We start from the raw sequence: 72089 nt of genomic DNA, 5'->3' as shown, positions 1-72089 counted from the left end.
AGTGCTCAGTTGATCTCATCTTCAGTAGAACTTTAAATGCTGGCCTTCTTTGCATAAACATGTTTGATCACTATCAGTTTCGTAGTAAGTTTATGGGCGAATGGTTGGATGATAACTTAAGATCAGAAGAACGTCTGAACTACTAAATGAGATGGTGAATAAGTATTGATATCTCTTAAGAATGCGTAGGAACTATTGTAACTTTGAAACAATACCATGAATTTACGAAAGAAATGTGCGTAACCTGTCAAGGTATGGTTTTATGACCTTCCGAAATACATTTTTTGCAAAACAGTGACGTACAATTAATATGTGATTAATAAGGAACATGAATAACTATGATAACTAAATAAACTGTACTGCGTTAATTTCATTAACCTGTCTACTTTCTTAGATTTACTGTGTGGCGTAATATCTTATGTTTTCATCGAGATCATTTACCGGTTTCATTAAGAAATCTACAATTACGTTGTCTCAGGTCTGCCTAAACATCAGTATAGTCTGTTCGAAATAAATGTGTTAAAATCGAGAGGAAAGGTGCCACATCTGCTCATATATACAGCTGAATTCAGTCTTTATCCGGCAAAACATAGAAAGCGCTGACTTAAAATGCAGAGTTTTTATATCTTTCTGATAAACTTCTTTAAGCACAAGAGATCATTCATATTCTGCGCATTTTATCGGTAATAGTGCGATATCGATATAGATCAATTATGCTATTAACCTTTTGAGTACCAGCGGTTTCTAACTGAAACCACCAGGTTTTTTAAGTTCCTGCATCTTTAGCGTGGAATCACCGATGCTGTTGCAAGACAGAGACGTCTACCGGTACAGTGAGGTACTTCTACGCGTGTAGAGAATTGTAGCAGTCATTTATAGCCTTTAAAGCCGCAGTCGGTGTGGAGATTGTGGTATGTGATTGTATGAGATCATGTGTTTTATAGTGGCCATATTGAGGAGATCATTGACAGTGAAAGTAAAGATATCTAAAGTTGCATATTTGAGTTTTATGACTTGTTTCTAAATGAAACTACTCGGCGGTGTGTAGTTTTGATATGACGTTTATTAAATTTTAGGACTGTGTCAAGGAAACTTGTATCTCATGAACTGATGGGTGACAGAAAACCATGTCACAATGGTTCCAAAGCGAAAGCACCTCCCTAAAGCAATTTTTTCTTGTATTCATTGGTTGCTATGATGGTCAGTTTTGTGAAAAATTTTAAAATTAAGGTACTCTATCTCACTGGGACTCTGACGGTTACCGGCCGGAGTGGCCGTGCGGTTCTAGGCGCTACAGTCTGGAGCCGAGCGACCGCTACGGTCGCAGGTTCGAATCCTGCCTCGGGCATGGATGTGTGTTGTCCTTAGGTTAGTTAGGTTTAATTAGTTCTAAGTTCTAGGCGACTGATGACCTCAGAAGTCAAGTCGCGTAGTGCTCAGAGCCATGTGAACCATTTTGAACTCTGACGGTTATAGTACATTATTTAAATAGCATTTTTTATTTAGTTGCTGGTTATTTAAGTTGCTGCTTTGTCATGAAGAGGAGTGCGTCAAACCTTAGACTATTGTTGATATGGGTGGGATCCGTACCAAATAGGGCTATATAGAAAGAAGGGAGGCGTGAATTAAGTTTGTTGTCCTCACGGGAGAGCTTCACGGAAACATTGAAAAACCCGAATTGGCGGACTCCTGTAGATTAGTCACCACAGGCGACTCACAAAATTTCAGGTATTAAGAAAAGAATCTAACATAACGCTAGCGAAGGGTCAGCGAAGACAAGATAAGGCTAATTACAGGCTGCACAGAGGTATTGAAGCAGTAACTATACCTTTGCTACACACTGCTGGAATGAGAAGAAACTCTAACTTGTGATACCTGCTAAGTACTTCCTACCGTGCATTTCCCCATTGGTTTGAGGAGTATGTATGTAGGTGCAGTTGTAAAGGAATTACAAAAGGCAGTCGGAAAGAGCTAAGCATTCAGCTTTGACGCTGTGACATTAGATCTTCCACCCCAGTGAAACATGTATTCTAAGCACACCAACAAACAGGCGAATTGTAACATAAGAAGGTACTTACTTTATTCAAAAAGTGGGGGGATGGAAGCAGTCCAATTGCGATATGGGATGGAGACAACAATACTACTTCGACATATATAAATCTACGAAAAGTGGTCTAGATATAAAAATAGAAGGAAATGTCAGTTAGTAGCATTATTTTGGTAAGAAAATTATGTGAAAATTAAAATCACCACTTCAAGTGAGAGGTCGATTTGTTCCTTGTGATTTTCATAGAAAATTTCTTTGTAAGCTATTATTTACTATTAACATGCACATCACTTTATTCTCCGTTTTTTATTGGAATAAAAGTTTTGTAGTTACTAATTTACGTTTATTTATCAGGTTCTGCCATGACTTTATGTCGACTTACTCCAGGAAGACTGCCAACTTGCCCCATGTATGGGGCAACTTGGTATAGATGTACCGTTTCGTACGTACGTTTTTAGGACCACAACACATAACTGTAAATGGGCTAAGCTATTATTCAGTCACCGCAGCCACCTACCTTGTATCGCCGTTTTTCTAATGACGTACCTGTTTCAAAAGTGTTCAGTGCATCTCAAACGTACGAGGGACATTGAATAAATAATGTAAAACATTATGCTTCTGAAACCAGCTTCGTTCTATTCAGGATTCCAATACAGCATATATTGCGCACTCTTTTCGCTTTTTCAACATAACCTGTGTTCAATGTTCAATGCGACTGCCTAACGCCGCATTATGGGGAGGGCCTTTATGCCCGCTATGGTATCACTCTAGTGGTCGACCTCGGGGCCAACGTCTTGCTGTATCACTAAGCACACGATCACCCACGTACTGCTTCTCGCCGAGTGCATAATTCGTTGGACCAAACAAAACGAAGCTCTTTATGGTCTCCCATAAAGCGGAGAGGAAGCCAGTGGGCACAAACCTTTGAGTACTGCAACCGGCATGCGAGTGTATCTATCAACACAAACGTCCAGTTGAACATCGAGGTGTTTAATTCTGATAGACCGATTACTTCGAATGAGAGTGACCACATGTTCCAACACTGCAGAAAACTTAGCTGTGTGCGGCCGGTGGGCACGCGGGATATCGATCAGGTTTGCGCGACCTTGTTGCGATGATGACAAACACATTGGCCAAAGACTTTCGTTCACTACCACGTCTTCGTAGACAGGAACGCAACTCCGTTAGTCTCCATTTTCAAGGTTCCGTGCAGCGCCGCCACCTATCGGAAATTCATGAAACTGTAGGGGCCGAAGCGGGAATATTTCAGAGGTCCCAAAACAAATTCTGATTTTTCCAATTGAATATGGCAGATAAATGAATGTGTTGCACTGCCTATTGAACGACCATTGTCTAAGTCCATAGCTAGAAAATGGACAATCTGTCAAAAGTAAAGCAAGGCCGGGATGGTCAATAATACGCCTATTCAACGAAATAACAACTGAATTCACTACTTCAACAATCATCCCTCTACCATCTTCCACACCTACAAATCCTTAATCCATCCCATCCTCTGTTCTGCCAGTCCTGCCTGGATCTCTGCCCCCCCCCCCCCCAAATTCTATAAGTCCCTCCAGATCCCTGGGCATCATGCACTACGCCTCGCCTTCCATATACGCCTCCCATCCCCCATGCGGATCTTCTATGACCTCATTCCTTTCCCCCATCTGCTCCTATTCCTCGAACATATCCGCATACTCTACACCTCCCGCCGCCTTGATCCCCCTCACACCCTGATTGCTCCTCTCCTTTCCCATCCCCACACCCTGCCACGTCTTCACTGTTGTGTCCCTCCTACCCGCCATCTCTACACCCTTCATCTCCTTTACCAAGGTGGCTTCCATCATCTCCCCCTCCCAGATGATGCCCTCTCTCCCTCCATCTATCCCTCCTACCAACTCTGATCCTTACCCCACCTCATTTCCTCTAACCTTTCCCTGGGCTCCCTCTTCTCCTCCTTCCATCCTGTTTTCTCCCCATCAAGCCACTCCCTAACCCCCCCACCCCCCGAGTCCTTTTGTATTCCCCTCCTCTGCCTTCCCCACTCCCTGTTGCGTCTGCCCAGCACCCACCACTCCTCTTATGGGGCCTCATCCTTCATTGGCTCTTTTCACCTCTCCTCCCTTCGCTAGTTCCTCTCCTTCCACCCTTTTTTGTTTTACCATCATCTGTCCAGTTTCCCCCCACCTGCTCTCGGCTGTGGTCTGTCACATTTGCCAACTTCTTAGTGCAGTGTTCCAGCGAATGTTAAGTGTTGTTCGTCTTTCTAGTGTTGTGAACAGAAACCATGCTGTCGCTGGGTGGTGAATTTTATGTCTTTTGCGAACAGAAACCAGACTGTCACCGTGCTTTTTAATTGTCTGTCTATTACTTTACCTGTCTGCTTCGTATGTATTTTATTAGCATCATCATCCCTTTGTTCTATGTTTAAATTTCCAGGATTTTTTCGCCATGTTATTATTTAAGTATCCGATTTCATCGCCTGTTTTTATTATTTATTCTCTTCATGTTTTTAAAACACAGTCTGAAGGGCTGAAGAGCGGCATACTAAGCTGCTGCCAGCCTGTCCCCTTTGGGGGGGAATCGAAACTCAATAAAAAAAGAAAAAAAGCTTCAACACTATTAGCTGACACAGAGAGTTTGCCTCTAATAGGCAGTCATCTGCTTAACCGTCGGTTCCCCCCCCCCCCCCCTTCTTCCCCCATATCTGTCCAGGTCCTCCCCCCCCCCCCATCTGCCCTTGCCTGTGGTATGTCATCTTCGTGCCGACTTTTTAGTGCAGTGTTTCCAGTGATTAAGTGTTGTGCGTCTTTTCGGAAGTGTTGCGAATGGACATCACACTGTCGCAGGGTGTGATTTTTATATCTCTTGTGAACAGAAACCAGACTGTCACCGTGTTTTTTAATTGTCTGTCTACTATTTTCCCTGTCTGCTTCCTGTGTATTTTATTATCATCGCCCAGCATTTGCTTTATGTTTTAACTTTACACAATTTTCCGCCGTCTTACAATTTAGATGACCGTTTTATCGCCTGCTGTTTTTGTTTCTTATCTTCTTATGTTTTAAAAATTATGTAGGCTGAAGAGCAGCGTACTAAGCTGCTGCCAGCCCGCCCCCTTCGGGGGAATCGAAATCCAATAAAGGAGAAAACAATGACACCTGCTTAAGGGGGGTAAGACGTCAAACGGGCCGACTTGGAGCAGCAGAGGCATCACACGACATTTTAATTTCCACTGTCTATACTTTCACAAATAAATTCATAAAACTTTGTCAACATGACCAGGAGGGATTCAGAATTCACACTATTAGCAATGTAAGTTTGAAAATATAACAAAATAAATTTTTTTTACGTGTGAAATTTCATCATTTTTTCACTTACTATTGGCTGCATTTGTTGCTATAGGTACACTTTTTTTTTATAAGCCAGAGAGATATATCGATGTATTTTGCACAGCATACAAACCATACTTTCAGATGTAAGAAACTCTAGAATTTTCCAAATCTATTAAAAACTGTGGTAAAAATTGAGATAATTAACCATAAAATTGAGTTTTTCTAAACATGAAGTTTAAAATGTAACAGCTCATTCAGTTTTTCATTAATTAAATAAGTTCTAGAGTTTCATACAGCTGTAAGTATGGTATGTATGCTGTGCAAAATTCACCGAAGAATCTCTCTTACTTATGAAGAAAAGTGTACCTACAGTAATAAATGCAGCCAATAGTAAGTGAAAAAATGATGAAATATCACACGTAAGAAAAAAATTATTTTGATATATTTTTGAACTTACATTGCTAAATGTGTGAATTCTGTATCCCTCCTGGTCATGTTGACAAACTTTTATGAATTTATTTGTAAAAGTATAGATATATTACTTGTATTACTGTATATAAATTATTACTTGTTATTGCCCGCATCTCGTGGCCGTGCGGTAGCGTTCTCGCTTCCCACGCCCGGGTTCCCGGGTTCGATTCCCGGCGGGGTCAGGGATTTTCTCTGCCTCGTGATGGCTGGGTGTTGTGTGCTGTCCTTAGGTTAGTTAGGTTTAAGTAGTTCTAAGTTCTAGGGGACTTATGACCACAGCAGTTGAGTCCCATAGTGCTCAGAGCCATTACTTGTTATTACAACCTACTGGAATCCACAGTATTTCGAGATATCCCCACAGTTAAATTAAAGCTGTGTGAAAGAGTAACACTATCTTCAGTTTTGGTTATGTATGCAGTAAACAGTATAAGGAAAATAGAAAAACTGAGAAAAGAACAGAAAAATTGAGAAAAGAACAGTGCACATACTGTCGTCAGAGGGATTGTTGCGGGAGGCGTCCGCCACTATCCGGCGCCTATCGGCAGTCGGCGGCGTGTATATTAGCGCAGTGCCGGACCGCGGACAGCGGACAGCGGTCTGTGACGTGGCTTTGTGTGGCTGGGCTCCATTAGCTGCCGTCCTGTGTGCGCCTACCTATGCGGCCGTGCCTGCACCCCTGCGCCACCACCGGGCTACCGGCGCAACACAAAGCACGCCGACAAATTGTGCCGCCCAGGCGGAACGCCGCTTTGTCCCGCGCGTTTTTAATGGCACCAGCGGCGCCGGCGTCGGTGCTGAAGCAGCCATCACCAGTCCGTCCCGAGGAAAATTAGCCCGCCGAGGCGGACGGAATCTCCGTCGCTCGACGTCTCCTCAGGCTGCTGGGCTCCCGAGACCGGACTGCCGTCTGTTAACTGTCTCTACGGCACGGCGTCGCTCGCCAGTCGCCGGCACGTAACAGGCCCGGAACCGGGCTTGTCTCGGGATTGAGACAGCCTCAGAAGCTCTGTTTGCAGGCTTAGTGCTGGTGCTGCTCTTGACTACGACTTCAAAGCTCGAGCAGTTTACGCTACAGCTCGGGAAATCCTGATCACTCGTCTTGTGATTTAGCAATGCTTATTCGTAGTGCCGCCACGTCTGGTGTTAGTATTATTATTGTCCTATGATTGATAATAATAATAGTAACAGCGAAAGAATCATAATCTGGCCACAAAAAGGTTGATATGATCTTTTTTCAAATACCCTAACTGAAAAGTGGGATACCAGCTGCTTCATTAAAAGTGGGGAACCAGCTTTGTCAGTCTACGTTGTAAGACGTGTATATTTCTATTGTCTATTGTCAAATCACAATTTATGAAAGATGTTTATATTTTATTAATAGGATTAAGTAGGAATAATTAATATTTGTCATGTTGGAAATAATTGTGGTAGCAGGGAATGTCTGCAACAAAGTATTGTTGACAAGACAGACCGCCATATGGATACATTTTAAGAAAAGAGCGGGAAAGACCGCGCATTGATACATTTTGTAATGGTAGCAGCCATTGCCTGCACCAGAAAGCATTGTTAGCAGGAGATACCTCACTTTAGCGTTCGTAGGAGTCAGTAGCAAGCGAGAAGTGAAGCGAGTCGGTAGCAGGTCTGAAGAGTGTACCTGAGAGGAGCGGTGTGCCTGCCAGCCACTAGCTATGATTTACAAGAGATTATAAACGGATGTACAGAGACATCAGCTACTATTATAATAAGGGGGACTAATATTATTGAATTAATTTTTGAGAAACTCAAGACTACTGAAGGTATGTTTGCGCATTGCTAGTTGCAAGAATATTGTAAAAAGTAAGTCCCATTTGAAGGTTTGTAAAATCATTTCATTCAGAATATAATTAACTTTTGCCAGAAATATTGCATTTCTAATTATAATCCATCCCAAAAACCATCAACGTAAAACTTTGCAAAATTTTATTGTTGTCAAGAAAAAGTTTAACTATGAATTACGTAACTTCAGTCAAATTAATTAAAGAATAACGTCAGCTTTGCTAATAAGGAATAACTTCAGCTTTGGTAATAAATACAGCCACTTATTATGACAGCCACCAGCAGTTAATAGAGTACAGTAAACCAGAGTAAGTATATTCATGTCGCAGTTCGATGTAGCAGTCAGATGGCGATCCAGTAACAGTAAAAAAGGTGAGGAACAGTTTTGGGTTATTGCAGATAACGACTGAGGGCCACACGACGACGACACATTCTATGTTTCGTCGAAATAATCCGAAAATCACTTTTAAAAAAAGCGGCAATTAAATTTGTATGCGAAGATTGAGAAAGAGAATAAATTTCAAAGGGAAGATTTCATTTGTTATTATTAAGCAAGAGATAGAAATCCTAAGGGAAGGTTACATAGGTTATTGTAAAGGGGAAGGTTACGTAACAAAAGAGGTATAGAGGAGATGCGAAGGTTTCAACGTTCGTCAGCAACTTTAAAAATATTTCCAAAAACTTTGGGATGCGAACATAATCGCGCTCTTTTGAACATGCAGCTTAACCTCTCACTCCCACGAGCTGCCTGACTAACAGCTCACACCCAGTCGCTATACGTCCTTCATACACATCCACTACCACTTATCTATTCTCTATCACTCATTCTACCCAATTCATTGTCATTATAATTTTATGTCTCCTCTCTTGCACTCTCTTACTGTTACTAGTTCATTGATTTCTTCCCGCTGCTGCTCTCTCTCCTCACCGTCACTACCTCTCTCTTCCTCGTTGTCATTGTCACAAACCCTGTCTCTTATTATTAATGGCTCTAACCCACTTTCTCTTTCTCTTCATCCCCCTCTCACTGGCACGTCTCCTTCACTCTTTTCCATGCAGTGTCATGCCACTGTCGACTATGTACCTCACACTGCCATTGTCTCCTTTCCTCTTTCTGCGCGCCTGCCAGTGTGGCCGAGCGGTTTTAAGCCCTTCAGTCTGGAACCGCGCGACCGCTACGGTCGCAGGTTCGAATCCTGCGTCGGGTTGGATGTGTGTGATGTCCTTAGGTTAGTTAGGTTTAAGTATTTCTAAGTTCTATGGTACTAATGACCTCAGATGTTAAGTCCCTTAGTGCTCAGAGCCATTTGAACCATTTGAACCAATCTTTCTGTGCCACAGCTGCCATCTACCGTCTTCTGGCGGGTCATCATTCACATTGCCTTCCTCTTTCAACATAAGAAAGCTTGAATATGTTCGCAAACCAAAACTTTTAGGAAAATTTTTAAAGCTGCTGAAGAAGTTGGAATGGGGCAACTGCTACTTATTTTTCAGAATTTTGAAGCAGGAGCATATTCACCTTATTTGTGCTGCGATAGGAACGTTTGTTCTCTGGTTCCCTTCTTTGTCCTGCCAAACTAGGGCATGTTACTCACATGAAAAGAACTTGATGAGTAAAATTTTGATAATTTACTTACGTGAATTTAGCATAACCCAAAATGTATAATTTTGTACCTCAGACTGGACTTTACGTGACGAGACGTTTTGCGTGTATACTACAACATGGGGTGACAAGAACCTTTCTGATGACAACGAAGACAGTTTACGGCATATTTCTCCGGGCCACGTCACCTTATAAAACACGTTTTCGCTTCTCACTGGATTTTACGGGCGTATTTTCCTGTACAAGTAGGGTAAATTTGAACCTCTGTGTCTCGGAAACGGATGAAGATATCAAGAAAATTTTCAAGATCGTTCTAAATCGGGACCTTAGGAATATATAGTCAAAATTACATCAATTTGGAATCCGTGGCCGGCCGGAGTGGTCGAGCGGTTCTAGGCGCTTCAGTCTGGAACCGCGCTACCGCTACGGTCGCAGGTTCGAATCCTGCCTTGGGCATGGATGTGTGTGATGTCCTTAGGTTAGTTAGGTTTAAATAGTTCTAAGTTCTAGGGGATTGATGACCTCATAATTTAAGTCCCAAAGTGCTCAGAGCCATTTGAATCATTTTTGGAATCCGTGGTTCGGTTTTGATACCCAAAAATCGCGTTTTTGGAGTGTTACTCAATAACGCATAGAGAATATACCGTTAAAACATGAATTATTTCTTGCTATTAGTTATTTAGACATCCGTTGCGGACAGCGAGAAAACCGTGCAAAGCGTTTTTTTCAGGGTTTCTCACAAACCGCCAGTGAACTAAACGGTGGCTCCACAACCCCGTTAAGGCGTGTCGTGGACCACGTCTAATGAAGAAAGAACCAACCAATCTGGTCCATTTGCCTACTCTGGGGGAAGTATAAAATATTGATACTTTGACCCTGTATAGTAGTACAGCTGCAGAAAGATGATCCTTCTGTAGAATATACAAATGGTCCCTAGCCCACGGGCGATCCTGAAAACTCAACGTTACCTTTCTACCACCGGTAGAACCCCACGTACGAGCCCCGAAAAAATCTGGTTCTTCTGATCGCCTTTTTGGAAAATAGTGGTAGAGCATACTGCCGCATGTGTACCGATTAACAGCGGAATTGAGGAACATCCAAGTGGTTGTTCCTTCACATTAATTGGAAGCTGACAGAATGGATATAAACAACGTGATACTTCTCATCTCTCAACAACCTACAAGATTCTTTCAAAATCAATTCAGGCTAGGGCGGGAAGACGTTTGGGCTCACAATTAGGTGAATACCATGGAGGGTTCAGGACAATATATAGAAGTAAGAAATTCGTAGCGAACTTTATGGCTTATGATTCATTTGACCGATTTTCTTCGAACTCTGAAGGAATTTCGCTCAGACCGCACAACTGGTCAGTTTCCAAACCCTGATGGATTTTTTCCCTTTGCCTTCTATTACTGGATACTGGCTCAGTTAGGTAATATTGTAGATAGCCAGTTATGTTCGATGTAGCTGAAAATCTCAAATTTAAGCACGATTGTATGCTATGTCCTTAGACAATTCAGAGTGGTTGGATTGGTGTGTGCTCGCAACTGCACTATGGCAAACAATTCATTGATCAGTCGGGAGTGAGATGTTGCACTGGGTTTTTAAAGTAATATAGAATTTCTAAACTGCTATTCTCCGCTACATCCAGAAAGAGGAGGAAGGACATACTGTTTGACAGGATACCTCTGCAAGACTGAGCCCTCTGCGACCTATTGAGAAGCACTAACCATGACCCACTTAAACTACAATCCAGTCCATAGTAGCAGTAGTTATCATTGACAAACGGGTGAAATCGCTCAAAAACGCGCACATACCATGCACTCATGTCCCAATGTGCACAGAGAGCTCGCCAATCCCTTCATACATCACCAACGCCAACGCTCAGGGGTCAGAGAAAAGTGACACCATGGCCGCAGCAGCTGTAATGGACGTGCGTGAATGGCACAAAGGACCACTCACAGCAATGGAGGGCATCTGAGAATGATTGGAGTGGTAGGAATTCGGATGTTATCAATACATCCAACGCTAACAATTGGCAGTGATCGATATTGAACCACTCAATTTCCCATGGAGAGTAAACACAACGCACGTGACCGTGGAGACTGCACAATGCTTACTGAGAATTAGTTTGTTATTTAGGTATCGAGAGGGTGCCGCTGCCAGGAGTTGCTACTGCTGCTGTGTGCAATAACCGGCTAGCTTGCCGGCTGGAACTTTTATTTATACCCAACGCTCGCGAGACCTTTAAGCCAGCACACCCATTCGTTCTAGCCACAGAGTGCTTCCGCCACGCGTCTTGCATGCCAAACGGTGTCGTCCTAGCAACCCAGCCGGATATCACTGTAATTAAAATTAAATGTTACCACTGAGGCCCCAACCGGATGACGTTCGACAATGAGCGAAATATCGGAAATACCTACTCCTGACGTCTGTGGCTCTGGATGTATCAATATTTGTATCCCCCTTACTACACGACATATTTTTGCACGTAAAATCACTCGTGCCCCTTTGCGGTGCTTTGAAATCGCCACGCCGGCCGGTGTGGCCGAGCGGTTCTAGGCGCTTCAGTCTGGAACCGCGCGACCGCTACGGTCGCAGTTTCGAATCCTGCCTCGGGAATGGATATGTGTGATGTCCTTAGGTTAGTTAGGTTTAAGTAGTTCTAAGTTCTAGGTGACTGATGATCTCAGATGTTACGTCCCATAGTGCTCAGAGACATTTGAACCATTTTTGAAATCGCGGCCTCCCATGTCAAATCCCTGCCTTCATTAGGACTGAACATATTTTCTTTGCACGTGTTGGAACAATGACCATAGTAGTTTTACAACGTAACACAAACTTTGTAAGCCTACCGACCACAGCGAATCATTGCACATCCCCTACTAAGCATAATGCTACGCCACAGTTAAATGCTGGTGGCACCCAATAACAGTGAGCGAAAATCTATGATAGGTGGTCATGCCTCATTTGTTTTTCTAGAAAATCGTACCAATGTGTCTTAGGAAGAGAGACGTAATCGTCTTACAAGCTACCGGATGTTAAAACACGATCGCAGCGACCATGTTACTGTCACCCTGCATAAAAAGCGGTCTTAGTTCTGCATGTACACACAAGTATTTCTAACGATACCCATGTTAAAAACTATACAACCTTTACAAATCGAGGTATGGTATTGCTTCTGAATGACGTAGTTTTCCATACAAATACTGTGACATTGAATATAGTCCGTTATTGCAAGGTGTGTTTTAATAGACCGACAGTGTGGTGCACCTCACCAGGGGTGTAAGCTCTGAATAAATTTAGCTTTATCACCATATTTAGAAAAATATTCGACTAAGGAACGTGGTATTACGCCGATATTTGCAACTCCCTCATGCTGTTGCTAGATATTTTCTACGCTAACCAACAGTATTTGTAATGCATTCCATCTCAATGTGGACATGTAACAGAGGTCCTGCGATGTATCAACAGGGTTATGGGCGAGGGAGGATAATGGTGAACTGACACTGATCACATACAGTAGATGGTGCAGTATGTGAGGAATCACTTAAAAAATACAATATTACAATGAGGTTGTAAGAAATGTACAAAACGTATGAGCAACAAACTGCCTCTTCAGATCTATAGTGTTACGCTTTCTGGTAGAAATGATGTCTGCGAGTTGGAATCATGTCTCTCCATCCAAGCAGATACTTGTTTTGGATGCTATGGAGATGTCTTTTAATGACTACAGCCACTGGTGAATCATATTCGTGGCACGCTCATGTCTCGAAATACACTCCTGGAAATGGAAAAAAGAACACATTGACACCGGTGTGTCAGAACCACCATACTTGCTCCGGACACTGCGAGAGGGCTGTACAAGCAATGATCACACGCACGGCACAGCGGACACACCAGGAACCGCGGTGTTGGCCGTCGAATGGCGCTAGCTGCGCAGCATTTGTGCACCGCCGCCGTCAGTCTCAGCCAGTTTGCCGTGGCATACGGAGCTCCATCGCAGTCTTTACCACTGGTAGCATGCCGCGACAGCGTGGACGTGAACCGTATGTGCAGTTGACGGACTTTGAGCGAGGGCGTATAGTGGGCATGCGGGAGGCCGGGTGGACGTACCGCCGAATTGCTCAACACGTGGGGCGTGAGGTCTCCACAGTACATCGATGTTGTCGCCAGTTGTCAGCGGAAGGTGCACGTGCCCGTCGACCTGGGACCGGACCGCAGCGACGCACGGATGCACGCCAAGACCGTAGGATCCTACGCAGTGCCGTAGGGGACCGCACCGCCCCTCCCCTGCAAATTAGGGACACTGTTGCTCCTAGGGTATCGCCGCGGACCATTCGCAACCGTCTCCATGAAGCTGGGCTACGGTCCCGCACACCGTTAGGCCGTCTTCCACTCACGCCCCAACATCGTGCAACCCGCCTCCAGTGGTGTCGCGACAGGCGTGAATGGAGGGACGAATGGAGACGTGTCGTCTTCAGCGATGAGAGTCGCTTCTGCCTTGGTGCCAATGATGGTCGTATGCGTGTTTGGCGCCGTGCAGGTGAGCGCCACAATCAGGACTGCATACGACCGAGGCACACAGGGCCAACACCCGGCATCATGGTGTGGGGAGCGATCTCCTACACTGGCCGTACACCACTAGTGATCGTCGAGGGGACACTGAATAGTGCACGGTACATCCAAACCGTCATCGAACCCATCGTTCTACCATTCATAGACCGGCAAGGGAACTTGCTGTTCCAACAGGACAATGCACGTCCGCATGTATCCCGTGCCACCCAACGTGCTCTAGAAGGTGTAAGTCAACTACCCTGGCCAGCAAGATCTCCGGATCTGTCCCCCATTGAGCATGTTTGGGACTGGATGAAGCGTCGTCTCACGCGGTCTGCACGTCCAGCACTAACGCTGGTCCAACTGAGGCGCCAGGTGGAAATGGCATGGCAAGCCGTTCCACAGGACTACATCCAGCATCTCTACGATCGTCTCCATGGGAGAATAGCAGCCTGCATTGCTGCGAAAGGTGGATATACACTGTACTAGTGCCGACATTGTGCATGCTCTGTTGCCTGTGTCTATGTGCCTGTGGTTCTGTCAGTGTCATCATGTGATGTATCTGACCCCAGGAATGTGTCAATAAAGTTTCCCCTTCCTGGGACAATGAATTCACGGTGTTCTTATTTCAATTTCCAGGAGTGTAGTTGACATTTTTGGAACGTATCTGCTGAGGACCCCTTGTAGCAAAACTCCAGCATGGTTTTAGGCAGGCCCTCTGCATTTTGTAACTCTTCCTCAGTCTCTACCTCGCCATCCATATATAAAAGTACTGTAGTCTGAAGGAGATCTGCGTTCCTCAGAGTGCATCCATTTCTGTCACCCAAACATTTCCTCTGTCTTTGTTAGTTTGTACTATCCAACATAAAAGTCTCTAAATTATAAAAGCTCCACTAATGTCAACCGGAAGACGACTGAATAAGATATGACACTGTCCCTCTCTTCCAATATAGTGAAAATAAATACCATCTGCAGGCTGACATCGAGCATATGTGACGATCTTATCAAATGTACAGGTATTAGTGCATTGGAGCAGATGGTGAGTGATTGAAGTCGCTTGCACAGACCAGTGTATAGTTTCATCACCTGTATTGTAGGAGGACTATATTCCACAGACTATCAATTGATAGAGATGAACCCACTGTTCTTCATTCACAAGCAGTTCGATACAGTGCTTTTTTTGCTGTATTACATCCAAGCACTGTATGACTACAGTTTTATTCACTGTCGTGCATTTTGTTTTTCCATCACAACTCCGAGGTCAGTGTCAGGAGCTAAACTGACAGTGCATTTTGATCCACTGGCTCAAATGGAAAGCTGAACATCGCAGGGTGTAAATTATGCTGCTTCCACAACAAAAAAGAAGGCTGAAATAAACGACAGAGGTGGTGTTCCTTATTGACAAAAATGTGGAGGATATCGCAACATATGGAAACTAGAAGAGTTTGTGGCACTGTGTTGCGTTTCCATACATTTGCCCACAGGTGATTACCTCTTGACTTTCACAATGATGGGGTATCAGAAGTCTAAGTGTTCCATTTTGAAGTGATCAAGGGCATTGATTCCCTAAACTGCAGCCATGTACTTGATAAATGTTATGTTGCTGTCCATCCCTGGACGGTGTTGCTCCCAGCAAAACACTCTCCATCTCAAACAAGTGGTGTTAGTCAATCATTATGTGGAAATCAATAGTGTACTAGTGGACAGATGGAATGGAAAAGACACTGGCAGTATGGGAGAATGTACTGTAATAAACACCACAGTAGATAATCTGATCAATTTTAGCAGTGTTATCAGATTTTCTGTAGTTTCAACACTGACCAATGGCATAGCAGAATGCTTCCAAATTTCTGTACCATCACTAAAAAACTCCTCAACTTCTTCGTGTGTACCATGTACTAGATTTTGATTGTAGGTAGATGACTTTTAGTATGTCCATTCACGGTTAATTCTCCAACATACACACCATACTACAACAGTCAGTGTCTTATACTGATGCAGCTAGATTATCTACATATTTCTAGCGATTTCCTGTATTTTCCTATGTGGGTGGGAGTCACAAAGTGTTCTCGCATTCTTAGGGTAAAGGTTGAGATTGAAGGATCTATCTGCATTGTATTTGACCAACCCTCTATACAAACTGTTGCTGATTTAATTTGCGGCTGACCAGAAGTAGGAGGTTACTACACCCACTACATTCCATATCTGATGAAGGGACAGAGAGGGCTGAGTCTATTAGTGCTGTTCAGCAACGACTGTTCCCCACCCATCTTATTCATGACACCCATCCAAGAGCAGAGGATGCACACTTGTTGAGGTAGATAGCGCTTTAAGTCACACAATTGTGACAAGTCACTCACAAGTTATACCACATAACTCATGCACCCTGAGAGAACACAAAAAAAGGTTGAATGCATGATAAATGACCTTTAGCAACATCTCCCTCTCTCTAGAATGCATCCTCAACCTATCATTGGATTATACCTCGTTACAAACCCTCTCAACCGATCACTTACTTGCTATTATTCTTAAATGTAGATCCATGTCGATTTAGAGGCAGATAGTTCTCCTTTCCATGAAAGAATCAAAGACAGAAGTCAGCTTGTATGTATCACTATTACCTCAATAGACATGCAGTAGAATATTGTTAAAACCATACAGAAATTGTTCTGTAAGGTAGCTGATACCACATGGTTGTCACTGGTGGAGAGTACAGAGAAGTATATTGTAAATTCTGTCTGTTAGGGTTTAAAACACCTAAACAGTCTTTTACAGTGTCAAACACTTGATCCATTCTGTAGTTGTGTATTGTAGCCCCCCAGGTGGTAGTACAATAGCCTTTTGCTAAGGACACTTTGTAAAAATGTGTAAAATGGTTGCCAATAACTTTGGGGCCACATCTATTCTTGTGATCCGATATGTATACAGTTATTACTCTATATTTGGTGGTTATCCACATTGAACATTCTGTTCCATCCGTCTTATCTCTGTCAACGAAAAATGATTGTTTCTCTTTTTCTTGCTGATTCCATGTCAGCTTTTCCTAGCATTCTTCTTGCTGTCACATACTCGTTCCCATGTAAGAGAATTTTCCTGCATCAAGGTGACGACATGCAAGTACTCCCTCATTGGCCCTCAATATCTCCGCGTTTTGGCGTATTTTCCCCCACTTTATACGTATTTTCTGTCAATTTCCGTAATTTATCAATTTTATGTCGCATCTGCGCATGCAGTCATGACACCATCTCTCGCCATGTATTCTAAAATTGCTTGTAAATATAGTACAGTTGTCAACACCTAGCGAAAAATGCACTAATTTTCTGGTCAAACGGTACAGTACTGCACTGTACTTGAATGCATCCAGTCACACCCAACAACGTATTGTACAGTTTAATGCATTTGCTCTGTTTCCGTATGTCTGTGTCTGTGCGTGTGTTGCAGATGGCTCCCATGACCTAGAGTAGAAACAAGTTAGTGCTGAGTGTGGATCCTCAATATGCCACATATGGGATAGTGTTTGAAGATGGATCCACCTCTAATATTAGCCTGGGGATAATGTGCGCTGGATACTTGAGTCTAACATCAAAGTAATAGGACTATATAAGACGTCTTTCAACAGTTGTGACTGTCGAAAACAGTGTATGCTACGCTTATGTAGAGGTATACAATGTACATTTCGCTTTTAGTATAGTATAATATGTTTATGTATGTCCTTACACTATGTTTGTATCCTGTGTTACCCAATGTCCTTTGTAATACAAGTATTTTTCTACAAATGATGGTTATTTTGATAAGTATAAATAATATAATGCTTATGTGAAAGATGTGCCAAAATTATTCCTTGTTCTCTATTGATATCTATGTAAAGTGTAGGTTGTGTTAATATGATTGTAATGAATTCTTTAATGTGTGACTATAGTTGGATTTTGCTACTTTCTTAATGACCAATACTGAATACATGTTAAAGATGTTTCATTGATGTGTCATCAACAAGAAACTTCAGTGAACCATGGGGCATATGTAACTCCAATAATCGATAACTTTATGTATATTCCATGTAAGTTCTCTGTTGACATTGTACACTAGTGTATCTGCATAGTCAAGATATTTGGTTGTGTAAATATATAATGTTAATTATTGTGGCTTTTTAAGAAGTTGTATTGTAACTGTACCTCTGGTGAATATAGTAGTATGTAGAAACTCTGTATATTTTACTGGTTCATAAGTAAGGAAACTGAATGTAAAACCTGTAGTAAAGCCCCGCCACTACGGAAGTAGTTTGGCGGAGCTACAAAAGGTGAACTTGGCAGAAAAGTTGCTTGATTCCTTTGTGTCGAGTGGCAGTTCGAGTGATACTGAGTGGCCAGTGGCACTCTTGGTCAGTTATTGTGATCAATTTGGATGTATAAATTTAGGTAAGGAGAACTTGTGAGCATGCAAATTAACCTTGGATGGAATGTAAAGTGGCCTATCGACCATGGTATCATTATTGGTCCTGCTTGTTTAAATTTATGACGCCAAGGAGGGTTATATCAGAGTATGGTTAACATCAAGAATACGTTTGCTTTACTGGCAATTTTATAGTCACTCTAATTCACCACAAGCACCACCACCTCCAGCAGAACTGTTATCTAAATGTTTACATCCAATGAACCAGGTATTATGTATTGAATAATAACTTTTTCTGGAACTTCTAACACACCTGCCCACACCTAGGGTTATCCCCAGTAACAGTCCTTGACAGGGTCCTATCCATGTGAATTAATTTCCAGTATCCTGTTTTTGTTAAACTGACAATTTTAGCAGTGAAAGGTTTCACAGTTTTTATTAACTTGGTGGAGTATGAAGTTTGAATAATTTTCTGTACAGTAATAAATGATTCACTCGAGATAATATTTCGTCTTGAAGTTTCCTAAAGTGTAATCGTAAAGAAAGCTTTTAAATGAGTAAGAAGCTGCCATTAAAATAATAAATACCAAAAATGTAAAGTGCTTATAGCTGGCTGTAAGTAAAATTTATAAAAGACTGCAGTATTATTTCACTTTTAATGAGTTTGTATAATTGTAATTGTTTGTTTCTTATTTATATATTGTTTTAAAGTAGTAGTGGCTTTACAAAGCAGTTGGACTTCGAGTCAAATGAGAGATTTGTTGCCAAGTCCTATTGTTATTATTCGTTATGCTTAAATTTGTTACTAAAGGAATTCGCCATTTTCTTAATTTTGTGTGTTACTATATAGGATAGCTTATAGTTCTTCAAACCATACCAGTTTAATAGACCCCATAAGGTACTTAGCATGTGTGATGAATGGAAGTAAAGACTCTTTCTGAGCAAGTGTAGCAATCAGTGCAATCATTTATTCTACTTTAAAACGATAACAGTACTGACCATTTGTATACAGCAGCTTCATGTGCATATTTCTGAAGCACATAGTATTCAGTACAGTCTGAAGTCGTGATCTTTCTTTTGACAGTTAATTAAAATAATAGTAGCTCATGCTATTGTCAGCGAGACTTTGTTAGTAGTTTTACATGCACATATTGATTACATTGTATATTAGTTTTTGCCAGTTGTATGTGTTATTTTGAGACATTGTTCACTGCTACATTTACTGTGCATTCTATGTTCTGCATGAGGATTACCTGTTATGATGTTTGCTAGGGCAAATTGTATAATACTGAGGTTAAATGTGTTATAAGAGATTACTCAGGGTATCAAATGTGGTTAGTTTCCTTATACAAAGTTTATTTCTCTTTGCCATAAAACTTGATACTGCGTTGCCTAATTAGGTTGGGGACTGCATGCATGTATAATAATAGTTATTTTGCTATTGCTACTCTTTCACTTACTTTATGATAGTGAAATTATAGTCTTATTCCTTGTCATTAGGTAGTCACAGTCAAAATAAATCTTTCACGGAAGGTAAACATTATTGGCGATTGCCAGTTCGGTAAGGGCCGATAGTGTTATAGAATGCAATGAATACAGAACCCTCCTGTTTCTGGTCTGCTGCAAATTAAGTTTGTGACACTGTTGTAGGGAGGGTTAATCAAATGCAAGTCGGAGACATCTTTCAATCTCCAACTCCAAGGGCGCTCCTGTGTGTGTTGTGGGAGCAGCAAAGTTTACACCATGCAACGTTCAGCTTCCTGTGAGAGCCAATGGATTGAAATGCGTTGATGCCAGTTTATCTCCTTACACAGATCTTGAAACCATAGTGGAAAGACAAAATGTATGGTGGTGTACAAAGCTGTATTCATACATTGCTTGGATCTGCTATAGTAGAAAAAGTGATGTATCAAACTGCTTATGAATAAACAACACAGGGACCACATCTTGCAGTTGATGCCTTTGGGATATGGTCCACCTACAATATGGGTGAAGACTGGTCTGTGCAAGCAACTTTGATCAATAGCCACCTGCTTCAGTGGACTAATATCTTTATTTTTAATAGGATCGCCACATATGCTCGATGTCAGCATGCAAACAGTATTTATTTTCGATATATCAGAAGAGACGGACACAGTCAGTTTTCATCGATGATGATGATGACGATGCTGGTTTATGGGGCGCTCAACTGCACGGTTATCAGCGCCCGTACAAATTCCCAACCTTTGCTTAGTATAATCTCGTCACTTTGGTGAATGATGATGAAATGATGAGGACAACACAAACACCCAGTAATCTCGAGGTAGGTGAAAATTTCTGATCCCGCCGGGAATCGAACCCGGGAGCCCGTGCTCGGGAAGCGAGAACGTGACTGCGAGACCACGAGCTGCGGACCAGTTCTTATCGAGTTGTCTACCAACTGACGTTCGTGGAGTTTTCATAGTTGGTAGTTTTCCTCTATTGGATGGTACAAAATAACGAGGAGAGAGAGAATGTTTGGGTGACAGACATGGATGCACACTGCAGGATGCAGATCTGCTTCAGACTGCAGTACCTGTATGTAGTTTGGAGACACACCAAAATGCAGTACCAAAATCCTCTTCGTTCTTTCAGTTTTCTTATGATGTGGAGTCTTCCTAAGATTTCGAACAAGAAACGTCTCTGTAACTGCTTGTACTGATTTTTCTACTACTTCATGTTGCAAGAGTAAGCTTCGTTTGGTGCTGGCGTTACACATTGTGCACAGATGGCTGACCTATGACAGCATGTTCTCACTGACAGTCCTGTTGCGTTAAGTCCGCTCAACCTTCTGCTCCAGGGTTTGCGGAAGGTCTAAGATGTAGCGCTCTGTGACTTCCGCTCAATTCCGACTTAAATTGGAACAATCAGATAGATAAAGCTGCAGGGAGGGTGGGGCAGAAACTGAGGAAGAGTTACAGGAATGCAGAGAGTCTGTCTAAAACCATGCTGGAGTTTTCTATATGGGGTCCTCAGCATATAAATTCAAAAACGGTGATTCGATTCGAGATATGAGGGTGCCGTGAATACGATTCACCAATGGATGTGATCATTATAAAACATCTCCATGGAATCCGTCTCCAGCATGTGGTTGGATGGAGAGACATGATTCCAAATCCCAGACACAATTTCTACTAAAGTATGTAACACTACAGATCTGAAATGGCAGTGTATTGCTCATAGGATTTTGTACATTTCTTACAACCTCATTGTAATATTGTAGTTTTAAGAGATTCCTCATATAGTACACCACCTACTATATGTGATAATTTTCAATTCACCATTATGCTCCATCGCCTATAACCCTGTTAACATACCGCAGAACCTCTGTTACATTGTCTACATCGTATTGAGATAGAATGCATTACTAATACGGTTGGTTAGCGTGGGAAATATCTAGCAGGAACAAGAAGGAGTTACAAATATCTGCGTAATACCACGATCCTTAATAGAAGATTTTTCTAAATTCGGTGATAAGGATAATTTTATTACGAGGTCACACTGTTGGTGAGGTGCACCCACACTGTCATCTGTTAATATACAACTTGCAATAACATTCTATATTCAATGTCACGGTATTTGTGTGGAGGACCACTTCATTCGGAAGCTAAATGATACCTCGATTTGTAATGGATGTATAGTTTCTAACATGGATATCGTTAGAAATACTTGTGTGTACCTGTAGAATTAAGACCGCTTTTTATGCTGGGTGACAGTAACATGGTCTCTGCGATCGTGTTTTAACATCTGGTCGCTTATAAGACGAGTAAGTTTCCCCTCCCAAGACACTCTGATATCACTTTCAAGAAAAACAAATGAGGCATGATCATCTATCACAGATTTTCGCTCACTGTCATTTGGTGCAACTAGCATTCAGCTGCGGCGAAGTGTTATGCTTAGTACGGGATGTGTGATAGATTTGCTGTGATCGGCTTTTAATGTGTGTGTGTTGGGGTGTAAAGTTACTATGGTCGTTGTTCCAACATGTGCAAAGAAAATATTTTCAGTCCTAATGAAGGTAGAGATTTGATGTGGGAGGTTGTGATTTCAACTCACTGATAGCCGCAAAGGGGAACGAAGGCTTTTACATGGAAAATTAAGTCCAGTCATAAGAGGGATGTAGATATTGATACATCCAGAGCCACAGCCGACAGGAGTGGGCATTTCCGATATTTCGCTCATTGTCCAACGCCATCCAGTTGGGGCTGCAGTGGTAACATTTAATTGTAATTAAAGTGATAACTATCCGGCTGTGTTAGTAGGACGACACCGTTTGGCGTGCAAGACGCGTGGCGGAAGGAATCTGTGGCTAGAACGAATGGGTGTGCTGGCTTAAGGGTCTCGCGAGCGTTGGGTATAAATAAAAGTTCCAGCAGGCTGGCTAGCCTGTTCTTGCACACAGGAGCAGGAGCAAGTCCTGGCAGCGGCGCCCTCTCCCTACCTAAGTAACAAACTAATACTCAGTAAGCGTTTGGCTCTCTCTACGATCTCATGTGTTGCATGTACACTCCATGGAAAATTGAGTGACTCAACATCGATTACTGCCAATTGTTAGCGTTGGATGTATTGGTAACATTCGGATTCCTTTCACTCCGATCATCCTCAGATGTCCTCCATGACTGTGAGTGGTGCGCTCTGTCACACGCACATGTCCGTGATGGCTGCCGTGGTCATCGTGTCAGTATTCCCTAACCTCTGAGCGTTGGTACTGTATGTGGACATTGAGACATGAGTGCATGGGATGTGTGTGTGTTTCAGTTATCTCAGATGTCCAGTCATGAGAACTACTGCTACTAATGTATGTCGTGTTTAGTGCTTCTCAGTACATTGCATTGGGCTTGGTCTTGCAGAGGTAGTTGTTCTTGCCACAATCCTATGAAACAGCAGGTCCATCCTCCTCATTCTGGATCTAGTGAAGAAAGCAATGTAGGAATTCTATATTGCTTTAGAAGCTCAACTGCAACGTCAAATTCGTGATTGATCAGTTTATCGTTTCTGTTAGTGGTGTGAGAGAACACTCATCCATCCAACCACTTCCAAAAATTATTTAATAGCACAGTATGCAACTGAGATGAAGTTTGAAATTTTCAACTATCCCCACCATAATGAACTTTGTACCAAATGAACTAACTGTGCCAGTATCCACCAATAAGAGACAAGGATAAAAAATGCAGTAGGATTTGAAAACCAGGCAGTTGTGGGTCGAGTCCCACCAGATATAGCAGTCCTAGTATCCACCAAAAGGATGCAAGGAAAAATACCCCCCATTTAATTAATTAATCAACCAGTCTGATAGACTGAGGGAATATTTCAAAGACATGCGCAATTGGGGACTTACCAGGCATCCACTACTTTGTTCAGGATGATGATGGGGTTAGTGTGGCAGATGACAGACGCTACCTACTTTCTTCTTAAATGTCTATGTTCCATCCACTACAGGTTTCCATAGCAGTGAAAGTGTGAGAATAAAGGAATGTACCAACAATCAACGAGAGCTTTGCATGAGTAATAAGAGGGCAGGAGAGGGCAGTCGATGGGAGGAGGGGTTCGGGGACATCTCATATGTGTGTGGCTGCATATGTTGAGTCAACCAAACAGGAAGTATCCACTTGAGAGAACTAGAGAGAGAGAGGGAGAGAGCCTATTTTGAGAGGAGTTTCTCAGGTAACAAATACCAAAAAATTGCTGTCACCTGAAGCTTTTGTTGAGGGATCAGTGCACACCACATGAGTTCATCTACATGCTGCTTGGCAGCTGACATCAGTCAGTGGGCCCGAACGTGTATAGTGCCAACTGCGTGTGCAGGAATATAGGTTGGATGGCTGTGTGGCAGCTGACATCAGTCAGTGGGCCCAGACATGCGTAGTGGCAACTGTGTGTGCAGGAATATGTGAAGTGCGCAGGCCCGGTGTTGTGGTCGGGGCATGGGTGTACAATGCTCTGCAGTCTGTGCAAAAGATGTCTAACAGTGTAATTACGAGAGGTGAGTTATGTTAATGGTATTCGTTTTGCTATCTGAATAAAAAAAAGCGATGTATTTAACTACGGCTTTTCTATGTATTTTACAAGAACTGCATCTCCCCAAACAACAGAGAATGATGAACAACATAATTCCAAACCCTGCAAATTGAATTTTCTAAACAAACAGTATATCCTTTGCTGTGTAATTGAATTTCCTGGTGTCAGATACTTCCTCTCCAGCACAGAACCACCGATTTTCATGTGGGGGTGGAAGGGGAGGGCTGGGGGATTTTCCAGTTGGGGGGTGTTTTATTTATTGATTGAATTAATTACTCAATAAAATTGATGAAGTGGGCTGGGGCTTTCGAATAACTCTGACCTGAAAGTGTATTAGAGGGGCGGAGGGAGGATTGGAGGTTTGCAGAGGGGATTGGGAGGAGAATGGGGAGGGAAGAGGTGGCAAGTTTCTCAGAATGACAAATTATCCCCAGGGGATCATAAATAAACCCCCAGGGGATCACAATCTACTTAGCAGAACAGTAGGTTAAGGGGAAGGAGAAGGGATCGTTAATCAATCAAGCTTGCTCCTGAATGTCATAGCCCTGTTACCCTACTACTTAGGATATCCACAAATGCATTCCAGTCAAGAAGAATCTCCAAGAGCACCTTGGATACCACAGAAATCCAAACCAAAGAAACTAGCAAAAATTGGAGCGAAGTGACAGACATACAGCACAGGAAACGAATTCGGAAATATTGGACAGGCACAAAAAAGGGAGAAATGCAGTTGGAGTAGCAGTTGGAGTAGCTCTGTCTGGAAATGGCCAACATGAAAAGAAAAACTGCGTAACATTGACTGCAGTATTTTGTAAGGGGCGGGGGTAGGCCATGTGTAAGAATAGCATATAGTAGATAAACAAACGTTCACAACCAGCCCGATCCTCGCTGCTCTTGTGATCTACTGACGCTTATTTGGCGTTACCTGACGACGTCTGTTTCCGCTGTAATTAAACGTCACGATATAAATCAGTATAATTCGATTTATTTCGGATATTAAGCATTCAATTCCTTATTAATTTTATTTCTTGTTTCATATTAAATTTACCCTTAATCTCAAGCTGATTCAGAGCTAGTAACTTATTACCCACTTTTGTAGTGTTTGAACCTGGATCGAAATGCTATTACAGTTGAAAGAAAGGTATGGAAGTACAAGCAGCAGACATTATATTCTCGAGGAGAGGAAATAATGCACAAGAAAAGTTTTCATTAAAAATGAATAATTTAGTAATCAGTTATTGTACATGCTATGAATCAGGAAGCAGCTGACTATGGGGACCGAATGTGAATAGAAAGAGAGATTAAAGAATATCCAACAATATTCTGAAACGTAACCCGAAAGGAATGAGGACATAAGTCGACCAAGGAAACTATGAGTATAAATTCTGTGAGAGCGAAACAGGCAGATGCCTCGTTCCAAGTAATTAAGATGATGATGACGAACAGGACGGTAGGTAGATGTACATGTTAGATCTGTGTGAATCTTTCAACATGAATTGGGTTATAACGGATTTTATCCATTGCAGTCGCTGTCTTCGGAAAAGGTTACAATACAGTATTCCCTTGTTTCAGGTCTTTACAGGAAAAAAGAACGGCGGAATTATGGGCAGAAATAATAAGGAACAACTGTTCAGAACCCGACATAAATTAAAGAATCCTGACATTGTTTTGTTACAGAATTTTGTGTGTACACACCGATAGAATCGGTAAAACTAGTTTCTCATCCACATGAACAGTTATTAGTACTGACAGTCACAAAAACCTCCGGAATAATTACGGTATTAGGAAACCGAATTCCTGGCATTGAGATGCCTTTTGTACCTAGCTCTCCCTAATAATTCCTCGTCCTATTCAGTTAATTCAGTCGGCTGATGTCTGTGGCTCAGTATTGGCCTTCTCGCGTTCTCGGTATTTGTGTATTCAGTATTTGTGGTTTCATTAAACGGAACGACCACTGTTCGTGGAAGTTTATTGTCATGGAATACAATTAGTGATGGCATTGCTGTTTTTGCGATTGGGAACTTTCGTAATTAATTGTGTTTTCAAGTAAAGGCCCTTGTCTGGCGCTTGACGTCAGCAAGTATGAGGGACGTTTTCGTGAATCCTAAGAATGATGGGTTGAGTTAGTTCATCACCTTAATGCACCGTAATGGAGAAATGTATTGCAGTATTAGGCTTTACGCGTCATATATTACTTTGACAGTTCCATATTCTAGAGAAACAATAAGAAGCTTTCAAGACAACAACACTGCGTAAAGGGAATGAACGACACTTACAATAATCAGGAAACCATGGGAATGAAATCTTGCGTAACTGGACACAGATGCCAATGCTGTGGTAAAAATGACACCGATTTGTAGTCTGTTGCTGAAATCAAAACTGCTTTCCCTGAAAAGCTCACAGAATTGTTGCTTCAGTTCAATGAAGAGTCGGCACTGGATAATCAGAATTTCGTGAACTTCTCTGTAGACAAGTGTACTTTTGATACCTCTGAATCATAACTATCAATCACTGGGCACATCACATGTCTCTATATCATATTTCAGTTCACAAAGTCGTGTCTTGTCATTATGTAGTGAACTTTAATAACATAGGAATACAATTTCTTTACCAGCGACATACTGAGCAAAATCGCAATAGTGTACACTCAGTGCAGCAAATATGAAAATAAGTATCAATGAACATATGTAAATTTAATCTGTCAATGCAGCAGCAGAAGAAAATGAAATACTTTCTAACGCAAGCAGGTCAAAATAACCTGACTTCTGAAGAATGACAATCATGATTGGGTTATCCTTCCAAATTGAATTTTACCCTCTAAATCATTCAAGATGTGATGAAAGCAACCTTTCTGGAATCAAAGTTTGAAAAAGCAAGGATGGTTTCACAAGTAAACACCAGTAACGTGCAGAATATTTGCCAGAGTAACTTATTACAGCTCAGCCAAAAATCATTTTGGTAATGAAAAAGAAACTACCGCTGCTACTACATGTGTTAGTACTGCTACACAAGTATCCAAGAAAGTGTAGTACAGGTTGTATCAAAAAGAATCACTCATTTTGACACTTCTGTTTTTCTGAAACTAATAAATATATACAATGAATTTTGTTATTTGATGAATGGGAAACTCCAAAAGTTTTTTTCATACCTCTTCATGGGTGTTCAATATGACCCCCTTCAGATACACGGCATATGTCAATGCGTTCCCACACTGCAACGAGCATGTCTTGACTTACAGCTTCCACAACTGCTGTTATGCGATGTCTCAGCTGATTCATTGTTGTTGGTAATAGAAGCACATAAACAGAGTCTTTTATAGACAACTCCCCAAAAGGAATAATCACATATAGTACAGAGTCTTTTATAGACCTCCACAAGAAACAATCACATACAGTCAGGTCTGGTTATCATGGAGGCCAGTAATGTAAGGCCGAATCATTTGGTCCAGTGCGACCGGTCCATCGTTCAGTAATCCACCGCCGCACTTCTAAATGTGCCTCATCCTGTTGGTAAATGAAGTCGTTCGAATCAGTCTCCAACCGTGGGAAAAGAAAGTTCTCAAGCAAGTCGAGATATGTGCTTCATGAAACAGTGCTCTCGGCAAAGAAAAATGGACCATACACCTTTTCCCGGCAAACTACACAAAACACATTGAATTTTGGATTGTCCCTCTCATGTTTTACATCTTCAAGTGGGTGTTCCGTATCCCATATTCTCACATTATGATGGTTCACCTTTCTATTTAAATGGAATGTTGCCTCGTCACTAAACACTAAGCTTGGCAGAAAACTTGCGAAGAATGATATTACAGGACTCCACACGTTGTTATCTGTCATCTTCACCAAGAGCTTGCATTAGCTGACTTTTGCATGGTTTCATGTGTAAACGTCGACGCAACACACGCCAACGGACACCTGGAGCATGTTGTGCTGTCGAGCTGCAAGGCGAACGGATTTCTGTGGACTCCTTGTGAACCCATGGCGGATGCTTTCGACCTCTGTACCAGACACTAGGGGATGGCCCGTCGATCTGCCTTTACACAAACGACCTGTTTCTCGGAACTGTTCAGGCCATGGACTAATGCTCTGTGCTGTAGGCGGATCCACACCGTACCTAGTATGAGAGTCACGCTGAACAGTAGTTATTAGTGACCCGCACTGCGCAAAACATAGAACACAAAACGCATTCTGTTGTCCCGGTACCATTTTTACTAGAACTGAAGTGGGAGCACACAGCCGCTACCTAGCGGAAACCACGTAAAACTTGAGAGTTTGCTCTTTCCAACAGTATGTTGTTCACTCACATATCTCAAATAATAAATACTTATGGTTTTTTAAAAATCGGATGATTCTTTCTGATACACCCTTGTAGTGGGGAATTTTATACGTGTTGTATGGGTTCAATACATCATCCATTCAGACAATATGTTGTCTCATTAAAATGAAATTTCGGATTTCATTTTTATGCACGTTTATATGGAGTGAAACTGGCAATGTCATTCTTATCTCTTACAATACAAAGCGAATATATTCTGAGAACTGTAGATTACTAACAAAACCTAACAATTTTGATATTTCCTGTACAAATGGTCTTCAAAATATTTTCAAACTTCCGTTGTGAAGTCCTGTGGGATGTCGTACCAGGAAGTATGTTTTACTTAATACTAATTTTCCTTTAATAACGTTTTTCATAGTGGGTGCTACGCAGCCACAAATTTATTTAAAGACAATTCCATTTTCCACTTTTGCCATTTGATGACCACAATCAATATTTTCACAGTACCTGCTAAAGTCGGCGATTTATTATTTTCAAATGCTTACTAATGTGATCTGTAGAGCTAGTACGTGACTTTCAAAGTTTACAGAAAGCTACTAGGTCAGATACCATTACACAAAACTCTTCTCCACACTTTATCACTCATAATAAAGAAGCAAATACATCGGTGCAATACAGAGCCCAGAGTTTCCCCTTAAACAGATGTCTAACACGAAATATTAGTCAGAAAGTGCACCATAACAAGCGATGAATACGACCGCTGATTAGAAAAATGTCACAGCATATAAGGAACAAGCTGAATAAATAATAGCAAACTATACTCACTTAATAGTAATTCAGCAACTGAATATCGAAAGATTCCCAATTTTTGTCCAATTTCTAATAAATTACTTAACTTATTCAAAAACACACATGTAAGAACACGCTTCAGTGTCCCGAAGATCCTATGTCGAACGCTTATACGTAATATAAAATAACACGTGCTGATGTGGCATCCACAAAATTACCTACCACCAGTGCAACAAATGCCAGGAGTAAACAAACGACTACTTCTTTATTATTTCTCGATGATCGACATTGACAGACTCGAGAGTAGATTATCTGACGCAAACTGCATGCCTAACAAGATGCCTAACAACTCGGAGTAATATCATTAACTTTTATTTACAGTTATATACGCAGTTCTGCAGGGAATTTCAGAAAAAAAAAACATTGCAGAAAAGAAAAGCTGCTTAGTACAGACTCGCAGAAAATTCAAGGCTTCTTTTTAAGAGAACATAGATTTTTCAAGGTGGAGGAATGCAACAATCAACATCAGAAACACGCTTTAAAGAAACAGGGCACTGAATGAAAACTGAATTAAACATGGACACTTTGCACAAAATCGTAAAACGAAGAAATAGAAATATTCATCTACTATGCAGTAAATACAGCAGAGGTACGTCGACCCAGGTGGTAAAGAAATGATAAGTTAGCTATTATTTCCGAAACGTTCGACGTTCACAGACTCGATAATCGATATCCTGGCGTACACCGCATGCCTGCCACATTGGAGTAATGTTGTGATTGGTGATGAGCAGCTAAAAACCGAGTTCTTCAACGAATTTCAGAATAAAATGCAGATAAGGTAAGATGCTTAGCGCTCTGTCCTCAGTGCTTGTAATATTGTGATGCATTTTTACAATATGATATAGTACGAGGGGGGGGGGGACTTAAATAGTGGCAACTATTTATTTACAACCGATACAAAAGAGTTACATGTTTGCACCTGTTACTGTCCTTCAAAGTAGTAACCAGCGTTATGTATAACCATATGCCAGCGATGTGGAAGGCGTAGTATACAGTTATCAGACCCTGTTCTGTTGATAGTGCGAATGGAGCGGTCTGCTGCCTGCCGAATCTCTGGAACAGTTCTGAAGCGAATGTCACGAAGTGGTTCCGTCATGTTCAGAATCAAATCAAAGTCACAAGGACTTGAGTCCGGGGAGTATGGTCGATGATACAGTACGCTGGTGACTACTATGAAGGACAGTAACAGGTGCAAACATGTAACTCTTTTCTATCGGTTGTGAATAAGTAGTTGCCATTATTTAACCCTCGTAATTGACAATCAAGCCAGGAACGCACAAATATTAAGTAAATCGAATCACATGAAGAGACGATGTTAAATAACCATTGAAACACAGAAACTGGTGCAAGAAAATGACGTTCAACACTACAATAACAAACTTCTCCCCATTCCCGCACCCCATTTCCGGACAAGAAGAAATTGCGTCAAGGTTATTTTAGACGCAATTGTGAGATATAAAATAACCAATTTTAAATTATTTGAGTGATTTTAGCTTATGAACACATGTAATAAAATGCCTGATGATTAGGCAAAATGCACTGAATACTGATAGAACTACTCAGTTCAAAAATAAATTAAAAATCTGACTGGAAACAAACGAAACAATTTATTCATCTCTCGATATCTGCACTTAGCCCTTATGGCCCCAATAAGCTACAGACGTATATGCCACAACATTCTGTCGTGCATCAAGCTTGTTTCTGGTAAGCTCATCATCTTTTAATTTTTTATTTTATTTACGTGTAGGAAAACATCTTTGAATATCCAGCTGTGAAACATTCACTAACGTTATTCCTTTTAATATGTATTCGACTGGTATGGTTTGATGCTGTTCTCTATTGTGTTTTCATGTTTCACCTCTTGTTATTTGCTCTCCAGCAAATATCTGTACTTTGAATCACTGTGTGTTTCACCTACATTTGTTACTGTTATTGAATTTATGTAACTCTGTCGAGGAACAGCTTACATACTAGTCTAACAATGGTTTCTGACTGGGTAACAGCGCTGGGAAAGTTAATATGCTCCCACATACAAGCACTAGACGTCAGGGAAAATCGTCGGTCTTTCATTCGGGACACGCAGCTACCGCCTGTGTGTATTTGCTGTCGCGACGCGGACGTAACGTCGATGCGTCGCTTTGCGGAGGCTTTCAGTTGGCTGTCCAACAGAGGGAGAGAAAGAGGACGTGACATTGCGGTACTACACGCCAGCCGATAAGCAAGTTTAATGGGGCTATAAAGAGCGCCGGAGGCTTACGTATAATTGGCCTTCAGCCGCGCCAGATAACGGCTGATTGATGCCCACAAGTTGGCGGTTCGACAGAGCGCGCCACCGTCGCCGACGCCCGGGATGATTTAATTCGGCGTCGTCACCGGCTGCGGCGCTGGCGTCTGCAACGCCACGCGGGAGCGGGGGCTAACTGCGACATCCATAACTTCGCAACTTGTTTTCATTACCACACCTGGCAGCGTAACTTCCATGCACCGACGGCTTCTGGGCTGATATACTGACAGCAGATGTGCTAAGGTTACATTGTGGGCTATATAAAAGCGGTAGAGAATTAATCGAGATATCATTATACATTTGGACCCACAGATGTAGTAGATGATGCTTCACCCTAAATTATCTGACGTAGTTCAAGTGTTCTTCAGTAATGACTTATTTACTTGTCATTTGAACGTTCATTTTTACCCACGCTGTTTCCTGGACTCGAGTAGGCGCCCCGGACCCAGATCGAATCCACCCAGCGGATTAACGACGAGGGCCAGTGTGCTGGACACAGCCTGGCTGTGGTTTTTAGGGTTTTTAGGAGGTTTTCCACATCCCCTAGGAGGACACTGGGCTGGTCCCCATGTCCCACCTCAGCTACACGACTCGCAGACATTTGAAGAACGCTCGCAGTATTTCATTGCTTACACTAGATGCAGACAGTTGGGGTACACATCTTCTGTCCCGCGGAGTAGGGGATGTCGAAAGGAAAGCTATGCGGCCACCCTCCGGCAGTAACATCGCCAAAGTCCATATTAACAAGGCCGACTCCACTTTTCAGTGGGACAAAGGCCACAGCAAATGATGATGATTTGAACGTTCAATTTGCGTTTGTGGAGTGCGAAAGTAGTGGTGTGACGGCAGTCTTTTTATTCGATGCGTTTGCTTGAAGCGAATGCCGGTGAATCACGAATAGCGCTACCTGCACGGTAGCGCAATAGTGACACAGTGTGCTTATATTCAGGAGGGCCGTGGTTCAAGACCCCATGCAGTAATCCAGATTCCTCAGTTTTCTCCATGAGTGGCTTGAATAAATGCCGGATGGTTCCTTTGAATAGGACAGCATATTTCCTTCTCTGAATCTTTAAAACCCAAGCTTGAGCTCCGTCTCTAGTGACATTAACAGTATTATTTGGAGGCACTCATAAAATTTTAACCATCACATCGAAAGAAATAACATTAGATTATTATTATTGTATGTCTGCAGGTTCATCCTGCAGTCAGGACACCTTTGTACCACAGTACCGCAGCACGTCTCCAGACGAACAACAATAAAATGGTGGAGACCATTGCTAAAATGCAGTATGTACGAGGGCTAGTCGTAAGGTCATCTCCAATTCTGACTCCTCTGGAGGCGTGGTGCGATACTGTGGCGCGGCGGTTTGAGTATGTATCAGGACTGCAGGCATGAGTCCAGAAACGAATAAAAAATAAATTATGTAACTTTCCTTTTTTTCAGGTGATCGTTAAAACTTTGCGACTATCTTTTTAAACCAGAACATTTCTGTGTTTCGTGTCTCTTTCTACTTCACCGGAATTGTGTGTTCATCACCTACGTGGGTTATTGATAGTTGTGTGAAAACATACAGGGTGATTTTGGGATTATATATCAGACTTAAGGGGATGGTGTATCAATCTGAGGTAACGGACACTGGTCCGGGACCGACTGAGTCATAAGGCTATAAATGAAAATCATTCTGATAATTCTGACTGTGAACATCTTCTACTGCAAGCTGTTTGCTTTCAATATTTTGGGATGAAGATGTCTCAACCAAAACAAAAAAAAAGTTCAGGTAAACATGGGTTCTGAAATGGATTCTTAAGAACTTCCAGCACTTGTTCAGTAGAAGAGATGTGTTTCACAGTTGCGTAGATGATCAAGTGGTCATAACTCTTAACGTATCCATTTTAGAGCCCACATTTGCAGGACACTGTTTTCTTCTTTTGATCCATACTACCTCCTCCAAAATATGGAGAGCAAAGTTTGTTCAGTAGAAGAGGTCCACTATCAGAGGTGTGAGAAAGATTTTCGTTTATAACTTTCGACTCTGTCGTTTCTGGACTAGGGCTTCTCAACTCAATTTCACACATTTATCCCTGAAATTTTGTAACATAATCACATGATCACCCTGTTTAAACAGTAAAACTCTGGCAACATGGCGTACAGGCATCACGTGTCAAACATAGATACTGAAGGACACTGTACTGGAAGATCTTTCGAACCAGAATGAGGACTTGTCAGAGTATTACTACTATTGTAGATGAAGAGAAAAAGATAAAAAGTCTTTATTAACCGTTTTATTTGTAAATTTTCAAATGAATTGGGGATAAAAAGACGACTGGTAATCAGTGAAGAGAGACATCCAGCTTCTGGAGTTCGAAGTACAGACTCATTGCACATCAGTTTACTGAGAAATTGTCGACAGAAAAGCAAACAAACCTCACCAGGTTGGGGTAAAGGTAAAACTGCGTGAAAGAGAGTAAGAAAAAAAGGACATTTCCATAGACCAATTCACACTTGCCTTTGTTTTCCAGCGCACTGAGAAAAATTTGTATACAACAAACATTTTCTATTTTACTAAAATAAAAAATAAAAAATTTAACAGTAAAGCAGATTATTCATAAGTGGTATATTTAGTAATGTCTCGCAAATGATTTCGGCAGCCTACTCTTCATAAGTAATTACAAAAATATTGAAAATCGGAATGCTTAGAATTAGCCTGTATCTGAAACTTCCTACACAACAACTGGCATGAACAGGTCTCCAGCGGTGGGATCTACTTCTTGACACCATCTGTACGGCGATGTAGATTGAGATCCCAGGTATCACATTCTGTAGAAATTCATCCTGGGCAGCTCTTGTTTGTGAGTAACCGATGTAAAAAGAAAGTCTTACTTTAGCATAATGCTAAATACGATAAAGAAAGGTAGTTTTGGACAGGTTGATTGCGTGGTGTAACGGATAGGGTAATGCCTTCACATGCTGAAGGAGGATTCTAATCTTATCATGTGGTTTAATTTTTTCATTTTTAAATCTTTATGGAAATGAGTTTTTTATTCAGTTAATTGGTTTAGCTGCAATTTTTTTTATTTCTATTCCTTTTGTCACATCATTTTAATCGAATTATGAACTTTTAAACTAGTTCTCATTTTTTGTTTGTGACATTATTTTCCACTCTGAATTTTTGTGGATGTGAAATTAATTACATTTACTATTATAAAATTTAAATATTTGAAAATACTGGTCTGTCTGTTAGAAGACGAAAGACGAAATAATCTATTTTTATTTACTGTGAAACAGAGTCAAAAAATGCATTTTTCATTACAAGATGTGCATTTCTTTGTGATAATCGTCATAGAAACATTCCAAACATAACCTAAATTCCTACTGAACTATAGGCAATTCAACGTAGATCAAAATTTAAGCGAAAGAAGGCTTTACGAGTTAAACGTAATCCAGAGAAAATGAAAAATAGAAATAATGTATCCAGTAACACGAACAAAAAAATAGGGTTATAAAACGAAAGAGATTAAATTGGAGTTAATACATAAAATAAATTAAAATCATGTGAACCAAGATTTAAAACAGGAAAAGAATGACAGGAGGAATTATCAGAGGAAATGAGAGAGCACTCTCTGTCCATCTCCTTCTCTCCTCCCTCTCTGTCCATCACCTCCTCTGTCTTCTCTCTCTAGATTTCTCCCTTCACCTCTGCCTGTTCATCTGCACCATCCTCGTCTTTCTGTGTGTCTATTCCTCCCCTGTCTCTGTCGCTCACCTGTGCTTGGTAATTTGTTATCCGTAGTCACTCATAAACTGTTTCTCCAATAGACAGAGCCTGCAAAACTTTGAAAGTTTATTCCTACGCATGGTTGTGAAATTCTGATGAGCTCGTTTCTATAGGGCAGTTTTACAGTTTAGCAACTGTCTACATGTTTGGTAGGTAGGGGCCTCATACTGCATCACAGTGCCATTAGTTGAGTAGAGACATGAAGGAGTTTAACTGAGGGCAGTAAGTTACATTTGTGAAACTTGAGACATTTGTTCTTATGTGACAGCGGTGTCAGTTGCCCAGTCCAGTCGTAGAACCACATTGGCCTGTTATGTATTTGTTCCAGTATTTTATTATTCTATCTCCTCCTTCCTCCTCCGTCTGCCCAGCAGCCCCTCTCTCTGTCAACGTCCTTCATCCCCATTCTCTGTCCCTCTCCTCCTCTCCCCTCCCTCTGTCCATTTCCCTCTCACCTTTCTCCATCCATCTCTTCCTCGTCTCAGCTTTCCCTATATTCTCCTTCCCCTTGCTGTCTATCTTTCTCATCGTCGTCTCTTCTCTCTTCACGTTATCATACTCACCACAACAGGAAGCTGGTGGTTCTTACCCCTACAGCAATTCTTTCCAGATTGTAACTAACATGTGTGCCAAATTACACTGAAAACATTCCAAGGGCTTAAGATGAGTTTCCTACCCATTGACTGGCTCGCATACAAACATGTCAAATGTAATTCAGACGTATTTAACAAATTTAATTTGTACTTGTACACATATTTAACCTGTAGGTCTAGTGAATTTCGCCCTGCAGTTTCATTTTAAGGTGGCTCAATGTTTATGGCGTTGTATCTCCTGAACTCTGCGCTGTACAATGTTATGGTTTTATACGTACAGCCAGTGCTGTAGGTGCCTACTGTCTGCGAAATGTTTTGTGAATGGAGTTAGTAGTGAAGAAGTAATAAATTAAAACGTCATGTATGATGCGGAAGTCTCTCACGCATCCAAGTGTTTACGACGTCATATATCCTGAACTGTGTATTGTACAACGATAATTTTTTTCTAGGTACATTCAGCGGCACATGTGGTACTGTCTGTGGAAAGTGTTACGAATAGAGTTTGTAGCAGCGTAACAATAAATTTAAATCTCATACATGAAGCGGTAGTTTTTCAGACATGTCGGTATTTGACATCATGTCTCTTGAACTATGTGTCGAACAATAAAATATTTTTGTAGGTACACTCAGCGGTATGTGTGGATACTGCATGCGAAAAGTGTTGCAAATAATATTAGTAGCAACGAAATAATAAATTTAAACGTCTTGCATTATGAGGTAGTTTTTCACGCGTACAATGTTTATGACCTCATATATCCTGAACTAAGTGTCCTACAGTGATGTAATTATTCTAGCACTTTCAATAGTATATCTGAATACTGTCTGAAAGATTTTCCAAACATATAGTTAGTAATAAAGAAGTAATAAATTAAAAGGTCATGCTTAATGTGGCAGTTCTCATCTACATCTACGTGATTACTCTGCTATTCACAATAAAGTGCCTGGCAGAGGGATCAATGAACCATCTCCAAGCTGTCTCTCTACCGTTCCACTCTCGAATGGCACGCGGGAAAAACGAGCACTTAAATTTTTCTGTGAGAGCCCTGATTTCTCTTATTTTATCGTGATGATCATTTCTCCCTATGTACACTCCTGGAAATTGAAATAAGAACACCGTGAATTCATTGTCCCAGGAAGGGGAAACTTTATTGACACATTCCTGGGGTCAGATACATCACATGATCACACTGACAGAACCACAGGCACATAGACACAGGCAACAGAGCATGCACAATGTCGGCACTAGTACAGTGTATATCCACCTTTCGCAGCAATGCAGGCTGCTATTCTCCCATGGAGACGATCGTAGAGATGCTGGATGTAGTCCTGTGGAACGGCTTGCCATGCCATTTCCACCTGGCGCCTCAGTTGGACCAGCGTTCGTGCTGGACGTGGAGACCGCGTGAGACGACGCTTCATCCAGTCCCAAACATGCTCAATGGGGGACAGATCCGGAGATCTTGCTGGCCAGGGTAGTTGACTTACACCTTCTAGAGCACGTTGGGTGGCACGGGATACATGCGGACGTGCATTGTCCTGTTGGAACAGCAAGTTCCCTTGCCGGTCTAGGAATGGTTGAACGATGGGTTCGATGACGGTTTGGATGTACCGTGCACTATTCAGTGTCCCCTCGACGATCACCAGTGGTGTACGGCCAGTGTAGGAGATCGCTCCCCACACCATGATGCCGGGTGTTGGCCCTGTGTGCCTCGGTCGTATGCAGTCCTGATTGTGGCGCTCACCTGCACGGCGCTAAACACGCATACGACCATCATTGGCACCAAGGCAGAAGCGACTCTCATCGCTGAAGACGACACGTCTCCATTCGTCCCTCCATTCACGCCTGTCGCGACACCACTGGAGGCGGGCTGCACGATGTTGGGGCGTGAGCGGAAGACGGCCTAACGGTGTGCGGGACCGTAGCCCAGCTTCATGGAGACGGTTGCGAATGGTCCTCGCCGATACCCCAGGAGCAACAATGTCCCTAATTTGCTGGGAAGTGGCGGTGCGGTCCCCTACGGCACTGCGTAGGATCCTACGGTCTTGGCGTGCATCCGTGCGTCGCTGCGGTCCGGTCCCAGGTCGACGGGCACGTGCACCTTCCGCCGACCACTGGCGACAACATCGATGTGCTGTGGAGACCTCACGCCTCACGTGTTGAGCAATTCGGTGGTACGTCCACCCGGCCTCCCGCATGCCCACTATACGCCCTCGCTCAAAGTCCGTCAACTGCACATACGGTTCACGTCCACGCTGTCACGGCATGCTACCAGTGTTAAAGACTGCGATGGAGCTCCGTATGCCGCGGCAAACTGGCTGACACTGACGGCGGCGGTGCATAAATGCTGCGCAGCTAGCGCCATTCGACAGCCAACACCGCGGTTCCTGGTGTGTCCGCTGTGCCGTGCGTGTGATCATTGCTTGTACAGCCCTCTCGCAGTGTCCGGAGCAAGTATGGTGGGTCTGACACACCGGTGTCAATGTGTTCTTTTTTCCATTTCCAGGAGTGTAGATGTTTTCGCAACCGGAGGAGAAAACTGGTGATTGAAATTTCATAAGAAGATCCTGGCGCAACGAAAAACGCCTTTGTTTTAATGATTGCCATTCCAATTCACGTATCATTTCTGTGCCACTATCTCCCCTATTTTGCGATAATACAAAACGAGCTGCCCTTCTTTGTACTTTTTCGATGTCATCCGTCAGTCCCCTCTTATGCGGATCCGACACCGCATAGCAATACTCCAGAATAGGGCGGACAAGCGTAGTGTAAGCAGTCTCTTTGGTAGACCTGTTGCACCTTCTAAGTGTTCTGCCAATGAACCGCAGTCTTTGGTTTGCTCTACCCACAATATTATCTATGTGATCGTTCCAATTTAGGTTATTTGTAATTGTAATCCTTAAGTATTTAGTTGAATTTACAGCCCTCAACTTTGTGTGACTTATCGCGTAATCGAAATATAGCTGATTTCTTTTAGTACTCATGTCAATAACTTCACACTTTTTTTTATCCAGGATCTACATCATTTTGCAAGTCGTTCTGATCACCTGATGACTTTTCAAGACGGTAAATGACAGCATCATCTGAAAACAATCTAAGACGGCTACTCAGATTGTCTCCTATGTCGTTAATATAGATCAGGAACATTAGAGGGCCTATAACACTTCCTTGGGGAACGCCGGATATTACTTCTGTTTTACTCGATAACTTTCAGTCTGGTACTACGAACTGTGACCTTTCTGACAGAAAATCACGAATCCAGTCGCACAACTGAAGCGATACTCCGTAGGCACGCAGTTTGGCTAGAAGACTCTTGTTTTACTGCCTGAACAGCGAAAAGTAGGAAATGATTACTTTTTTCATCATTTTGTGAGGGTCGTCAGTGACAAACTGTTTCGTTAAAGTTTGAAATTATGTGTAAAGTTCGTTGCTAGTCTGTAAGTACTCTCATTCTCAAATGCTAGATAACTAAGGTATTGATATTCTCACGTCGTATGCTAAACTGCTTTTTCACCCCCAACCCCACCCTACCCCTTTGATAATTGTTACCTCCACAACGAAAGTTTCCAGACAGTAAATGATAAGTGTTCCAAGTTTGGTTGAAATCTCTTCAGTGGTTTAGACACGCGCGCGCACACACACACACACACACACACACACACACACACACATACACGTAAGTACATCCGTTTTTATTATTTGTGCGGATGCTGTAGTAGTGAAATCTCAGTCCTGTCGGTAAAAGCCAGGGTAGTGGTGTTTGTCAAGAGTGATGATTACTGATTCCGGTGCGGTGAAGCGTGCGAATCGACAGAACAGTTCGTTGCCTAACTTCCCTCACGCACCGCACATAGATAGAAGTGCATGGTTTCCTGCCCACGACCGCGAGTAAGACTTTCCGCGACGCCACAGAAGCTGCGAGGATACGGCGAAGGTACATTTCAGCAGTGTCTAGCCAGAATGAACACAGGGGAAGAAGGGTATGAATTGGAGCTAGGAGAGATGTTAATATGCGGCAAACAGAAAGGTTAGAGTAAGATAAGTACAGGTAATGTGTCTCCAGATATAAGAGAAGGTTAAAAAATATCTGTTCGACTGACGTATAGTCCAGAATACGTATACGAATCACGCAAAATCGCCTTGAACGCTCAGGTAATCATCCCGCCGACGCGCCCGGTAGAAGATACCTGTTTGTCAAAAAACCGTGTCCTGCTCCATGAAGAAATCCCTAACGGCCTGCTGCACATCGTCGTCAGACGTGAATCGTTGTCCCTTCAAAGCCTTTTTTAAGGCCGAAGAGCTTGACAATCGCATGGGGGACATTCGGACTGTAGGGTGAGTACTCGAGAGTCTCCCACGTGAGTTGGCGTAACTTTTGCGTTACGATATTTGCGATAGGGCGGCGTGCTTTACCATGAAGCAGCATCACTCCATGGCGTTTCATTCCACAACAGTTGTTTTAGACGTAAATGATTCCCCATACACATTATTCATTCTCTGGTGGATTACAACCGGTGATTGTTCTACGGCATCCAAGAAACGAATAGCAGCACGTTGGTACTGTTTGGACGCATCTGGCTATAACCTGACATAGTTCAAGTTTCCGTATTTATCGCACGCACGCCGGAAAGACAAAAATGTCACACTAATTTCGTTCCTACAGGTTGGTGCTAACAGAAGGTTCTCTAAAATCCCTCTTACAAACTTCTAGAGCTGTATCTGAATTAGAACCCATGTCTCGAAACGTACCGTTTCCGTGCTGCAACCATTTGAAAACATGTTGGTAACCCGACCAACTGTAAGTATAATTTATTAGACGTGACCCAGTATATCACTTATTTTATGGTGCCACTCATTAATAACCGAGGAAACAAAAAGGACACTTAATCGCTTGTCGCAAACACTATTTCTTATAGTTTAACATTATCAACTATTGTCCTTTTCAAAGGAAGTTTGATTCTGATTCACTACAAGTAAGGTTCGATGTGCTGACCACCAAGCTCGATGCACGCATTGTGCCTACCAATGATGTAGTACACACGCTCTGATGTCTCTGCAATCTACCTCGAAGCGACTTCAGTTAGTGCCACTAGATCTTCTTCTGTCTCTACAGTAGTCTCATAAACCATATTGCTCTGACACTTACTGACATGTGAATGAGGCTCGACCAGGTCAAAGGGATAGGATAGATATCAAATGACATCATCCGATCAGATGTAAGCATTCAGTTCAAAGTATTGTCTACTGAGTCCTCTCTATAAGTACTAGAACTTTGTAAGGAGAGTTTTAGAACACCCTGTATACCTGCATCTGAGTCGCGCTATGTGGCGTATACGCTGCAGCAAAGCTCTCAGAGGGAAACTGTAAGCTGCCTTTCATGATTGCGATAATTCATAAGGGAAATTACACGACGAGAACTTGAACAAAAGATTAGTTCTCTGAAGGCAGTCACCGTATCGACTGTGTAAGATTATCTTCACTAGGGCACATTAGGTCATTCGTTTCATCCCGGTCCACCATTAAGATGATACCGAAGCGAATACTTTCTGCGTCAGTTGCAAGTCATGCCATTTACACCGCGAGAAATGACGGAGAAAATGAGAGGAGAGGGGAGAGAGGGAAAGGGAAAGAGAGAGAGAGAGAGAGAGAGAGAGAGAGAGAGAGAGAGAGAGAGAGAGAGGGAGAGAGAGAGAATGAGGGAGAGAGTGGGAGAGAAAGAAAGAGAAGTAATTCACATCCCAAAAAAGCGACGGACGCGTGTGCTTTGAGGAGCAGCACGCCGAGACACGGGCGCAACTGGGAAATCGATATGATCCCCTGAGGTGGCGGCTGCCCGGCAAACACCGGCCGCCAATCTCGCAGCTTGCAGCCTGGCCGCCACAAACTTGGCTCAGCACCGGCTGTGCTTAGACCAGGCCGCAGCCGTCGAGAGCCCGCAGACGCGACGAGGGCCGCCCCAGGCTAGGATGGCTCTTCAGCCGCTGCGTAACTCTTCTCGCACCGCAGTCCCGTGTGGCGGTTCGATTAGCTGTTTCAATCTATTTATCTCTCTTCAATGGCATTCAAAGCCTTTTTAATACATACGCTGAGATGACGAAAGTCATGGGATAGCTTTACGCACAAACACAGATGGCAGCAGTATCACCTACACGGTATTAAAGGGAAATGTATTGGCGGACCTGTTATTTGTACTCAGCTGATTCGTGTGGAACTGTTTCCGACGTCATTATGGCCGCATGACTGGAATTAACAACGCGGAACGGTAGTTGGAGCTAGACGCATGGGACATTCCGTTTCCGAATATGTTAGGGATTTCAATATTCGAAGACCAATAGTGTCAACAGTGCTCAGAATACCAAATTTCAGGCATTACCTCTCACCAACGACAACACGGTGGCCGACAGCACTTTACGACCGACAGCACTGGCGTTTGCATACAGTTGTCAGTGTTGATATGCAAGAAACTCAATGTGAAATAATCTCAGAGATCAATGTGGAACGTACAACGAAGGTATGCTTAGGACAGAGCAACCAAATGTAGCGTTAATGGGCTGTGGCAGCATACGACCGACTCGATTGCCATTGCTGACAGCACGACATGGACTGCTGTGCTGAGCTCGTCACCATACCAGTTGGACCCTAGACGGCTGGTACACAGTGACTTGGTCAGATGAGTCCAGATTTCAGTTGGTAAGAACTGATGGTAGGGTTCTAGTGTGGCGCAAACACTACGAAGCTACGCACCCAAGTTGTAAACAAGTCAGTGTGCAAGCTGATGGTGTCTCCATAAGGATGCGGGCTGTGTTTACGGGGTACAGACTGGGTCTTGTGATACTTCTGAAACGATCATTGGCTGAAAATGCCTATGTTCGGACAATTGGTGTCTATTTGCAGCCATTCATAGACTTCATGTTCCCGAACAACGAGGGTACTTTTTATCGATAACAATGCGCCATATCACTTGGCCACAGTACTTCGTGATTAATTTGAAGAACATTCTGGATATTTCGATCAAATGATATGGCCAACCATCAAACATTTACGCGACGTAATAGAGAGCTCATTTCGTTGAGTTTTGCAATTATGGCCGATTATAGGGGCAGAATGGCTCAATATTTTTGTAGGGGACTTCCAACGACTTTTTGAGTCCAGGGCGCATAGAGTTGCAGCATGACTTTTGTCTCCTCAACGCCTTAGAACGCTGAAATTATTTATTTGTAAAACCTAAGACCGTATTTTCGGCTTTTAACCACTTCCAAGTGGAACACAAGCACATTTTCGTGTATTAGAACATGACAAAATTTAAAAACATCAGACATTTACTTCACGTTTTCACAGCATACTGACCCATTAGATTTCGGTAGTGTACTCTCAGAAACTCCATTTTCTCAAATTGATATTTCGACCGTGTACCTTTCGGCCATCTTGTGAGAAAGTGGACACAGTTTCAGTTAAAGACCGACAGATATGATAACAATGCTTCTGCGCAATCCATTCGTTCATTCAGAAAGCCTCAAAAAGTAACAATTCACGCAAAAGACATACTCGAGGAGTGAATCATTGAGCAAATTGTACTGCGGCACCTTCAAGCTCATCATGAGGGAAATAGGAAAGTATTAGGAGATTTTGCGAAGTGAAAACTTTCAGCTGTGGTTATGTTCAAATGGTTCAAATGGCTCTGAGCACTATGGGACTTAACATCTGTGGTCATCAGTCCCCTAGAACTTAGAACTACTTAAACCTAACTCACCTAAGGACATCACACACATCCATGCCCGAGGCAGGATTCGAACCTGCGACCGTAGCGGTCGCGCGGTTCCGGACTGTGTGCCTAGAACCGCTAGACCACCGCGGCCGGCAAGTGGTTATGTTAAAAAGATCGGTTGTACCCAAGACACAAAACAGTGATGAGATTGTTACTAACACAAGTAATACACGCATATTCACAAGACTTTTCTGGCATCGTTAGATGTTTTCCTTTACGAAAGTTTGCCAGTGACACTGGCGGAGAAATCCAGTTTTCAGGTAAAGTATCAACAGTTTATTTTACTTTGACAGTCCTAAGGCGACATGGTTGTGACTTTAGATAGGTAACTAGGGATTTATGTGTCAACGTATGAAAAAACTGTTAATTTTCAGGGTGATAAAGTTGCTACAACTACTGATACCTAAAACCTTTATATTTCATTGATGCACTTTAATCTGTGTAAAGTCTGTAGGGTTCCTCGGCTAGAATCAGTGTCCATAAAATCATTTTGCGTGTTAGGTATCGTTATCATGAAACACTTAAATAACTGTTTAAAGAACTTTTCGACCGTCTTTGCAATGGTCCCCTTGAGGGCGATTAAACGGTTCAGCTCTCTGTCGGTTCAGTCGCAGTTGCGGGCACCGCCGCAAGGGCGGTCGAAATCTCGGTTGTATAGTTGCTTCGCTGTTTCATAATGACAGGGCTAACACTTAAAAACAGTCTATTCGGACAATATATTATCCATTTGCCTCTGTCTTTATGGAAGAATATATGCAGCAAACTCAGAAGTGAAATAATAATGGCAGGGAACAGATACCAGTGCTAAAGTTTAGCAGTCAACAAGCGCCGGCCCCCCTAAGAAAATAGGACACATTTTAAAATAACAAGCTGTTCGTTACTGCACTGTTCGTTTACGAAGAAATGTAATCTCACAGCTATTGTTTCATTAGCAAGAATAGCAGTGTAAAAAACTCTTTCAGATATATTCGGAGACTTTTATCGCATAGGGATTATACTCACGCTTTTTTCTTTTCGTCATTTACGGAAACGCAGTTTGGAGTTTCATATGAAGAGGGATTCTAATGAGAAGGTTCCGCTCTACGATGAAAATATGGGCACACGTAGCGGTGGGATTCTGAATTACAGTACATAGCGAAAGGCAATATCTTACAAATTTAGGTATGCTTCTAAGTGAATTCCAGCACTACATGAGTATGCCTATACTTGTGTGTCTTTTTCTGCTTCGTGTAACTTTTAGGTTGATGAATGGAGTCCTCGTGATCAAGTACTATGGAATTGGAAAATTCCTATTATCGGGGATGCGAAGAGGATAAAAACAGCTTTAGTAATGCTAATTTTTATCGAAAACGTTTATCTCATTTACAATAACAAATAATAATAATACTAGAATACAGTGGGGCACAAATACATTGTTATATTTGCACATGTACTTGATGCGCACAGTTTTTATATCTTATAATTTAATGCTGCAGTAGTATGTTCTTTCGAACTTAGACAAAATATTGGTTCGAATGGAAGGGATGAAGTAGCGTTGCTGACAAGGGACAAAGTGATGATGCCGGAGGTAAGCTCTACGACCAGCACATAGGAAGGGATGAGACTGCAATATAAATGTAGCATAGCTATCAGAGGACGCCGGTTCCTTAAATAATTTTTCGTGCTTTGGACGCGGAGAAACTAACCACTCTGGAAGACTTCAAAGGCAGCGGATGAGCACACTCACGGGAGCGAGCCAGACAGGGGACAGAGTAGGAAGTTAAGGCTGCCTCCCCCTACCCCACGGCCCTGCTTCACCCACCCTCCTCCCTCCCACGCCAGTCCGCTCTCACAGTCATCGATCCGACATCTGCCAAACTTCGCGCAAAAATTTCCTTTCGCCAACTCCGAGTTCGACTTAGGCGGGAGGGAAGAACCCATTTAAGTTTCCTATTTGCTTGTCTGACGCACACTCCTTGCTTGGAACTTTGCATTTATTGCAGCAAAATTGCTTTTCCGAAATAATATGTAACTTGACTGAAAGGCTTTGAAATTCGATACTTTTTCCACAAAAATACAAAAAGCAATTTCTGTGGGCTTGAAGCAATTGCAGCTGTGCTTACAAAAAGACTGCTGTTTAGAAACAAGCACCTGTGTCTATAACATTATATCTGTTTGAAAATGAGCTACTGAAAGAGATGTCCTGCAGTGTATGCGCAGCGTGATCTGTAACCGGAAGAGATTAACTGTTCAGAAGTTATATTATAAAGTAAGATCTATCCATCATAAATGAGAGTGTATAAGTCTTGTAAGGTGTAATCGTCATTATACTTTATAAAAGTACTAGAAACTATAGCTCTAAGAATTGATAGAATATAAGGTGTAATGTAGGGGGGAGGTTTGTACCTGGAAGATGGTTTACCTAGGAACACGGGATTTTCTTCGTCAGTGTTTCAGTCCAGTGGCTGTTTATAGCATCACATGAGCGAAGGTGCAGTATAGATCACAAGAAGCAGTTTCCGACATTTTATACTGTTTTCCTTGTGAGACATGAAGTTGTGTTTTGTGCAGCGTCTGTACATATTATGAGTTCTACATCTTTAAGTGTTATACGATACGAATTTCCTTTTCTGGAGGTTACTGTTAATTCTTCTGTTACAGAGCTTTATGGTGAGTAAAATTAGTCTTACAAACATTTGGACGATTATGGCATACTTCGCCAGTCATGCACCATCTTGTTCCCTGACAGGTCTAAATGGGACACATGATATTTGCAAAAGAGCTGAGTTTCTTAAACATGCTAACAATTTTCTCTGACTTGAAACTGAAAACGTGTATTAATTGCCAATAACTTCTATTTCATACCTTTTTTAGTTGTAACTGTTTTTGATAATGTTCTTTCTTAGTCTGGTTTCACTCACTGGTTATTGATTTGTATTAGAATAATAATGTAAGACGCATACTATTAAATACGGCATTGATAAGAATTTCTCCATTGTAACACTTTAAAATGTGAATAGAATATTTGTTCCTAGGTAAGTGACCGTGTTATACTTTGGAACTTGTTTTTACATTTGGAAAGACTTTAATTTTACAAAGTAATATTTTTAATGTGAGAAAAAGACTGCAACAAATAAAAAGTGAATGCTATTTTTAAAAACGGAATAAGAAAGTGTATTAAGCTTCTATTACAGGACAGGCTAGAGGTGGAAGTCTGAGAAGGGTTCGAAGGTTTAGCACTCTCCTCTACTAATTTATGACATGTAGGTGGAGGAAGAAAGGAAAGGTGCATGTAGACGATAGAGCAAAAGTGATAACGAGAGCTGGGAATGCTGCATTTCATTACTGGTGAAGAGGATGCACACGACAAGTCATGATCCCGCCCACACTGCTTCGTTTTCATCCCCCATATCGGCATTTATATCAAATCATGCGTGATCGCCCATAATTCCTTAGATAAGAAGTCACGCACCATTGTTTAACTCAGAGTGCGTACCAGATGGGTCCCGTGCATGCCTACGCAAGACCAAAAACAGTCGTGGAAAAGAATTTGGTCATGACTTACTGGATAAGTATCAGTCTGAAAGTGATAGTTTTCTGAACGCCATCATAACCGGAGATGAGACGTGGTGTGTGCACTACGGGTCGGAATCCAAAAGACAGTCTATGGAGTGGCGACAAGCGAAATCACCAACAAAGAAAAACTTTAAGGCACAGTCACATTCTTCTGTAATAGTTATGATGCGGTTCTTTTGGATATCTTGGAGCGTAAAGCAACTAATTAAGATCACTAAAAGATGATACAGGATAAAGCGGAAGCCCGAGGGCCGTAAGACTTCTACGACTCTGTAATACACTGCAGAATTTGTCTCGACTATCCTACCGTATTCAAAGTAAAGTCCTGATTTAGCACCTTCAAGCTTACATCTTTGTGAGGGTATGCAGGACGCGCTACACGGACAGCACTTTCCAGATGCGATATTGTAATGCCTTTGCATCGTACTTCTTTTCAGCACAGGCACTGGAATATCGTAATTTATCCGTCACCACCGAGGAAGAGACTTTCAATTCAGATGTCTCCTCTATACGGGAATATACACAGTCACGTACGAGTACAGATTGTAGACACATGGCTGACGACGTATGGAAGTTTGGATCTGGCAGTGAGACATGCAGGGATAGCCTAAAGGTGCCGGCACGGTAGCTCAGCGTGTTCAGTGAGAGGGCTGGCTGACCTCTGTAATAAAAAAAGGCTGACCAAACGAATCAGCGAGGGACTTCAACGGCTGTCAAGTGACGTCCGCTCAGACCAAAAGCAACGAACATTCACGGACAAAATAGGGAAAAAATGGTACGGTGACTGCTCGCAATAACCGGAAAATCCGGGTTTCATTTCCGATCAGGCAAAAATTTTCAGTGTTGTCATTCCATTATAACGCTGCTGGTTGTCCATATTCGCCAGTGCGAATACATTTCATGTTTTCTAGATCCTGTCATCAAAGCTGTAAGGCACCGGCTAGCCTCAGCAGGTTCAGTTTCTCGTTAATTCTACTTACAGGCTCTCGTTCAGCGTTGACAAAAGTGTATAATGAATGGTGTTTTATGGAGAAAAGCATGTAGCTGAAATCTTGCTACGTTTAGCTCTGCTGTTGATTTTTCTGCATCTATTGTAGTTTCTGTGAAAGTAAATCTGAGCTATTAACTTCAGAATGACCCTCGTACGTCGATTATTCTGTGGACAGAAGCATTTTCGTTGCAACATTACCTTTTGTCTTAAGATGTGAAGAAGGTAACGTACGCTGTATCTCTGTGAGCCGTGTACATTTTGCTGTGGCTAGTTTCATATGTACCCCTCCCGATGCTGTGTTTTAATCGCTGAGAGGTAAACCAGAATGACATGTGTCTACTTCGCTGTGTGAAACCAACCAAACGTCACACTTAAATTGTCATCGATCTATCACGTGGATTCAGCTCCCGTTTGCACAACAGTGAGTAATTCAATGAGATATCTCTGTTTGATAGGCACCTACATGCCAGACAGCAATTTGGAACGCTTTCCGACTGTTTCTGTCTGTCGCGGGACGACAGCAGTACATTAGCGAGAAAATTCAAAATTAGTACAACACCAACGTCTGTGCATTTTCGAGTTTTGTTGGCATAATTATTGATCCGTTAAGTTTCAGGAATACAGCCACTAAAAATGACACATCGATACTCTAACACTAATCCGCCCCGTAGCCAAATATTCAGTTAGGCATGTTCTTTTCCACCGCTCAACGTCACTGGCGCGTGTGTATCTATGGTTTAAAACAACGGAACTCACTCTGAGGATGGCCGGACAATATGCGGCCGAAATATCAGTCGAAAAAATTTTATTTGCGTGGCTACATGCCCGAAATTTAATCGATTAAGAACTGTTGTTTCGGTCTGTTGACTCACTCTGAAGATGGTCGAAAGTTATACAGCCGATATATTAGAAAACGAACAAACAGAATTTATGTGGCTACATCCCTGAAATTTAATGGATCAACAGCAACGTAATCTGTCTAGTAGACTCACAGACAGCACAAAAAAAGTCATCAGTTTCGGAATGACTCTCGTGTTTAGGACGATTAGCGTCCCTCTTTGCTGCACCAGAACGATAATTAAACTGTAGAAGAGAAAAATGTAGTAACAATTTCAGTTTTGTTCTTAACATTAAGCTTTCTGTATCCGGCAAGGACCATACCTCACTTATGCCTGGTCGACGAGCCTAATTCATTTCTTTAAACTGTTTGTCACTATCGTCGAAAGTCTAAAACACGATTATAAACTCGTATTATGTTACAGTGGTTCTCAGTATGAGATAATCAGCCACATATGGGTAAAATGAGGTTCTCTGAGGGGTAGAAACAAACGGGTTCGCCCGTGTTTCGGTCGCAAAAATTACTTTCTTTCTTGTAGAAATAGTAAACAGCCGATCAGTTGCAAATTGCAAGGTTTATTGTAACCCCTTTAGCATAGTTTCGACGTTTATACAAACGTTTTCTCTGTAGGGAATAGAGACAACTGGATTACATGTTGTGGCAGAGGTGCGTTGAAATATTACAGCTTATGAAACGAATCTATGAACATCTTTCTCACATACTCCACGCACTACATACATACTCTGCGCTTCGTACCATGCTTCCATGACGGTAAAAATGAGACATCACATATTCTTATCTCACAAAAATGCCTTTTCCTAGTTCTAATTATAGGTATATCTCATAAAAGACCAGAAATCGCACCATTATTCACTGCAGTACAATCAACAAATAAGTTGACAACACTACAAAACGTAACAATAACTATGTGAAAGCTACTACCCTGGTGTACGGCTTACTCTAAAATGTTCAAATGTGTGTGAAATCTTATGGGACTTAACTGCTAAGGTCGTCAGTCCCTGAACTTACTCACTACTTAACCTAAATTATAGTAAGCACAAACACACACACCCATGCCCAAGGGAGGACTCTAACCTACGCCAGGATCAGCCGCACAGTCCATCACTACAGCGCCCAAGACCGCTCGGCTGATTCCGCGCGGCACGGCACACTCTGTTTTACTATTATTAGTGTAGTGGTGCGATGCTAAGCAATGGCAGCTTGAAGTCTTCCAGTATCTGCCAATTCAGAGGTTAGGAGTCCATCAATCCGTTGATTTACAAATAATACGTATAACGCACAAATTTTAAATAGGGGTGCGTGGTGTGGAGGAAGCGTGCGTCTATAGGGAGAGGAGTGGTGCAGATAAAGCTTGTTTTGTAATGTCTACCATCAGTGTTGATAGTTATCATTGTTTTCTGACAAGGAATCACAGGTAGGCCCCGCGATGCACTGAGAATCGTTTCATAATTAAAAACAAAAAAAAGGTTGCTAAAAATGAACAGTACTTACCGTCTCATTGAGTCATTATCTTATTGTTTAATAAAACACTCAATTTACGTATCGCCATTTTGGAAATGAAAGCATTCGAAGAAGGTTTTTTTTTCATTCAAGCCATCATTATGGCCGGGAAAGTACTGGCGGGGGCGAAAGTGTCGGGGGAGGGTGCTAGCTAATATCTGAGTGCACTCAGTGGAAATGGTTTCCGAATGTGTGAGAACAACTGTCTTACACTAATGTTCATTTTTACATGTGCTGGTATACAGTGCTCTCTGCTCCCCAGTCACTTCCTTTTTCTCTCTCTCTCTCTCTCTTTCTTTGTCTCTCTTTCTCCCTCTCCCTCACCCTCTCCCCTTTCTTTCTCTGTCCCTCCGTCACACACGCAGGTGCTCGCCCGCGCGCGCGCACACACACACACACACACACACACACACACACACACACACACACACACAGTCAGACATAGTTATAATGGAGAATTCACGGGAAACCGCGCCGGTTTGCCTGTACGCTATGCATAGCTGTAGTCTATAGAGCTGGGGAGACTGAGAGGAGGCTGACTTTTTGCTGCTGCCACTAACTTGGAGGGATTTAGTGCCTTCGGTGAGTGTCGCTGGGCCGTCAGAGCCAGCAACAAACGAGCCGGCAGTTTTTGCGCCCCCGGGGGAAAGCGATCGCCGTCGGCCGCCTGAGCCGCACCTCGGCCAGCTAGCCTGCAGCTAGGTGCAGCGATTGATGGCGCGTCGCGCGCCGCGCCGATCCGTCTTCGTTTGGCGCCGATGCCGCCAGCCAGGGAGAGGCCGGCCGGGCGACGGCGTCGGCTGCTGCTGCTCGATTAAACACTGCCGGTGCCGCCGCGGCCGGCGCCACGCAACCTGTGCCTGCGCTGTGGAGCCCGCACAGTGTCGCAGACACGAGGCTGACGGGAAGAGTCTGCCAGGGCGAAAATCCCCTCTAAAGGCTTTTACGTGGATTACTGCCTCACAGAAGCTAGCCTCTTCGTAATTTATTGACATATTTGGTAGTTTGGCGTCGTTTCGTCCAGTTTCCTTTCAGTTACCGTAGAACTGCTCGATCACCAGATTCTGACTCCAATCGGGCACATATGGGACATCATCAAACAAGTGCAGTGTCATCCACACCCAGAGTCATTCAAAATCTGCGTTGTTGTTGTTGTGGTCTTCAGTCCCGAGACTGGTTTGATGCAGCTCTCAATGCTACTCTATCCTGTGCAAGCTTCGTCATCTCCCAGTACCAACTGCAGCCCACATCCTTCTGAAACTGCTTAGTGTATTCATCTCTTGGTCTCCCTCTACAATTTTTACCCTCCACGCTGCCCTCCAATACTAAATTGGTAATGCCTCGATGTCTCAGAACATTTCCTACCATCCGATCCCTTCTTCTAGTCAAGTTGTGGCACAAGCTCCTCTTCTCCCCAATTCTATTCAATACCTCATCATTAGTTATGTGATCTACCCATCTAATCTTCAGCATTCTTCTGTAGCACCACATTTCGAAAGCTTCTATTCTCTTTTTGTCTAAACTATTTATCATCCACGTTCACTTCCATACATGACTACATTCCATACAAATACTTTCAGAAACGACTTCCTAACATTTAAATCTATACTCGATGTTAACAAATTTTTCTTCTTCAGAAACTTTTTCCTTGCCATTGCCAGTCTACATTTTATTTTATGTCTACTTCGACCATGATCAGTTATTTTGCTCTCAAATAGCAAAACTCCTTTACTACTTTAAGTGTCTCATTTCCTAATCTAATTCCCTCAGCATCACCCGACTTAATTCGACTACATTCTATTATCCTCGTTTTGCTTTTGTTGATGTTCATCTTATACCCTCCTTTCAAGACACTGTCCATTCCGTTCAACTGCTCTTCCAAGTCCTTTGCTGTCTGTGACAGAATTACAATGTCATCGGCGAACCTGAATTTTTTTATTTCTTCTCCATGATTTTAATAACTACTCCGAATTTTTCTTTTGTTTCCTTTACTGCTTTCTCAATACACAGATTGAATAACATCGGGGAGAGGCTACAACCCTGTCTTACTCCCTTCCAAAGCACTGCTTCCCTTTCATGTCCCTCGACTCTTATAACTGCCATCTGGTTTCTGTACAAATTGTAAATAGCCTTTCGCTCCCTGTATTTTACCCCTGACACCTTCAGAATTTGAAAGAGAGTATTCCAATCAACATTGTTAAAAGCTTTCACTAAGTCTACAAATGCTAGGAACGTAGGTTTGCCTTTCCTTAATCTTTCTTCTAAGGTAAGTCGTAGGTCAGTATTGCCTCACGTGTTCCAACATTTCTGCCGAATCCAAAGTGATCTTCCCCGAGGTCGGCTTCTATCAGTTTTTCCCTTCGTCTGTAAGGAATTCGCGTTAGTATTTTGCAGCTGTGACTTATTGAACTGATAGTTCGGTAATTTTCACATCTGTCAACACCTGCTTTATTTGGGATAGGAATTATTATATTCTTCTTGAAGTCTGAGGGTATTTCGCCTGTCTCATAAATCTTGCTCAACAGATGCGTTAACTGTCCCTCTATTGACCGTCCATGTGCAACAGGCATGGAACTCCATTACACAAACTGACACCCGTCACCTGTGCGACCCGTTCTATGCACGTTTGCATGCTTGTATTCAACATTGCGGCGGTTACACAGGTTAGTAATGTACCAGCATTTCATATTTGCAATGGCTTATCATATAAAGGTGGAGATAACTGCAGCGAAGAGATACACTACCAAATTACTATAATCAAGAAACACCAATCAAGTATTCAATCTTGGTAACAACGAAAGATGGTTGCATATATATATATATATATATATATATATGTATATATATATATATATATATATATCCCGGCTAAATTTGGCAACTGCTAAACAGGTTTGGGATTTGAATATACATCGTAATCTTTTCTCCCTCTCCTCTTGCTTTGTCCATCTCCGCCTGCTTCCCTCTCTCATTGTGCATCTCCTAATCTAAAATGAATAGATAAATCGGTTGGGATCATAGTACGAGTATACAAGGCACTGCTGCAGTTGGATCTGTGATTACAGGAACTTCAGTGACAATATAGTTTTAATTAGGGAATGGGTAGGATAGACAATATTAGATATAGTAACGATATTACATGACAGAATTAGGGTAGCTTAGGTACCTGGAACATCATAATGATGAAATTTGTAAAATTATGATGAAATGTAGTTTCTGTCCGAAACTAGGTGTAACAAATGTAAAATTCTGAATTTACAAAATTCCTACAGGAAAACTTGAATGTAATTATTGTTTAGCTATGTCTGATGATCCAGGATTTATGTCAGTAACAAAATCAAATCTATATTTAAAAAGTTATAAACATTTCCACACCAAATATTGTCGTCGGAAGGTTTTTCATGTATTTTGTGAAAGATAGTAATGTAATTTCGGCATGTTTAGTATTCTGAAAAGATTACAAGTAACTGTAAATTCAAATGCCGGAACTTGGTTTAAAAACTTTATATTTTACACATCTAAATTACTGTTTTAAACAATGAATATGTTTATTTTTCGATAGTTGTAAGGTATATAAGAACCAGCAGCAACAGCCCTGGTATAGCTGGTATTGCCTCAATGTTGCGTCATCTTTGTATTGAGAGTGAACAAATAATTAAGTATATTTTCATTTCGGCCACATAATTTGGTAGAATTGATTAACCTGATGAGTCGATCCTGGCGCACGGAGAGCCCAAGACTTCCTTAAAGGTGGAGATAACTGCAGCGAAGAGATACACTACCAAATTACTATAATCAAGAAACACCAATCAAGTATTCAATCTTGGTAACAACGAAAGATGGTTGCATTGCAAAATTTCTGAAAGTTTTTCGATGGAGTTCCGTTTCCTCCTAATTCAGGAGGAATTTCACATGATTTGTGACACAATTATACAAACTGAAAATAATCCAAAAAGTCCTATGAAAATATGTTAGATTTTCGATCGTTACGGAACTGGAATGGTTTGAGGACTACACACTTCCATGAATGAATATGAAGACAACTGTGAATACTACTTACGAGGTGCTCTGTATGCGCTGCGGTGGTCAGAATTATGGTGGGACAGATGACTGATCCATCCTACAAGAGTTGAAGGGCTTTTTCAATAGGTGTCAGTACTGTGAAGTCGCACTGAGGCAACAGGTGCAATCTACCTAGCGTACAATCGTGGGTGGAATCAGAGACCATTCGTGAGGCCGTTTGCGTGTCGTGGTCGAGTATTATTTAACTGAGCCAGTCCACTGTGTCCGTGAATATTCAAATGCACCCCGTACCTTCATCCATGCAAAATACGCAGACATGTTGTTTGTGAACTGCTGCTGTAATGGCAGTACCCGTGTGGCTGTGACCGAATACCAGTGACGTTTCCCTGATCGACGAATTCCCTGTGCCAGGGTTTTCCCAGGGTTCTTCAAACATAACATGAATCCGGAACACTGCCCAGTGTACATATAACATCAGAACTTGAGCCCGTCCAATCAAATGAGGAAAGGGAAAACATTATTGCAATGGTATAAGGGAGTCCCACCACCAGCATACGGTTCCTTAGCCGTCAGCTGGATATTCCACAAACGCGAATGTGGCGTATGTTACATTCCGTTACATTCCGACTGCTTGTACACATTCCATGTACAGCCCATGCAGCATCAGCATCTAAGTGACTCAGGAAGCAGAAAATAATTTTGTGAATCGTCGGTTGTACACAGAGACGTCGTGCAATACACTTTATTTACAGATGAGGCTACGTTTACACGCAGCGGTGCCATGAACACCCACAGTTCTTATACATGGGGGTGGAGAACCCACATGGCACTAGATAAACAAAATTCCATGATAGATTCTCAGTGAACGTGTGATGTGGTATGATTGATGACCTGGTGATAGGGCTTGCGCTCCCGCCAAATCACATGACAGCCACAGCATATACACATTTCCTGATAGATGACCTAAATGCACTTTTGGAAGACATGCGTTACAGAAACGACGGAAAATGTACCTGCAGCATGATGGACCATTGATTCACTGTACCAGACAAGTATCTAAGTAACTAAATAACACATTTAGTCAATGGTGGATTGGCAGTGGTAGATCCATTCTGGCCTGCCAGATCACACTACCTAACCTCATTAGACTTCCGCTTATGGGGCTGGCTAAAGGGGGATGTTTACGCTATTAAGGTGGATACACGTGAAGAACTTACCGCTCACATCACCAATGTTCGACGTGCAACACAATATACCATCCAACTTATTGACAAGACCATTGAGACGGGTGGGAGATTTTTTGAACACCTCTTGCAAGATTCATCAGTGATCTGTCCCACTATTATTCTGTCCACCAAAGTGCCTATTCAGCATTTCTTTTTAGTAATATTCAAACCTGAAACTTCCTCTCAGATTAAAACTGTGTGACGGAGTGAGACTCGAACTTGGGACCTTTGTCTTTCACGGGCAAGTGCTCTACCATCTGAGCTACGCAAGCACGACTCACGATCCGTCCTCACAGCTTTATTTCCACCAGTCTACCTTCCAAACTTCACAGAAGCTCCTCTACGAATCTTGCAAAACTAGCACTCCTCGAAGAAAGGATATTGCGGAGACATGGCTTCGCCACTGCCTGGGGGATGTTTCCAGAATGAGATTTTCACTCTGCCGAGTTCGAGTCTTGGTCCAGCACACAGATTTAATCTGCCAGTAAGTTTCATATCAGCGCACACTCCGCTGCAGAGTGCAAATCTCATTCTGGAATATTCACACTTGTTTCATAATCATCCATGTGTGTAGTATTCAACGAGCTCCAGTTCCGTAACGACTGAAAATCAGGCATATGTTCATACGACGTTTTCAGTTTATTTTTACGTGTAAAACCACCTCTCAAATTATGTGACATTTCTTCTGAGTCATCCTGTGTACTGGGTGATAGGGGCGGCCAGAGTGGCCGAGCGGTACTACGCGCTACACTCTGGAACCGCGCGACCGCTATGATCGCAGGTTCGAATCCTGCCTCGGGCATGGATGTGTGTGATGTCCTTAGATTAGTTAGGTTTAAGTAGTTCTAAGTTCTAGAGGACTGATGACCACAGGAGTTAAGTCCCATAGTGCTCAGAGCCATTTGAACCATATTTTTGGGTGATCGGGAACAGTCTGAAAAACTTATAAGGGTGTTGCTCCGTTTCCGATCTGACTAGCATTGAAATTAGCTATTCAGGTCGTTGCGTGGGGAAATTAAAGTGGTCTGTCAGATACAATTGGCATGAGCTGTTCTCATAGCGTAGATGATAGTACATGAGACTGATCAGCCTTCATCTACATACATACTCCGCAATCCACCATACGGTGCGTGGCGGAGGGTTCCTCGTACCACAACTAGCATCTTCTTTCCCTGTTCCATTCCCAAACAGAACGAGGGAAAAATGACTGCCTATATGCCTTTGGCATGAGTTCGTCCTTACTAGTGTCCCATGCCAGATTTTTTTATCGCCTCCTTGTTCGGTTTTAGAACACCAAACGAAGAACATGTTTTGCAACACCATCTTTCGCAGGCTGCTTAAATTTACTCGCACATCGACCAGACTGGCTAACTTCACTGCTAATTGTATCGGAAACGGTACAAGATATCGAAACTTTGTCTTAATAATAATGTATCACCACAACCTACCATGCAACACCCTTACAACGTTTCTGACTATTTCTGATCACCCTGAATAAACGGTCTGCAATTACTGTTTATAACATACCATGACGGCGCAGGTGAAGTCGAACGCACAAATTTATATGGGACACTGTCGATTATCAAGCCGAAAAACAGCCTCAAATTGGTCTACATAAGCCACCTAAGCTACAGTAGATGCGCATCATGCACGAGTTTGGCTAAAATCGTCCTTGAAGATCCAGAACCTATTGTTTTTGGGCGTACAACATAAAAAATTGATGTTTGAGTAAATTTTACCTCAAAATATTCTGCAGTTTAACAGCACAACAAAATTATTTTGATAGCTGGCCTTCTTGCTACAAAACTTGTGTTCTTGTAACGTTTAATTTAAGACTAAATTCTAAAACGCTATTAGTATTTGTGTAATGCACCCAAACATCTTTTTCAGCTCATTATTTTCATGAGAAAGTTTACATTAATAATGTTAACAAAACGTCTGACTAAGCCGATGGCGAAAGAGAACGAGAGCATACACAAAGTAAACAGCATATCACGTATGCTGTGTAGCTTAGCTGGATTTTGTAGGCTAATTTGAAGCTATTTCCTGGCTTCATTGACGGCAGTGTTCCATTAAAAGTTGTTAGTTTCGACTTCACCTACACCACCGTTGTACGTTGTGTACAGTTATCGTTTACACACTGTATAAGTACGTATTATTGAGTCTAGTAAGACTTAACACCCTTTTGTACGTCGTGGAAGTGCCAAGATATCAAAATAAGTAGGCAGGGAATTACGTGCATTTGATCCTATCCACTTTTGTAACAACTGGAGTGTTACAGTGAAATGTCTTTTTCAAAGGAAGGACGTTATTTCCTTTAATAGCATTCAAAATCTTATGAAATAACATTAACACTTGTTAATGTTAGCGTTGAAAATTTTCGCAAAATCACCCAATTAATATGCTAAAACAGAAAGCTAAGGTGTCTAGTCTCGACTACTGCAATGTGAACATCGCTAATAAGTGATAGCATGGCAGGATCCGTCATATGCTGTAAGAAGGTAAGGCTGCTAAAATGAAAACATATTTCCTCTTGGTACAGTTTTATAAGACATGAACACGGTGTCAGCTACAATTTTTGAAAACTAACTTCTAGTGTATCATATCGGGCTTAGCGGTGGTGGTTGTTGGGATGTTTAAGGCGGACTAAACAGCTAAGGTCATCAGTCCCCCATTCCAAAAAAACAGGCGAGACGAAAATTTGCGGAGCAGGTAACACCCCAAGGGGAAGGAGACTCCCCCCCAGGCACTGAAAGAACACAAATGCAGCAACGAACACTACAGACAAGAAGAGTACAGATGAACACCAGACAGAAAGAAACAGAAGAAAAGAAGATGGCCGGAGACTGGTTGACTGACCACGAGAACAAAAAAAAAGGGAAAGAGGCAACCACCAGACTACACACCAAAATCTGCAACCAATTATGAGAGACTCGAGGACAAGAGACACAGAAATGGAAAGGTGTAGGACCTCCCTAAATGGAACCATAAAAAGGACTACCACGGATAATATTTAAAACGTCCTCAGCCATGGAGGCATCGTCACATAAAACCAAAGGCAAAGTGCCCGGGAGATTAAAAGACTGCCGGAGGGTGCACAGTTGGGGGCACTCCAACAAAATGTGTCAGCCGGGACCGACACGACACAGGGGGGGATCCTCCCGATGCAAAAGATGGCTGTGTGTCAGGTAGGTATGGCCGATGCGGAGCCGACACAGGACGACGGAGTCCCCACGAGAAGCCCGCAGGGAGGACTGCCACACATCGGTCGTCTCCTTAACAGCCCACAGCTTATTCGGGGATGTCAGGCCACGCCACTCATCATTCCACATCCCAAGCACCTTACGGCGCAACACCAACTGCAGATCATGAGCCGGGAGACCGATCTCCAAAGCAGGGGCGTCGATCGCCCCTTTGGCCAGCCTGTCGACACGTTCGTTCCCCGGGATGCCAACGTGACCTGGTGTCCAAACAGAGACCACCGAATGACCAGAGCGGGTAATGGCAGAAACAGACTCGTGAATAAATGATACCAGAGGAGAAGAGGTATAGCAGCGGTCGATAGCCTGGAGGCTGCTCAGGGAGTCACTGCAGATGACGATGGACGTACCTGAGCAGGAATGCATATGCTCAAGAGCGCGCAATATGGCCACCAGCTCTGCAGTAAAAATACTGCAGCCAGCCGGCAAGGAGCGCTGTTCAACATGGGCAGCGTGAGCAAAAGCGTAGGCAGTACGACCATCAACCAGGGAACCATAAGTGTAGACAGTCTCACAGCCCGAAAATGAGGCGAGGAGCGCAAGAAAACGGCGACGGAGGGCCACAGGCGGAACCGAGTCCTTGGGTCCACGTGTCAAGTCCAGACGGAAGGACGGCTGGGGCATACACCAGGGAGGTGTAGGTGCACAGACCTGGAAGGGAGGCAGAAGAGGGAATGACCCCAGTTCCGAAAGCAGGGACTGGACGCGGACAGCAATGGAAAGCCCAGACCTAGGTCGCCGGTTGGGCAGATGGAGGACCATGGAAGTGAAATGCAGGCGTCAATTGGGATGGCCCGGCGAGCAATGCACGTGGACAGCATACTCGGCGAGCAGTCGATGGCGGCGAATCTGCAGCGGGGGAACCCTGGCCTCCACCAGTAGACTATCCACAGGGCTCATACGGAAAGCGCCAGTTGCAAGCCGAACCCCACATTGGTGTATGGAGTGCAACAACGTCAACACTGAGGGTGATGCAGACCCATAGGCCAGGCTTCCATAATCAAGCCTGGACTGCACAAGGACTCTGTACAATCTCAACAGTGTGCTGCTCAGGCAGTGGAGGGCGTTGAGGTGCCGCCAGCACTTTCGCTTCAGCTGAGTAATATGAGGAACCCATGTGAGCTGGGCATCAAAGACGAGTCCTAAGAAGTGGCTAGTGTCCACCACTTCAAGGAGGTGGCCGTCAAGGTAAAGTTCAGGATGAGGGTGGACCGTCTGACGCCTGCAGAAGTGCATAACTCGAGTCTTGGCTGCAGAGAACTGAAAACCATGAGTCAGAGCTCATGATGCTGCCTTGTGAATGGCCACTTGCTGCCTGCGTTCGGCGACTCCCGTAGTCATTGAGCTAAATGAGATGCAGAAGTCGTCGGCATACAAAGAAGGAGACACCGATGACCCTATGGCTGCAGCCAGACCATTAATGGCCACTAGAAATAAGGAGACACTTAACACCGAGCCCTGTGGGACCCCATTTTCCTGTATATAAGATGAACTAGAGGCGGCACCAACCTGCACCCGGAAAGAGCGGCGCAATAAAAAGGTTTGAAGAAAAGCTGGGAGCTGACCACAAAGACCCCACTCATGCAACGTAGCAAGGATGTGATGCCTCCAGGTGGTGTCCTATGCCTTCCACAGATCAAAAAATACAGCAATGACATGATGACATAGGGCAAAGGCCGTACGGATACAGATTCCAGACGCACGAAATTGTCCGCAGCAGACCGGCCCCGACGGAAGCCACCCGGGGATGGAGCAAGGAGACCCCGTGACTCAAGGACCCAACACAAACGCCGCCCCACCATATGTTCGAGCAATTTGCACAAAATGGTGGTGAGGGTAATGGGACGATAGCTGTCCACCGCCAGTGGGTCCGCACCGGGCTTCAAGATGGGGACAATAACACCCTCTCGCCATTGCGACGGGAACATGCCCTCGCTCCAAATGTGGTTAAAGATGGTGAGGATGTGTCTCTGGCAGTCCCTGGAGAGATGCTTCAGCATCTGCACGTGGATGCAGTCTCGTCCTGGTGCTGTATCAGGGCAACCAGCGAGGGCAGCGAGGAATTCCCTCTCGCTGAAAGGAGCATTGTATGTTTCAGAAAGACGCGTGTGGAATGATAACGGTGTCTGCTCGGCTCGCTCCTTTAGAGAGCGAAAGGCGGGGGGGTAAGTTGCAGTCGCACAGCTCGTAGCAAAGTGCGCAGCAAGGTGTTCAGTAATGGCGGCAGGGTCCGTGCAGACAGTGCCGTCCACGGAGATCCCAGGGACACCCATAGGGGTCCGGTATCCATAAATCCGCCGGATCCAGGACCACACGAGCGAGGGGGAGACACAGGAGCCCAATGATGCGACATACCTCTCCCAGCACTCCTACTTACGCCGTGCAATAAGACGACGGGCCAAGCCACGGAGCCTCTTAAAGGCGACGAGGGTTTCCAGAGACGGGTGCTGCCTATGATGCTGGAGAGCCCGCCTATGATCGCGAATAGCCTCAGCAATCTCCGGCGACCACCAGGGTACAGCCTTCCTCCGAGGGAGTCCAGAAGAGCGGGGGATGGCAGCCTTGGCCACAGAAATGATTGACGTGGTCAAGACACAGACCACCTCATCAATGTCACACTGTGGGGGAGACTCAATGGAGGCAGCGGAAGTAAAAGCCAGCCAGTCAGCCCTGTTGAGAGCCCAGCAGGGCAGGTGCCCAGAAGAATGACACTGGGGCAGTGACAAATAGATGGGAAAATGGTCACTACCACACAGGTCAGGATGCACTCTCCAGTGGAGGGATGGGACAAGTCCTGGGCTGCAAAGTGAGAGATCGATGGGCGGGAACGAGCCATGGGCCACACTGAAATGCGTGAGAGCACTGGTGTTCAAGAGGCTAAGGTCGAGCTGAGCCAACACACGCTCCACGGCACGCCCACGGTCATCGGAGACAGTTCCACCCCATAGAGGGTTGTGGGCATTGAAATCGCCCAGAAGCAGCAATGGTGGCGGGAGTTGAGCCAGCAGCGCAGCCAATACATGTCGGGGGAGCTCCCCATCCGGAGGTATGTAAACAGAGCAAACAGTAATAGCCGGCGAGAGCTCAACCCGGACAGAGACTGCCTCTAAAGGCGTCAGAAGGGCTACTGGCGAGCTACAGACAGAGTGGTGAACAAAGAGGCAAACTCCACCTGACGCTCGTTGACAGGCAGCGCGGTTCTTATAATATCCGCGATAAATGCAAAGAGTGGGGGCCCGCTTTGCTGGAAACCAAGTTTCCTGAAGAGCAATGCAGAGATCAGGGGAAACACTCAGAAGCATCCGGAGCTCGGGCAGGTGGCGGAAATAACCGCCGCATTTCCACTGGAGAATGGAAGCAGTAAGGGACTAGGAGTGCGTGAAGGCGACTAAGAGGCAGACGGCGCCTCAGAGCCAACTGCCGCCACCAGGGGAGAGTCAGCTGTGTCCATAGGAAAGGCCCCCGAGGGTTCCGTGAGGGCGAGATCCGCGGCAGAGGCGAGGATCTCCACCTCATCCCTGGAGCCAGAACTATTTACAGCAGGTGGTACTGAAACCGCCGGAAAGTCCTTCTTCTTGGACACGTTCCGTTCCTTCTTCTCGCGCCTGTCCTTAGTGTTAGAGGGCTGGGTGAGCTTCTCTGAAGGAGCGTCGGAGGCTGACGACGACGCAGAAGCCCGACGACCAGCAGGTGGCGGAACCTTCAGCCACTGGCTGACATCCGGCTGGGTAGGAGAAGAAACAGAGGAAGGGAGAGCCCCGAGGGACCCCTTTCGCGAGAGAGGAACCGGCAGAGGCAACGCCGGCGGAGAAGGAGGGGGAGGGATCGAGCACCCCGGTTTTTGAGCAGATGTCACTCCCGAAGTAAGCGTTGGGGGAGCGACAGAAGGGGTTTGCCCCCAACTGCTATGGGGGCAACAGAGGAAGGCTTGCCCCCAGACACTAGGGGGCAGACAGAGATGCACGGCCCCGAGGGCCCACCGAAGGCGGCACAGATGAGGCGACAACTGCCGCTCGCGAGGGCGACGATAACGTGGCTGCAGCATAAGATGTTCGAAGGGAAACAGGATACAACTTTTCAAATTTCAGTTTTGCCTCTTGATAAGTAAGCCGGTCCAGGGTCTTAAATTCCATTATCTTCCGCTCCTTATGAAGAATGGGGCAATCTGGCGAGCATGGAGAGTGGTGCTTCCCACAGATGACACATACAGGTGGAGGCGCACATGGAGAATCGGGATGAGAGGGGCGTCCGCATTCTCGACATGTGGCGCTGGATGGGCAATGGGAGGACATATGCCCAAACTTCCAGCACTGGAAGCACCGCATTGGGGGAGGGACATATGCCTTGACGTCACAACGGTAAACCATTACCTTGACCTTCTTGGGCAATACAGCACCCTCGAAGGCCAAGATAAAGGCACCGGTGGCCACCCTGTTATTCTTGGGTCCTCTATGTACACAACGGACAAAATGTACACCACGTCGTTCCAAGTCAGCTCTCAGCTCGTCGTCGGATTGTAACAATAGGTCACGATGGTAAATAACCCCTGGACCATATTTAAGCTACTATGGGGAGTGACAGTAACAGGGACGTCACCCAGCTTATCACACAAGAGCAACGCTCGTGACTGGGCTGGGGATGACGTCTTGAGGAGGATGGACCCATTCCTCATATTAGACAATCCCGCCACTTCCCAAACTTATCCTCCAGGTGTTCCATAAAAAACAGAAGCTTTGTAGTAAGAAAGGAGTCGCCATCAGTCCTGTTGCAGACAAGGTATTGTGGTACATAAGGCTCCCGCTTGGCACTAGATCTGCGCCCCTCCCACGGCGCAGTCAACGAGGGGAACGACTGAGGGTCATATTGCGCAGCATCAAAGTCAACTCTGTCTCGCTTAGAGACGCTGGTGGCCGTGCAACCACCAGATTGGTGTTATTTATTGCGCTTCATTGCGCCACATCCACCCAGATGCCACCTACTCCGGACGAGGGCTCTCTCCAAGGGCGCCACCCAGCCAAAGCAACAGGTACCTGGCCGATATCCCGTTGCCCGGAGTCCCCGTGCCCCAGACAAGATGGGCACATACTCCTTGGCATGCGTGGGGAGGAAACAGCTCTGGCATCTGTAGTGCGATCCCTGCGTGGTCAGGGGGCTACCACCAAGAGGGTACATGACGACCCCACCACAACAGACTGGCTACCGTGCTGGATTTTAGGTGTTGAAAGGGTCCACAGTTGTCGGGGGCGATAAGAAGGGGATTGCGCACAAGACGAGATGGAGGCAACCCAGAAGACGTTGGGTGTAAATCCCGCCACACGACAATAGGTAGCGTGCAAGATGGTGGTGCATGATGGACCAATAGAGAAACACCCCGTAAGGCGTCTTTCCCCAAATGGCACGCACCAACAACGGAAATTTGGAAAAATGGAGGTCAAACCCAAGAGGGGACCATCACATAAGGCCGAAACGTTTGAGACTCCTTTTAGTCGCCTCTTACGACAGGCAGGAATACCGCAGGCCTATTCTTACCCCCGAACCCGCAGGGGGGCATAACAGGCTTAGCAAAACGATTTAAAATGTGTACTTAGCATATCGAAGTGAGCAACTGCTGCGAAGACATGTGAGCTGTCGAAAGACTAGATACGACGGCAGACTCTGGGATGGAAAAATATTCAGTATATGTAGTCCACCAATAAAGGAGGTAGCACGTAAAATCTTCGTTCGACAAATACTTGAATATTTCTGTCTCAGATCCGTACCAGATAGGATTGATAGAGGAAATATAGAAGATCCAAAGAGTGACAGCACATTTCGTTACAGGTTCATTTAGTACGCACAATAGTGTCACTGATACGCTCAGCAAACTCAAGTGGCAGAGGCTACAAGAGAGGCGTTCTGTATCAAGGTACAGTACGCTGTTGAAGTTCAGAGAGCGTCCGTGCCTGAGGAGTCAACCGATATATTTCTTCCCCCTACGTATATTTTGTGAAAAGACCACCAAGGTAAAACTTGCGTGTCATGGCTAATACGCAGGCTAACTAGCAATTGTTCTTCTCGCGAGCTATTCGCGACCGTAACAGCAAAAGTGGGAAGTGACAGGGGCACAAAGAGTACCCTCTGCCACACTCCATGAGGTGTCTTGTGGAGTGTAGATGTAGATACAGAGAACACCACTTGGCAGCGTTTCTACCGAAACAGCCAGTTCCGGCCACCTTGCCTTTCATTTCTTGGATGCCTTTGTGTAAGTTTCAGTGCCAACATCAAAAGTATTGTGTCACTGTGCTCTTATTTTCAATAACTTTTGAATGCCGTTAAAACGAATTATTTCATTTAAAAAGAAAGAAGTTTACATCCATTAATATATCGACTGATTCAATATGTAAGAGTATTAACAAGAAAAAGAAAGAAAAATACTGTAATTTACCGAAAACATCGTTTCGATATGTTGAACTGTTCAAGAAATAGAAGGGATACTACTCCACTGAAATTCGTCACGATTGATCTGTTGTAGCGTTCACAAGATAATAGAAGGGATGCTACGCCACTGAAATCCGTCGCGATCGATCTGTTACAGTTTGAGAAGAACAGTAAAATCTTCATTACTCAGTATAATGATAACAACAACGGAGGCACTTTTGATGGCATAATTTTTCATATGACTGAAATATCGTTAACTCACATCTTTAACTCAACGGAAATCAGCACAAAGTAATTTTAGAACCAGATTACTGCCGAGCATATCTGTTGTGCAATTTGAGTAATTGCGAACATACGTGGCTGCCGGGTTCACCGAATGCATTACGGTAAATCCCAGCAAAAATGATGTTTCCTACAGAGTGTACTTTTAATCTTTTCAGAGAAGTCACTGTCCTACTTAGGCTTTTTTATTTTTGAAATAAATACTATATTTCATGATTTCTCGCTTTAGTTAATTTCGCCAGCTTGGGAATTTTCAAGCTGCGTAGATATGCATTCCGTCTGTAATATGATACATGAAACCTTCACGAGAATCTTTGTCACTGTGTGAACATCAACCTCATTAAATACGTTCGTTCACATTTGAAATGAAACACATGACAACGCTTCTGCCAATCGTCCGAAATAACATATCTGTGTCTGTCTCTCTCTCTCTCTCTCTCTCTCTCTCTCTCTCTCTCTAGCTCTCTCCCTCTCTCTCTCTCTCTCTCTCTCTCTCTCAGTGGCTCTCGGAGGTTTCGATTGGTTTCCAGGAAAATATTGGAACTGCCAATACGCCTGCCAACGAAAAATTTCCAATTATTGTGTACCTGTTCGCGCAACTGCCTACTCCATGGGATTTTGATCGAAAGAACCAGGACATCAACAACTGTTCGTTTTGTGCAGTTTAACAGGTGAATGAAAGATGAAACAAACCTTAAGGACACCGTTAAGAGCGAATGAGACCAATTTCAGGCGCTCTAAATGCTGCCGAAGAGCTGCTCAGCTCTGTTGGTGAGCATTTTCAGAGATTAGTACGCGATGGACACCTCTATTGGAGAGCATCTTCAGAGATTAATACGCGATGCATGTTCGAATGATGCAAATGGGGGAGCTTTCCGAAAAAGGAATGAATCCAGGCGCGAGTCACTGATTCTCTTCTTGTAACATACAATGACTGCAGCGTATGATCCAGAGAAGTCAACCTCATTCATCAAAGCTGTCTGCCAGGAGCATTCTGGTTGTTCACTGAAGAAACAGATTACTTTTGAGGAGTGATAGGCTGCGTTAAGAGTGGCACCGACAACACTTACCAGACGACATCGCCAGAGGTCGCCCGATAATATCGGTTGACACACAGCACGTCCGATTTCCTTAGCCAGTTTTTGGCGGGGTCGAGGCGGTTGGTTCTGGCTACAATATATTATATGAAGTACGTCAGATTTTAAACCCCTTGGGTGAGATTCAAGCCACGACGCCTGTTGGTCGGGCTTCATCCACAGTTCATTGAATACTCAATGACCTGTGGATGAACCCCGACCAACAAGCATTACACGCATTGATCAAAAATGATAGTGTATTGAGAATGGCTAGTTTCTAGCTGAAATCTAGATCTGCCAATAAAAATTTGAAAAGGACGACTCATAGCTGAAATTTACTATTTACAAGTCAATACAAAAGTCGCTGAGTGAAACAGCCTTCTGAGTGGAAATGTTGATTACTGGAAATGTTGAACTAACGTTTTTTAATGTGTTGTGTGCTCGCACCAATAAAAGGGTGCCATTTTTCTCTTTTTACGTACAGAATTCACATCTTACGTAGTTGTGCCCATAACAGCCATGATCGTAAGAAAACGTTGGTAAGGTCGCTATCAGATATTTCTGCCTCCATTCTGATGTGTGGACTATACAGCGTCCGTCCAAAAAATTCGTAGAATGATTTTATTCCAGCATTCGACTAGTAAGCTGTGAACAGCCAGTGTTAAGTGATGGACGTTTGGCTGTAGTGCAAGAATGTTGTTGTGTCACAAATCGCAAAGAAGTAACGAACTGAATATCTCTAAATCGAGTATTCAAGACACATCCCGGAATGGAAATGGGAAACATTTGTGCAAAGATTGTCCCGAATACCTTGAATTCCGAACAAAGGAGAAGGAACGATGCGTGGACACCTGCTGCTACTTGTTGAAATGAAAACACGGATTTATCTATTCTGGAAAAAATGATCACTTGTTGTTGTCAATACGAATCTGCCAGAAAACAACAAAATGCGGAATGGGCCTCTGATGGTTCGTTAAGACCGAAGAAGGTGCGAATGTGACGCGCTAGTTGTACATCTCAAAGACGTAGCCTACTTTTCGTACAGTTTCACGCTGTAGGGTCAACGTTCATTTCGCTGTACTCAAGTGAGGGAGATTGTACAACACCTGGAGCATAAAAACCACCATCTTAACTTTTCTCTGTTTTTTTTTATTAATCGAGTCTGGAAACTTTCTGAATATGAGAGGTAAGACGCTCTATGATTACAATACGTTTCAGTGACGCGAGTAACAGAGAATTTGAAAATTCCCAGGGGGCGAAATACTTTCGAAAATAAAAATAACCTAAGCAGGAAATTCACTTCCTTCAAGAAATTCACAGCGTCCGCGGACCATGTACACAAAAGACTACGTCTAACAAGAGGTACGGTTAGGTTGAAGAGGTTTCTATTGACAGGCCATAAGACAGCTGAAGATGAGATTACCAACGAAGAGTTACTAAATCGAATCGGGAAAAAATATCTTCTTGGCACAACCAACAGAGCGAATGAACCCTGAGGCGAGAAGGAATAGTTACAAGTTTTTGGACTCAGAAGCACATCACCACCAACAGCAACCGATAAATACTAATAGTGTCAGTTTTATCAGTTTACAAAAATTGATTTATTACTGTTTTACGTGGTACACGTAAACTGACAGACTGAACGGTAGATGGGCAGCTATAGTCAATCAGCTTAATGAGTATTGTAGCACAATCAATATTAATTGAGCTGTTAACGTTTTATTTGATTTCTGTGGATGGGGAGGACTGTACGGTTAACGAACAACACAATGAACTACACCATCTACACAAGACCAAATATTAATATTATACTAATAGACAGAATAAGAAAACTAAATTCAAAATAAGTATTATTGTTTAAGCTAGCCACCAATGCAAGGGATTTTCTACAACCTTTATTTTTTCTACAGTAATACTAACTAAAACATCAGGAGTGTTTTCAGAGTTGACAAGAAAAAGTATTTGAAACTCAAAATTATTTTAATATTGCACGTCCTATATTTTCTTTATATGACTGGCCTCATTACAGTATATCGTATGGCTTCTATTACTGATATTTACATTCTATTTAACGGCTGCAGAACATGAGCTACAAAAAATAATATGGTTGTAAAAGTACACCACAGAAACATTATCATGAACACTGGTCTCATACTGCGTGTCACAGGTTTCAGATGATGCATAAACATTAACTTCATCGGTACCGTCGTCCCACAGTGTGCGTTACTGTTTCCAGTTACTACAGTTCTCAGAAAATACATTAAACTTTAATTTCATTAGTCTATACTAAATGTAAATATGCTTCTTCGTGATTTCATGCTGAATATTTGACGACAAATTGAAATGAAAATTTATTTTTAAACAGGTGCACGTACCTTACGATACTAGTTGTTCCCCGGATTACTGTCGTCTACAAAGCGACCACCATTTAACCGCAACACATAAACGGCTACCTGAATAACAGCAGAAACAAAGACACATTAGATGACAGTAACAGAATTCCCTCAGTGTAATATTTATTTAATATTACAAAGTATTAGAGCGTGTTATGTGTATGTTACGCAAGTGCATCGAAAGATTTAGTGTCACAGAAAAATTCGATTACTATATATATGTTTTAGAACGTACTAATAACATTCATCAGTTAGATGTGCGATTAATGCTCATTTCGGCATAAGTATCAATACAGAAAGTAGTGACAAGAATTTTTAAGCTCGTCAAACGCTTGGTACTGCAGAAAAATGTGATCTATATGAATCGATAAATATTTGACACTCCTTAAAGGCGTTTAGCTTGCTCGTGAATGCAGAACTCTCTCAAAGAATAAACAGAAAACAGGTGGCAATCACTTAAAAATACAATAGATTTATATAATAAAATAACAGAATAGCACAAATCCACAGAACAGACTTTAACAGTAACCATTGAGAACATACATATTTCACATGATTCCACGGTGCTGCTGCGTTTAATCACTCAAATAAACTGATGTTACACGATAAGCGGTTCTGTCAAATAAGCTTTTACGCACAGATGTGTCAATGAGTATTAATATTAATTCCAACATACAAATATTTGTATTTATATTTTCATGTAGATATTTTATGCACACAGTGTATAGGCGCAGACAAATAAATTAACTTTTGTACAGTGCTTTTTGAGCCAATGATTTGAATCTTTTAAATATTTCGTATGAAAATAGCTTTTTAGCACAGCTATGATAGGACTGAACCCCACTGCCTGACGACACAGGTGAAGCATCTAAGAAGGGAAGGGTGAAACGAAGCTTCAAACCGAGACGGTATGTGATGTTATTTTAATGATTACAAAATCGAGTCACATTTAAAAAGAACTTGGCAGTAGGAGCCCTATTATTAGTATGATGTTGCACCTACTATGACCTTTGTGCACGTACCGAATTGATTAGGGAGGGTGTCTTTATCCGTTGCATCCTCTCCTGAGGCAAACTGACCGACAGCTGTTGTAACTGGTAGCTGACGTCCTGGGTACCGGCACTGTGGTGGAGCTGACGGCCGAGCTCGTCCCACACTTCTTCTATGGGGAAAAGATCTGGATACCTGGTTGGTCACGTCGGTGCCTCAAGTTCACGCAGACAGTTCATATGGATCTTGCCGTGTATGGACGAGCACCGTTTTGCAGAGAAACAGCACCACGATATTGTCACATCAGCGGTAACACAGGACACATAGTATCCGTGATGTGACGTTGAGCCGTTAGAGTTCTTTCAGTCACTACCAGCACTCGCCGTAAGTCAAGCCTATGGCTCCGCAAATGATGACACCAGCAGTAACACCGCTACGCCTTTCCAAAACATTTGAAGAATGAGACCTGTCACCATGTCGCCACCATCCTCGCCGATGATGTGTGATCTGTGGTAGTGCCCATGCTTTCCGGTCACGACACCAGCCCAAACGCAGCTGATTGTTGTGTTCTGGAGATAACAGCACCCTACGCATGAGATGCTAATTTCTTTGCCCGCCTACTCCTGGTCTCCCACCAACGGCACAGGATGACACAGAATGTTGTAAGAAGCCCATTACTTATTCTCAGATGACAGTCGTAGACGTTACGGTGGTCTAGCGGTTCTGGCGCTGCAGTCCGGAACCGCGGGACTGCTACGGTCGCAGGTTCGAATCCTGCCTCGGGCATGGGTGTGTGTGATGTCCTTAGGTTAGTTAGGTTTAATTAGTTCTATGTTCTAGGCTACTGATGACCTCAGAAGTTAAGTCGCATAGTGCTCAGGGCCATTTGAACCATTTTGACAACAAGGACAGGATGACAAAACATATCTGAAGACAACAGGGAATAAATGTCATGCTACTGGAAGGAACTGTAGAGGGTAAAACAGAAGGGGAAGAGAGAGAGACTGCTACTCACCCAGTAAATGGCTGAGGATGTGAGATACACGCACTACTCTGAGAAGTAGAGACTTGTGCATCAAACGTCAGAAGACTGGTCACTCAAAAAAGAAAAGTGCATTTCGTGACCTTAAATGGTGAGCCACTATCATTATTTACTCTGTTTTAATGAAAAGTAAGTCATCGGTTTCGAAAGTGGGTTTCGTAGTCAGACTAAAGAGGACGTTCCATAATTTGCCCTCTGAATGCCTTTATTGTATATGAAAGTGAGTTCGCATGGGCATTTTGATATCACTGCGATTAGACATTTGTAGATTTGTTGCAACCAACAGCAGAGAAATAAATTTGACATTTTTTGTGAAGATGTCTAATAATGTAATATAGCAAACCACAAATTTTAAGGAATAAAAGAGTTATTTTTAATAACTCTCAAGCCTGCTTCACTTCATTCACATGAAGCAAGCAAAAGGGTACACAGACATTGACACGAAAAAAACTTAACTCCGCCGGAACAGGCTATGAAGGCCCAACAGCACTAACCAGCCGCCGTGTCATCCTCAGCCCTCAGGAGTCACTGGATGCGGATATGGGTGGGGGGGGGGGGGGGGCATGTGCTCAGTACACCGATCTACTGGCCGTAAGTTTACGAGACCGGAGACGCTACTTCTCAATCATGTAGCCCTTCAGTCTGCCTCACCCCGCTTGCTAGCAGCGCCCGGCAGACAGGATGG

The sequence above is a fragment of the Schistocerca serialis genome, chromosome 5 (genome assembly GCF_023864345.2).
Source record: "Schistocerca serialis cubense isolate TAMUIC-IGC-003099 chromosome 5, iqSchSeri2.2, whole genome shotgun sequence".
Taxonomy (NCBI): domain Eukaryota; kingdom Metazoa; phylum Arthropoda; class Insecta; order Orthoptera; family Acrididae; genus Schistocerca; species Schistocerca serialis.
This window is presented reverse-complemented; position numbering follows the sequence as displayed.